The sequence below is a fragment of the Pyxicephalus adspersus genome, chromosome 5 (assembly GCF_032062135.1).
Source record: "Pyxicephalus adspersus chromosome 5, UCB_Pads_2.0, whole genome shotgun sequence".
In the NCBI taxonomy this organism is placed as follows: Eukaryota; Metazoa; Chordata; class Amphibia; order Anura; family Pyxicephalidae; genus Pyxicephalus; species Pyxicephalus adspersus.
In genome coordinates, this window is record NC_092862.1 from 139,181,483 (window position 1) to 139,253,571 (window position 72,089).

At 40.4% G+C, this 72,089-nt stretch overlaps 1 protein-coding gene and 1 pseudogene across 2 annotated transcripts; one reads left to right on the forward strand and one right to left on the reverse strand.

Moving 5' to 3' along the window:
• The first annotated feature begins 29,814 nt into the window (after positions 1-29,814).
• SDHAF3 (succinate dehydrogenase complex assembly factor 3) lies at positions 29,815-55,558 on the forward strand. 2 transcript variants are annotated; one of them, XM_072412920.1, is made up of 3 exons: positions 29,815-29,944; positions 34,571-34,753; positions 55,091-55,558. In XM_072412920.1, the coding sequence occupies exons 2-3, from the start codon at positions 34,583-34,585 to the stop codon at positions 55,295-55,297; spliced, it is 378 nt and encodes a 125-aa protein (XP_072269021.1). In that variant the 5' UTR covers positions 29,815-29,944; positions 34,571-34,582; the 3' UTR covers positions 55,298-55,558. The 2 variants fall into 2 exon arrangements, with proteins under 2 accessions (XP_072269021.1, XP_072269022.1); XM_072412921.1 differs by lacking the exon at positions 29,815-29,944 and adding an exon at positions 34,148-34,293.
• LOC140332228 (5S ribosomal RNA) lies at positions 31,524-31,642 on the reverse strand (annotated as a pseudogene).
• Positions 55,559-72,089: the final 16,531 nt, after the last annotated feature.

Here is a 72,089-nt window from a genome sequence, read left to right on the forward strand (position 1 = left end):
CAGTAAAACTGACCCGAGCGGCACAACTTGTTCCTTTGTTGAAGGAACCCCTAGCATGCTCTGGAGAAGCCTCAGGGTCTCACGGAACTCTGGTTGGACTTGTTTCCAGTTCTTCTCCAAAAACCTATTCTGAGTTCTGCTCCAGATTATAGAACCAGCTCCAAGCCCCACTCCTCTCTGGCTCTAACTTTACACCAAGAACTCATCTCCACCTCCCATCTCCAGGCCAATCTGTAAAGAAAGAATTCATCTAACCTAATTCTGCAACACCTCTACTTCTGTGCACCCCACAACCATGGCACCCCCTTAAAGTTCATCCTAAAAAGTGATGGCTCTGAGCTTGGCTAAAATGGGTTTCTAACTAAGCAGCGATTACTTTTTTTTCTCGCCTAGGACAAGTTTGGATTTATGCGTGTAGTTATTCCTGTGGTTGGCAGCAGTTGGTGGCCCTTGTGTAAAAGAATTTGTAAAAAGGAAGTTGTGTTTACACTCTAGAAATGGTGGATGTCGGTAATGTTAGCAGGGTGATTTAGAAGCTCCAGTGAGTTTAAGACTCAGCCAGTCTTCTGTTGTTTTAGTTGTGGTGTTTATTGGCTGGGATGGGGTAACATACGTTTTGCAGTAAGGGTTTTCTTTTTTCGGGGATGTTTATTCAGCGGAGAACACGTACAGAGTCAGCGAGCACAATTCTCCAAACATTGGAAGCACAAAGTCACCTTTATGTAACATGTAAGCCGGAGCCTTAAAGGCACATGACATGAAATGAGCCGGTAAACAGAAATTACGAGCTAGTTTATGTAAAAATGGGTTTTCATAATGTTCAAAGATGGATGTGTGGAAACTGCAAAAAATCATTCAGAAAAAAATCTGTTTAAGCTTAAGATGGAATACTAAGGAATAATTATTTCAAATACAGTCCAATAATAATCCAAATTGTCATTTTGGTGCCTTTTTTTTAACCTAACATGGCCATTTACAGTAAGCAATGAGCTGCACAGCGGTTGTATGTGTCTGGTGGGTGTATTAAAGTCTTATTCCAGTCGTATTTTTTTTTAGTTAGGATAGAAAAGAGAGATTAAATCTCCTTTTTATTGTTGTGTCCTTTTAAAATTTTCTTCCAGAAATCATATGAGCTGTGAACCTATACTCGCTGCCTTTTCTGATTGTTTGGCATTGGTCCTGCGGTGACAATGCTGATCCATTATAGGTACCGTATAGTACAGTGTTTTTCAACTTTTTTGAGCCACGGCACATTTTTTTACATTGAAAAAATCCTGCGGCACACCACAAATCAAAAATGTTACAAAATGACACTCTGTAGCTAATTCTTTTGTCTCTAAGAATGAACAAGAAAACTGTTACCTACTGCCACCCACTGACATGGAAGAGTATTACATTACTCTGCCAGTCACTACAGCACAGACACTCGACAATGGTAATTGGATAATTTCCCACGGTACACCTAAAGATCTCTCATGGCACACTAGTGTGCCGCGGCACAGTGGTTGAAAATCACTGGTATAGTAAACCACTCACTAAGCCTGATTTATTAAAGCTCCCCAAGCCTGGAGAGAACATACTGGTACTTTCAGCAGTGAAGCTGGGTGATTCAGTAAACTTGGAATGGATTTTTTCAAAGTCATTTGCTATTTGCTAGCAAATGTTTTGAATCCTGGACCAGATCTGTTCCAGGTTTCCTGGATCACCCAGCTTCACTGATAAAAGTTTATTCTCTCCAGCCGGGGAGAGGTTTAATAATTCAGGCCCACTATACTCACTGAGTGCTGGAACATGGGTTCCCTCCCACCTGATTTTTAATTGTTATGCAGAATGTACATTTTGGCCACACCACTTAGCATACCGATGCCCCCTTTCTTGCCGCAAAGCCCACCTTTGCCCAATTATAGAATCCAGCTATCATTTTTTGAGATGGGTCCAATTCTGTGTTTCAGGATAGGTGATAGCCATTCTTGTGTGACTGAAGCTTTCAAAGCAGAATCTGGAACAGCATACAACAAAAATCTCCCAAACCCTCATTTGCCATATGGTTGTCCTACCTACCTTTGTACCAAAGTAATGTTATCTGTGTAAAAAAACTGTTCCCCTCGTTGCAGTACAATTGTGCTATAGCAGCCATTGTGTATGTTAGGTCATACCCTGGAAGAGCTATTTTTGCTGATTGTAACTTCACCAGAATTCCCTGGTTTGTTTACTCAGCAATTAGAAGCTCTTCTCCTGCTCTCCATACATGAAATATCACAACAGTTGCTGAGTGTGGCACAGTTCTAGTTGGTGCAGGTTCCAAGGAAAATTAAGTCAGTTTTTAATATCTCACATACTTATTTGTAAAAATTCTGTTCCTAGAAATGATGATGTTCTAACCTACTATGGCAAATTTTGACTTGAATTCCACCATAAACAGTGGTTGCAGGCTTTATTCACAAATACATTTTAGAAGTGTTATTACAGCCTGAAGTTTTTAAATCAAAGTCCTCAAATGCATGGGATGTCAGCTCTAGTGAACTGGTAACCATGAATAAAAATTATTTAATTAACAGAAAAATTTAATGAACAGAAAATGGACAAAAGTCACCAGAATTGCCTGTTCACTCTGCAGCTGACTTTTCCCAATGATTGACTTACCAGGCCTGCACTATGTTTTTGGATGGAGGTGACCATCTTGGTAGTGGTAGGGCTTTGCTTCCTTATGTGAGAGCCTCCAGCAAGGAGAATAAGGAACAGTACAGCAGTGACACCACCTAATTCCTTTCCAAATCTCCATCAGTCAGTGGCAGCAGCATCTTGCTATAGCTATGTTCAGAATGGCCATGAGGTTGTGGTGCCAATGCCAACGAACCTATAGAGAATCAATGAAGATTGCAGAGATAGGTGCAGTATCACTCACTGCCAAGAGCTGTCCAATGTTCGTTAATGGTCTATTAAGGACTAAAGGACAAATTAGTCCCTAATGGAACGAAATGGGCAATGGACAAGAATCATCTGTTCACTTTGATCTTTTCCTCAATATTGACTTACCATGGGCATTTTGCATTTAGATGGGGGTGGCCATCTTGGCATGGCTTTGCTTCCTCATGTTCGAGCTTCCAATTCATTAGGAACTAACACTAGATAATTGATTTTTGTAGGTGGGAGGGGCTCTGCTGTGCGGGAGTGATTCTTCTGAGTGACATTGGCACCAGGACTAAGTGGGCAGCATTGGGCAGGAGGTCTGTTGATCCAGGACTGCCCGCTTGCTGTTGTTACTCCAAGGACAATGCCTCCTTTTTTCTTACCTTTGGAGCAGACCAAACCTACTGCTCCACCATTGGCACTGCCAAAACTACTGATGTGCAAACTCACAACCAAAACAAAAACTTCAATCTGCAGAATCTGAATAGAAAAAATATAAAAACCCTGCCAAGATCAGCTCCCCCCCTTTTAATATCAGGTGAACAATTTCTTCCAGAAATAATGACAACTGGTGATGTTTTTGACGTTCTCAATGAGAAGATTAAGACACTTGAAAAAAAAGCTTTAGGAAATTGCTGCATAGGTTTCAGGCTGGAAGACTTGTGCTTTTCCTCTCCATTCATCCGTGAAAGTGCAGTGAACAGGTGTGGAGCATCCAAGCTGCCGGTACTTGGTGTTCTGCGGGGATCAAATAACCGGTATGACAATACAGATTAGACTCTCTTGGTGGCACAGAAACAGCTATTTCATGAGCGAAGCAGGAGGAGAATCCAACCCTCCACCCCGCAGTGCTAAGAATGGCCGTGGGTTGCTTTTCTTTAAGAAACTACATTTACATGATCGCTGGAATTCAGGGAGAAAAGAAGATACATTAACAAAACAACTATTACTTGTTTTTCACCTTTAAAACTCTATAGTGGTACTGAATAGAAAATCAACCCTAGGAATAAAAATAATATTATAGTTAGTTAATTAAAAAAATAGTAATTTATTGCAATACACAGTCCGTGGATATGGTGGTCACATTTGTAAAGTGGTCAAAGGCATCACTGTAAACAGCAATAGTGCTGCTTTTTTCTCTTCTATCCATTGACTGCTGTTTTTCCTGTCATTGTCACTGCAACAAAGCATTAACATCTACCCTATACCCCTGAAGAAGCCGGATAGGCGAAACGCGTCGGGTAACAAGACGTTCTTTTTGGCTTATACGTTCAATACATTCAGAACTCATATCTAGAGTAGAATTTTCCAATGTATAGTTCAGCAGTCTCCACCCTATGATAGCCTAATGGGCATTATAAACGTTTTATTGTATATTGTACTTGTGACTACCTACATAAAATATATGCAATTAAAGAATAGCCTTGAAATCCCTTTCTTTGTTTTTCTCTATTTATCATGTGAACAGCCTGGGAGGATAACACTGCTTTATCCATTTTGGTTATGGGCTCACAAGATTCTTATAAAACATTAATATTTTTTCCTGCAATGACTAAACAGGACCATGCTGTATATTCCATGCTAAGCCTTCCACTAGCAGCACTAACCTGGGTGAACTAATGTAGGAAAACCAATCCGCATGGTTCCTGGTCATGTGATTAGGAGCTTACCTACAGGTAGTCCGCGAGTTAAGGACATCCGACATACAGACGACTCCTAGATACAAACTGGGCTTCCCTATTCATTTGTGTACAGGACGGAGGCTTAAAGGGGGCCGGTTTGCATGACTTGCAGAAGAAATCTTTTGCTAAACACAGCTGAGCAACATCTTGTTACTTTTTAATGACCAAGTACAAATTAGTAATTACCCATAGGGGTGTCAGTCTTTCATGATAATAAACATGTTTACAATACCAAGCCTGTGAGCATATGATTATAATTCAAGGAGAAAAAAAATATAGCGCACAAACAAGTAAAGTTTAATAACACCAAACTTTAAGCCCTAGGTTCAACATAGGCCTTCTATGCTAAGTGCCTGGGCAATACTTAGTGATCCTAAAAAAAAGTTCTCATATTCACATAGGGGTGGTAAATATTATCAAAAACAATAACTTGCAGTATAGGGTCTCAAATCCTGAGGGGACACCTTGAGACTGCAATTTGTAACTGAACCGAAAGCAGAGTAGAATATGAGATGTTGAATATGATGGAAGATGGGGGACAAGGTTGTGATAAGACAAACTTGTTCTTAGCTGCATGAACAGAACTTTATGGTTGGCTACAGTACTCTTTTACACCAACAACAGTTCCCTGTATAGGAAGGCTATTGGGGTAATTCTGAAGTTCAAGCGTATTTAGCTGTTTCAACGGTGTAGGTAATGAATGCTAAGATGTTTCAAATCTGTAATTAGGTTTTGTACTGTATTATTAAAGGATACCTCCTAGACTCTTAGGAGCAAGGCAAGATGTCAGCAGCCAGACAAACTCTACAGTTGTTTCTTTTTGTATATCAAAGCACAGGTTGCTCCAGAAGGTAATGAATGTCTAGGCTACATAAAGTTTTTTTGCTTTGTTTGTGATTATCTCACAGTGAGGATTTTATACAGTAACTGACATCACTCTGCCTAATATTATGTTAAGACAAACATCTGTCCTAATTACATTTAACAAAATATTGTACCTGCCTCAACCTACATACAAATTCAACTTAAGAACAAACCTACAGTCCCTATCTCGTATGTAACCCGGGGACTACCTGTATTATATAGTGAATGCATGGCTTTATTTATCAAGCGCTGTTGCTCACAATGATTGGCATTCCTCTACATATGGGGGCTCCATCTATAATATATTCCCTTGTCAATTCGCTCTAGATTTGTTTATAATTTTCACTTATACAGACAGTATTTCCTATTTTGACAGCCATGCACTTTTTGTATTGGCCACTAGATGTCATTATTAGTAGAAGTCATTATTTTTAATAGGAATTGAAAGGATTAGCCTAGAGAGATAAAACCATTTGTCAGCGAATTTCAGAAAAATTGACGGGGGAATCATCAATAGAGCCCATAGAAAAAGTTTTTTAAAAGTGAACAGCCCTTTTCATCTTAAAAAATGTATTTATTTAATTAGTTAATTTTCTGATAGGGATGTCTTTATAAGTTATTTTTCTCCTCTGTAAGGCAACAGCGGCCAGGGACCCACCGAAAGGCCAGGGTGGGGTAGGGTATACTTGGGCCCAGCAGACTTTTCCAGTATTCTTGGGTCAGAATGGATTCATCATTTTTACAATAGGGTGCAAATGATTAACATCTTCATAAGAAATAACAATTCATGCCCCAAACATTTGACGCATTTCACAGTCACTTAATCTGCTTTTGGAGTTTAATGTACAGGGACATATTGGATGAAACAAAACCCTAGAGCAGTGGTCGCCAACATTTTCGGACCCCCAGACCACTAAATTTAACGGCTTTGGACCGCACATGCTTCGGGAACCAGGTGTCACTCAAAGGGCACACCGGCCAGAGCCAAGTACCACCAAAATTTTCTCACAGACCACTTGGGACTGCTGCCCCAGAGCATGGAACTGTGACCTTCACTGTCCTCTTATGTACGGGGACATAAAACAAGTAGAACAGAAACAGTTAAAAACATATCCTTACCACTGTCAACCTCCATGGGGTCAGCAACCTATGTATTTGGAAGGGCAAATTGGATGGCTCCATACCAAATCACCATCTTAATCAGTGAAAGGAGCTCTACGCTCTAGGGTCAGGTTCCATCCAATAAGTTCCCTTATTATCCTCCTGATTAGGAAATATACTGACCGCGAAACGCGTAGAGTATTTGGGACAGGATTTGTTATTCCTTATGAAATCGTTAATCATATGCATTTTATTGTAAAATACTACCAATGGAAGATGTGTTTTAGCAGTTTTTGTCATTGTGTGAGATCTTACTGTTAAACATTGATTTCTGGATTTTTATGCTATTTTTGTAGAAATTGCAAAGTCTGATACCAGTCCAATGCAGATACACTGCTCACATTGAAAATATACAATTGTTAAAAAAAATATAAGAAGTTGCAATCATTTCTGTCCCAAGGTTTTTCTTTATTGAAACAATAGGTTTTGCTGTTGCTAAAATGCGGACCTCTCACGAAAAGGTTTACTATGTATAAAAGGGTAGATAAACCTTTTAAAAAAGGAAAAATTAACTTCTTTTTTTTATTATTCTAAAACATTTAAAAAAAAATGGGGAAGCCTCTCTTATTCTGTATGGGAGCGCAGAGCCTTTTGGGATACCTAGGTCATGTATCCCCGGAGGCTTTGGGCTGCTCCTTCTGCGCATGCTTGATCTCAAACATGCGCAGGACTTTTCCCCGCATTGAACAAAAGTGCCGATCTCATGCATGCTCAGTTACAGCAGGCTATGTCCTCTGATCTTTCAAAGCTCAGGTGATGCGGATAAAGGAAGGAAGATGGTGGCGGCACCTGGCGCTTCCTTCGTACCGGGACAAAGGAGAATTCCAGGACAATGTGGGACCTAAACGTGGCCAGGTGTGGAGGTATTGGGGGGCTCTGTGGAAGTAAAGGTTAGTAAAGTTTTTTTATTTCTAGTACGGTTCCACTTTAACATTATCTATTACAATAATCATAATTTATTAACACAAACAATAATCATTCCATGCCGCAGCAATTCACCAACAAGGATGGTCCGAACAATGGCCAGTGGGTGGTCATTAGTTCATTGGCCGTATTAACGCAGCCATGTACAGTATATTCTTCTATATTCAGATTTTATGATCCTGTGCAGAATCCAGTGACATGTTCTTCAAACCTTCAATTCAGCACCCCCCACTCTACCTAACCCGTTCCTGTTAATATTTCATTTTCCCTCCCTTTAATCTTTTTTTTTATAAATTATTAGGAGAGTCAGCAGGAAGTTCAGACCCCCTTCCAATTCTATTTACAACCGTCGGTGTGTTTTCCAGCCAGGCAAACATAGGCTGAGTCTGGTAAGAGTCTCTCCCGCTGTGTAAGATGCTGTAGTCCCTTACACAAAGCCATCTCAGCTGGATTATCCTAAACTACCAGTGTGCTGTGGAAAATTAAAGAAAGGCGATGAAGATGCGAAAATCAATAATGTCAGTAAAGCAGGTAGCTGCCCAGAAAAATAGAGTTCGGGAAATGTTGTATTAAATAAATAAAAAGGGGTGCGGAATGATGAAACTCCCGGCATTAATTCTATGGCGGCCTCCTTACAACCTGGAATATGATAGTCATTGAAAGGGGATGGAGCAACGCCGCACAAAATCAATGATTATTTCCCCGTGCCGCTGCCGTGGCTCATTGTCCATAGATGGATGAAATGAGGCTCTGTGTTTTGGCAAATTATGTTTTCACCTTCAAGGAAAAAGATTTAGAGGTCGATGGGAACGCACAAAGTTTGTCTGTGGACGTCAGGATTATCGCAAGCAATTACGGTCAACCTAAATTCAACTAAAGCGGACCTAAACTCAACATATTTACTTTACATAAATTGGTAGACAACCCTTATATGTAAAGGAAAAATTGTATTTATGTATTTTTTTAGGTGCAACACCCTTTTTTTTTTAACCGCCCCTTTAAGTCCCGAGAGGCTCTGGCTGCCGAGATTGGGCATGCGCAGAAGGGGCATTTTTTCCACTAAGGGGAAAGAGATGCCAATCTCATGCATGTGTAGTGAGGTCGGCTCTCTTTTTTTCCCCTTTTACAGTGGGCTATGTCACCAGATCTTGTACCCGCACCGTGCGAGATCTGGGACGTAGCAATAAGACCGGAAGAGAAGACTGAAGATGTCAGCGCCCTACGCTGAAGAAGAGTTCTAGGACGACGCGGGACTGGATTGAGGGATGGTTCAGCACCATCAAAGGATCTGCGGAGTTAAAGGTAAGTGTGCTTTTTTAATCTTTACTTTAGTTACGCTTTAACTAAAGTGAAAATATAGAAGCCTGGTGGTGCCATCCTTACAAGCTTGGTACCTTTGTTGTAGGTAGGCACCGTATTTTTGGGTGCAGAAATTTTTTTGCATCAGTGAATTAAAGTTCCAAATACGTTGATCATTTTAAGGAATACAGGTTTTTCACTTATTATTAACTTGCTAACTTAGCTTACTGAATGCAGTGAAATTTCACTTTGAAAAGGATACCCAATCACATGCACAGAAATCTATCAATCAACATCATGAAGTCTTCTAGGATCCGCTTTATGCACTAATTTAGGTAAGATACCTTAAGCAAGGGACAATTCACTTTGCTAAGTGAAAAGTCAATATTCCTTAATAAATCAAGACCATATCATTTGTTTAGCAACCTACAGCATCACCAGCCTCCCTTTAGTCATGAATTTTCACCTTTCTCGGTATCCCCTGTATAGACACTGAGGCAGTGGCAGACGTGGCACCTAGGTAGGTTCCTGGATTCGATGCTGTCCTTTCCTGCTTCCTAGTTCCAGACTTTACTTGATCCTCATAATGGTATCTACTACTTGCCCAGTGATATTCTGTCTTCTTGGATAGGGACCCCAGGCCTGACCCTGACCTTGCTCTAGGTTTTTCTGGCACCACCCTGTTCTGACCATGATCATTGTTGCCGCCTGCCCAAACCTTGGTCCATCCTAATATTATTGCCTACTCTGACCCCGGTCCACCTTGACCTATTGCCTGCTGTTTGTTTAACCATAGATGCATTGAATGGTGTTTCTCCTGATGAAGCAGTGTGTGTGAAACGTGTTGTGAAACGCATGTCAAATTGACAAAAAAAAATATTTAATCATGGTCATGCATGGTTTTATATGTAATTTTGAGATGATGAGATAAAGCTATGATTGTGATTTTTTTATGCACTATCCCATTAATTGATTTGTGTTTATTTAGTGGGGATGTTGTACAGGAAGGACTCTGTCATTTATCAAATGAATTGCCTGCTATCTGGCCAACCCTGGGATCTGATCCCTGGCTGTCCCTGCCCCTATACTGAAGCCCTCTTTCTCTTTTACCCCGGTAGTTAGAACCTGCAGTCCCCGATCTGATGCTCTTTCTGTGGCAAAGTAGTGCCATGACCACTAAGGTCACGCTGGTGAAGAATAAGAGGCTATTATTGGGTACCATACAAGTCCAGTACACTCCAAAAAAGATTCTGCAGCCACCAGGAGCCTTTGAAAGCGTTATGTACCCATATTAAAAAAGCATTTCACTTGGTCTTCCATATTGACTCTAATACATGTGGCCAAAATGGGAAAATTTCACTGAAATCTTACAATTTTTGCTCAAATTTTTTAAAATAAAATCCATTTTTGTCTCATTCCTAACCAGATCAATCCTGGGTGTTCCTCAGACTTCACATAAAGATTTGCTCCTCTCTAACAAACAAATATTTACAATGCACTGCTATTTTCCACATTCTGCCCAGGTACTGTATCCAGGCTTCCGTAATCATTATTTTTCCTGAATGACCTCGCGGTTCACAATTTTTTGAAAGGGTCATAAATCTTCTACAAAATCTTCCTGCACCGGAGATAGTTTGTACTTCTCAGATAATGACGAAGGGTTGCAGCTCATCTCTGCAGCAACAGTTGATTAATATGATGAATTAGCATAATAACCAATATCAGATGGAAGCCTGGCCGCGGAATGCCAGGTGTGCATCTGTTCTCCGGAGAGAAGGTTTGGGAATGCTCTCTCATTGGTTAGATGCCAGAACACACGGTTCACTTGAAGGTTATCTCAGATTATATTCCTCTTGTTCTCTGCTCATGTCGAATGTTCTGCTGAATGTCACCCTAATGACGTATCTCCAGCCATGAACCTGGTAAGTAAGTGGATATTATGGATTACATCACATGTATGGATCATGACATTATTATCTGGCTAGACTCAGTTCAAACACACATAAGACAGGAGAGAGGCAGCTGTTTAGGGAGCCAATAGGATTAGAGGAACAAAAACAGGTGAAACATAACTGATGTTAATGTAGGCTGACAATAAACCTGTATTTTATCACACATGTACTGCAAGGAGTTTTAATAAACTCAGGGCTGGATTTATATTTTTTTTAATATTGGATTAATATTTTTTTTTGCCCTCCAAAACCAACCCAACTCTGTCTACCCCCTAATACCCACCCTGTCACATGACCCCTGTTCCCCATTCAGGTACTTTCAAGCAGATGACTGGTAGCTCCTTCTCTGTTACTCGAGTCCAGTGCTCAGATGGCAGGGTTTCTTGGACCTTGGTCCAGCGAGCATGGCGAGGGTGAGCCACATGAGATTGCTCGTAGAAGGTGTCCTCTGCAACTTCTGCCAAACCTCTTCTGATTTTCAGGGAAGCCCAGGCTCTTCCGCAAGTGTACAAGGAACAGTACGGGAAAGAAGGAAGCAGCATGACAGGCACAGGTACCCAGACAAGTCAGGAAAGGGCAGAAATACCTGTAAATAGTAAGGGCATTGGCAGAGGCTCAAAGCTCAAAGCCACCTCTACTGGCCATGGTACTCTAGACCATTGCTTGCTCATCTTTTTGACATCATGGACCACTAATATCATGGACTGCGATGGGAGAGTGGATGGGTTGTGTCCAGAGACACAACCCGCCCACCGACCTGAGCCTGCAATCCATACGGGGGGACATGGTCCATGGCCTTGGCCAGTGCTCCCACAGTGGGGTCCACGGCACACTGGACAGAGCTGCAGAACACCAAATTTATCTTGTGGACCAACGGTTGGTGACCGCTGCTCAAGATAACGGTCTAGGTGGCCTTGTGGGAGTATAGAGTATTGTGACTTTCCGGGTACATTTGAAGAACAATAAAGGCTACTCTATCTGCTATAGTACATAATTAGACAAATCAGATGGGGAGTGGTGGTTTTGGGGGTAATCCTTCTTTTCTGACTCTCCTGAAATCAGACGGTTTAAACTTTCCTTTTCTCTCTCCCCATTCTCTGTCTTTCGCTTTCCCTCCACCGTTTTCTTCTTCTGCTTCTTCTCTTCTTTACCATTATACCTTTTTGGGTCCCTTTGGTATAGTTTGGCATAGTTTGCTGAGTTGTTTTGTTAACCTGCCTATCCCTGCCAATTGCCCTATTTTCATTTCCTATATTCATACAAAATTCACAGTTTTATTTATCATTGTTCGCTATATAGTCTATGATAGTGTTTCTTAACATAGAGGGAACCATTGAAATAACTTTAAGGTATTCCTGGAACCCCTGCTATAAATATTATATCTACAACTCAGTACATTAGTGTAGTGGTCAGTGGGAAAAATGTCACCCTTACAAATAGCCAAAAAGATCATTGTTACCTTAATAAACTATTCAATCACAAATTTCTCATTAGTCAAGGAACACTTACCAGCCTCTGGAGAAACCCTGGGTGAAACATTGCACTATGGTAAAATTACGTTTTTGGTACTTTCTAAGTTTTAGTACATTGATCTATATTTAAGCATGTAAACCATCAATGTATAAAATTATTTTCTAAATAAATAACATAATAAAAAATGTACATAAAAAAACATTCTTACAAAGTGTCCAAAACACCATGCAAAGCATTGTTAAATGACCACTTTAGAATATCTCATGCCCCTTATATCTATCTTTCTAATCATTCAACTTTAAAATGTGACTTGAACTTCTATCTTCCTATCCTAATTTAAAGATAAAGTAACATTAATGAAGTGTCCGACGCGTTTTGCAGATTTAGATTCGGCTTCTTCAGGGGATAGTTAGATATTTAAGGGAAAAAGATGTTTCAACATCTCTACATGATATATGTGACCTTTAAAACAATGTATAGTGCATTGTTGGTCACATCAATGGCAGGAATATGGTAAAGGAGATGGAAGAGTAAATGTCCCTCTAATGAATACATAATGTATAGATCCCAATGAACAGGGTGAGTGAGTAATGGAAATCTGCAAAAGGTTAGGAGCTTTGTTAATATTGATCCATATTGATTTAGAAGAAGAACTTACCTTACCCCTCACTCAACCCATTCAATGTAAATCTATTATTCCTGCATTGCATGCTATGATTCCTAGGGCCTCAGCTCTGCCAAGTCTGCTGCAAGAATGTGTGATTAGGTAAATGTCCCCCTAATCTATCCACTCCTAGACAAATTAAGCATTTTGCCCTTGCAGTGAAGAAGGGGACCTACTACAGGTTAAATAATTTTACTCAAATTCCACATTAATATACAGCGACTGAGACCCCATGCATGCATCGCTCTCTCTATTTGAGCAGCTACGGTACAAAATGTGACCAAGTAAACCACAAATAAACTATAAATACATTGGATTCAAACTCCTCGTAACCAATAATTATATATTACGTGCATACATGTTTATTAACAATATAAATAACACAAGAAAAGGATCCCCGTGCTTTTTTATGTAATAAAATGTTTTTAGAGTCTGAAAAGTATGTTTAAAAAAAGTACAAATTAAAGAAAAGAATAACAGAAAAGAAAACTGTCAAAATTAAAAAAAAAGAGAAATATAATAGCAAATGTGGAAAATATGGAAATGAATATAAACAAATATCTTGGAAAGCACAGAGGAAAAAGGGGGAAGACAAGGAAAAGGGCAGAAGGAAGAAGTAGAGGTGTACATAGAAGGAGACCCCCCCAGGTGTTCATATACACTAAGGGACAAGACCCGAAAATAGGTCACACAGGTCAGATGATTCTTGCATGATATGAATGGTTGGGCTCTGCTTGGGCGAGAATCTGACACGTGTACAATGTATATGTGGCTAGAGCAGCCTCCACTCTTGAGGGCAGAGTCACGTACTGGTGGATACCCAAGGAGATGACGATATCCTCGCATCCCAATCTGTCCCTGGTGATCCTGATGTTGAGGACAGGGAATGCTGGGTACCATAAAGGCATGAGTACTGGTAGAAGCAATTTTGGTACCATGCTTGTAGACAAGACACAGATCAGAGACAGGTTGGGTCACAGGCTGGAGTTGGCATTGCGTAGACAGGTGTGATACAAGGCAGGAGACAAAGCCACAGTTCTCAATGGTAATACAGAGCCCATATCAGAAAGGTAATCAGAAAAAACAACAGAAGGGTAATCCAAGAGCATGGTCAATCTACAGTGCTGGCCACCATAAGTAATGCAAAACACGGGTCAGGTTGGGTGCATACAAAGCCAAAGTCCAGTCATAATGGCAGCAAAAATAAGACTGAATTTAAATAGGCTGACGTGCCAGTTGAGGAATGTGTGTAGTCCTTGCATAGGGGCAAGCACAAATGCGCATGCAGATGTGCTATGCACAGGAGTATGAGCACATTTCTACACCAATCTTTTTCTACATATGTGCATGAATATGCTACACACAGAAGTATGGCCACAGGGCCACAGTCACCATGCAACTCAAAATTAGGGGTCCCTAACTACAGCCTTTGAGGGCCACTTTTAGCTATAAATATATTGTCTGCCTCTTTGTAAACCATTCCTTATGAAATTACTGCTGTGGATCCCAATCCTCCTGAACCGGTGTAGGGGACCTCATCACAAAATTATCCTTGTTTCTCTTTAAACATCTTGTTAAGGAGCCATCCTTCTTTAATGGATCTAATTGGACTGTGTTGTCCATCAATTGGGCAGTTGCTAATTATCAGGAAATGTGTTCATATATTGAAAGAAATCTTGAAATGTAAGAAATTAAAAGAAAGTAACAGCCCTTACATTAACAAATAATAAAGAGAAAAAAAACACGCAACCATATGGGTATTTGTTTTATGTCTTCACTTTTAAAAAGTGTTCAATCTGAGGTTGCTGGTGGCCTTCACTATTTCTGCCTGAACACTAGAGGGCAGCAAAGTAGCTGAAATGTCACTTTCCTGCAAATAAGAAAACAACATGTTCCATGATTCCTTGCATTGCGTATCATAGATGGGTGGCTACAAATAAAGACATTCTGAACAATGCATGAATTGTAGCCACAGACATTAGGGATAAGCAGCTCTCTGCAAAGGATAGAAGGGATATATGGGGGAAATTTAACAAACATTTTTAGAACAACAGGAGAAAAGAACTTATCATTAAAATATGAAATTAATATGATTTTTTCTGTTTTTGATGAATGAGGCTTAAAGATTTCCCTCCTCTTAGCTCACCATCACCTCATCCCACTTGGACAAGCAGAGATGGTCAGACCAGGCATGCAGGACATGTTGGGAATATATAAATAAAGCAATGACATTTATTTCTATTCCCATCTTGTCCTCCCTGATAGCATACAAGAGTAGACACGAGACGGCCTATAATTATTAAACCTCTGGCCCAGTGCAACAACTAAAGATGGGAGCAAGCAAAGTAAAAAGGAAGCTAAAATGAAAATTGTCAAAAGAGGAAACAGCAAATATGTGAGTTGGACCAACTCGAAGATAGTTTGCAAATAATACAGAGGAAAAATTCACCGTTGGCCAAAGTCATAAAGTTATAACGGGCTGCAGGAGCGTGAAGAACCTGCAAACTGTGAACATAGCAAGGGCAAGCAAAGGTGGGCACTGCTGCCAGGAACAGGGCATTCCAAGGGAATCTAATATCGTTTATTTGAATATGAATCTAGCAAAATATTGACCATTGTACCACTGGCAGTGAGCGAATAAATTCACGGAGTAGGTGTGACGGCCAGAGAACAAGTGCACAATGATGGTAGAAGGGGGAGGGGGGGTTGTAGTGGTGGTGGCATCATTTTTGGGTATAGCTGATATGTTGGCAGGGAGATCTGGGGGTTGCACAGAAGTGGGGAAATTACCAGTGGCAATTGAAATGCTTTTATTAACCTCAAATGTGTAGCCTATACCTTAACACGGGATCCATTTCTTCCCCACACAAAATTAAAATAAAGAACAAAATATTTGGCTTTCGATGAACTTTTTAATAATATTTTCATTATTTTTAATAAACAGGATTTATAAAGCGCCAAGATATTACGCAGCGCTGTACATTAAATAGGGGTTGCAAATGACAGACAGATACAGACAGTGTCACAGGAGGAGAGGACCCTGCCCAGAACTTTAACTTTGGATTCACACCATATCCATTGTATTCACATGTTGCCGTGTGTCCAATGCAATGTACATGTTGTGCTGCAGTATTGCAATGCTTTTTTTGCTTTATTAAGCAGACCTTTAATGTAAATATAAGACCCACTACCCTTCCAGTGATCCCCATTAAAAGTCAAAGAATAAGGCTATTTTAATTTAGAAAAGACCAAATTTGGATTCAACAGATGTGGATTATGTCACCAGATCAGGCCCATATGGACACAAAATCCCTCTGAAATGCACCCTGGCAGAACTTTGTTCCCAGATTGCAATGGTCACGTCACTCCTACCCATTGGATCAGGGCAAGTAAAATGTTTGACTTGTATTTGGCCCGATCTGTAGAATTTTTAGGATCATTGGAGAAGGCACAGAGCTGGTAAGACATGGAATCTTCCATTTGCATAAAAGATGCATTTAGCTGCCATAGTACAATGGAACATAATGGGCCTGATTTATTAAAGCTCTCCAAGGCTGGACAGGACACACTTTCATCAGTGAAGCTGGGTGATCCAGCAAACCTCGAATGGATCTGATCCAGGATTCAAAACATTTGTTAGCAAATAGCAAATGACAGGTTTGCTGGATGACCCAGCTTCACTTATGAAAGTGTATCCTGTCCAGCCTTGGAGAGCTTTAATAAATCAGGCCCAATGTGCTGCACAAACATGTCTCTTTTTGACTTATTTCAACATCAACGCAGTCTGAAGCCATAGGACAGGCAAGCTTCCTTGTTGCATTAAGCAAAGCTCCCCAAAGCAACACTGCTGGGCCCTTAAAGGGTATTAATATTATTATTACACAGTATTTATATAGCGCCAGCATAATACGCAGCGCTGTACAAAGTCTATAAACATGTCACTAGCTGTCCCTCATAGGAGCTCACAATCTAATATCCCTACCATAGTCATATGTTATTATTACAGTCTAAGGCCAATTTTGGGTGGAAACCAATGAACCTAACTCTATGTTTTTGGAATATGGGAGTAAACCGGAGTACCCGGAGGAAACCCACGCAAACAAAGGGAGAACCTGCAAACTCCATGCAGATGTCCTGGCCGAGATGAAAACTTTGGACAAGCGCTGCAAAGGCCGGAGTTCTATCCAGTGAGCCACGTGCTGGTTAGAATATATTTCAGTGCAGCTGTACTATCCCATATATGTAAAATCATCATCTTCATCCTGAAAGATCAGTCGGCCCCATACCATTCACCCCATATCCTCTTTTGATGTGGTGTACACCTGGATATACGAGAAGCTTCAAGGAACGGGGTTAATAAAACTAACACGGATATAAGTACCTATATGTCTCCGCAGTATTTTGCTGACATATTTTTAAACACCCCCGACACTTTTTTTTCTATATTAAAATGTGACTTTGTGTTGATTCTGCTGAGGTTTCATGGGTGGGAACCCACGGAATTGTACAAACACCCAAAGCGTTCCTTGCTCCTGTTTGAGTCCATACTTAGCATGCAATGTGGGTGGTATGGGGGCTCGAGTGCCAGAATGAGGGTGGCGGGTTTCATGACATAAAGATCTTTCATGGTTTCATGTGCAGGACTTGCAGACTATAATTAAAACAGCCATAAAACCTGTTTAGATCATTTATTAGAAATATCTTTTTTTTTGTATCCTTCGTGACTGCAAAATACTTTGCAGGTCCATTATTTCAGGGTCATGTTTAGCTGTGATGAATACTGGATTAGCGAGGGGTTTACATCACAAACAGGGATCTCCCAATTCCTAGAGAGTTTTGTTTTTCTAACAATAAGCGCCGGTAATCTGAGCCACACAAATGTTTGTTTTGTACTTATGTTTTATGTTGATGAAAACTTATACGGGGCTACATGGAAGAGTCGGAAGACTTGCATTGCAATAGTTAGATCTGCTTATTTAGCGTGGGCTCCTCTACGTCTCCAAAAAGTAAAAAAAGTGCAAGGGTGAAAAGTTTTAAAGATACTATATTTGATGTTCCCCTAGCTTTTCCCTAGGGGAGGGTCACGCGATTATCTTCTCAATGAGATCCCAAGAATGTTGAGTAGCCCCCCCTTAAATATAGCATACTTGGCATTCCTTAGGATGATATTAAAATGGTGATGTAGATTTATTAAAAAAAAAGTCATCCCCCCTCATCAGGCGTTTGACTGGTAGCTGTAACATGGGTATTGTACGGTCTTCTCTCTCCTGGGCAGCTCTGGTGTTCTTAATTGGGAGGATCTTCGTACATTACACCCCGGGCAAGGAGCCCCGGGCAAGGAGTTCTTTCAACATATGCAAATGAAAGATTGGGATCAACTTTACGGTCAAATTGACTGTTTTTGAGCATGTATGCCGTAGAGCTCCTTTAGCCCCAAAACGTATCTCCATAGTAAATTCCCAATTTAGGGAAATCACTAGGGCTTCTGCACACACCTATACATCTCTCTGGTGTAGAGATTTGAAAAGTTCTAAGACGGATGAGGAATGGTTCGCTAATTGGGCAACAATGGCAAAATATTCCACTAATATAACTACATTAGAATCCGTATTCAAGGTCATGATGTGCTGGTACATGGCCCCTTCCAAGCCAAAGCACTTGCCCCAGGGGAGGGTGGGACTCTGTTTCAGCGGATGTCAGGAGGAAGGTACCAAGTTGTATGTGTGGTGGACTTGCCCCTCGGTTAAACAGTTCTGGGGGAGAGTACTTTAGTTACTGGGAACTTTTCTCGGTAACCATGTAGCTAGAATTCAAGCCCCCCAACCTTACTACGGTTCAGTTTACACTGGGTTCACATATCTTGTTAACCGCCTCAGTGTTCTAATTCTGTCCGTATTTCCAGGCAAAAAGAGTTATATTATTTTGCACGGAAATTTATTTTGCATTGTAAAATATAATTCTTAGGCATAAGTCACCGAAATATGTCCAATATTTAAAAAAAATGTAATAATAAACTTTAAATAAAAAAAAAAACAAAATCTGTTTAAAAAAAATAGTGAAACGTAATTTAACTGTACAGTAGCTTGTATAATCTCTCTCTCTCTCTCTCTATATATATATATATAAATAAACATTAATATTTTATATATATTATATAAAGATTTTTTGTTTTGGACTCAATACACCTCCAATCCAATGCAAAATTCTTCTCCCGCCCGCACCGACGTCACCGGGAAACCCCAGAGATCGTCTCTGCATTCGCACGGTAAAGATCGAAGAAAGAAGATGTGTCCCGAAGACCTGCAGAGACCAGCAGGACATCGGGGGACGCCAATAGAACAAGGTAAGTGGATTTTTTAATTTTTTTACTGACTCCAAGTCACACTCAGGAATACCGCTAGGGGGTCTACCTGCCAAGTAAACTATTGCAAGCAATTGGAAAAAGCAACTTATTCCATATCATGAAATGTTGTCGCGTATGGTCAATACTTTCCTAAACAAAAGATTATCAAGAATCCTGAATGATACCCAGGAGAAATTTTCTAAAGTATGGGAACCCTGGAGGGCGTTCTCACTACCCAATGTACCGCCATTCTAATTCTCATTCTAACTCACATTCTAGTCACCATTGGCTATTAATTTAAATCCAAACTTTTTTTATTTGTTATTTTTGTTCGGTTGAGATTTTATTATGTGTTTTTTTTCTCTCCCCCCTCTCCCACCTCCACTCACTATCCTAAAGGCGGGTCGTGGTTGTGTACTTGATTTAGGAAACTATAAATCCATTTATAGTTCTCTGGATTGGTAATGTTAATAAAAGTATGTGACTTGTGCTGTGTATATTTCTGAAGTGTGGGTTCTCATGGCGGTGATTTATTACAGCATTGTCGGCGGGAAATGTATTTGTTATATACTGAGTTAAATGTATTTTTTGATATATTAAAAATGTTAAAATTCAATAAAAATCTATTAAAAATAAAATGTCATCCCCCAAATATATTTTTTGGCAATTAAAGCTGAGTTCCAGCTCTACCATAATTTGGAGCTGTCCTCTCTAGTGCTCTTAATATTCGTGCTGCACTATTTGAGGACCAAGCAATGGAAACTCCAATGGTTTCATCTCGTTTTTTGGCTGAAGCACCACCAATACCCTCCTCCTTATGCCACCAGTGTCCAAAACCCACCCCTATAATACATTGGCAGCCTGAAATGCCATTCATTTCAACAAAGTGTCAATCTGCTTCAGTTAGGTCTAGATGTGTTAGAAGTTACATTCAGCACTTATCATTTCCCCCCAGAGGTGCAGAGGAATTCATCATTATAATAGCCCCAGCAGGATCTCATTGAACGTTGAGTAGCCCAAAGCTCAAGACAAAGATGATCCTGTGCTGTAGCATCTTCTCGCAGGATTTGTTATACTCGACCCTAGGAACAATGGTGATAAAAGTATAATAACTAACTTTTTATCATCCAACAGGGCTGGTTTGCAGATTAAAACTGAAGGTCAGCCTTGGCCTATTTTGGGTATATATTGTATTGGGGGAAGGAGTGCTCACTCTTGTGCTTTTTTCTCCATTGGCATTGCTCCATCTGGGGATCAAGCATTGAAAGCTCCAATGCCTCCATTGATTACACTTCGTTTTTGGGTTTATGGGCTTTCAGCATCATCCTTCCCATACCATCAATATCCACAACTTGCCTCTGTATTTTATTGACAGTCGGAAACGCCATTATTTCCAAAGCTATGTCAGTCTGCCTTCCATTTAGTCTTGATATGCTGGGACATTCTGCACTCATCATCTCCATCCAGAGGCACAGCAGAAATAAAAGGGTCCCCGAGCTGCTGATATGTCATTGCTTCGGTGCACAAATATTTCTATAAAGGTAAGGAGCCTAGGTGAGGGTACTATGATCATCCCAGCAAAATCCCAGGGAATGCTGAGTAGCCAAAATCTCATAAGCAGATGATCATGTGCTGTGTCATAAGCTCGTCTTGCAAGATTTGTTGTACTTGGCACACCCCAGGATCTCATAGGAAGAATGGTGACATAAGTATATAAACTAACTTTCTTTAATCCAAAAGGACTTTTTTGTAGTTTAAAGCAGGGTTCCCAACTTTCTTGGATATACATTGGGGAAAAGGGGGGGATCTGTCCTTTCCAGTGCCAAAGTCTGGTGTTCTTTTCTCCATCCGCTCAATCTGTGGACCAAGCATGGAAGCTCCAATGGCTACCTTGGTCCCTACCAGCGTCATCCTCCCCCTGCCACTGCTCTCCATAGCCTCCCCCCATGGCTGCCTGGAATACTATTCTCAAGGAAATAATAATTTGCATTCAGTGGGCCTGATTTATTAAAGCTCTCCAAGGCTGGAGAGGATACACTTTCATCAGTGAAACTGGGTGATCCCAAAAATCTGGAATGGATTTGGTCCAGGATTCAAAACATTTGCTAGCAAATAGCAAATTACTTTGAAGAAATCCATTCCAGGTTTGGTGGATCACCCACCTTTACTAATGAAAGCGTAGTTGACCCTCTCCAGTCTGGTTTCAGAGCTGCCCATCCCACCGAAACAGCCCTTACTAAAGTGGAAAATGACCTCATCAGAGCTAAGTCTCAGGGCAACTTTTCCATTCTCATTTTTCTTGATCTTTCCTCAGCTTTTGACACTGTTGATCACCCCCTTCTAATACAAATCATGGCTCCATTGGTATCAGTGACACTGCTCTCTCTTGGTTTGCTTCCTATCTGTCTGACCGCTCCTTTCAAGTTTCTTTCAATGGTAACTCCTCCTCACCCACTCTCCTCCCTGTTGGTGTTCCCCAAGGGTCAGTCCTTGGACCGGTTCTCTTTTCTCTGTACACCTCCTCTCTCTGTAGTCTCATATCCTCCTTTGGCTTACACTAACATCTGTATGCTGATGACACCCAAATCTATCTGTCCACCCCTGACCTGTCTCCCTCGGTCCTGGATAAGGTCTCATGCTGCCTGTCACCCATCTCATCATGGATGTCTGACCGATTCCTGAAACTCAACCTGGATAAAACAGAACTCATCATCATCCCCCCCTCAAATTCCAAATCTCCCCCTGACATATATCTAACTGTTATAACACTGTTATTTGTCCCCTTCGTCACCTTTGATTCTGCCCTATCATTTACCCCCCATATTCAGAACATTTCCAGGTCCTGTCACTTTCACCTACGCAACATCTCCAAAATCCGCCCCTACCTGTCCCCTGAGACCTCCAAACTCCTTATACACGCTCTTATCATCTCTCGTCTGGATTACTGTAACATCCTCCTCTCTGGTATTCCACTAAGCCGACTCATCCATCCTTCCCTCCGCTCCTCTTCCGCTGCATCTCTTTGTAGTTCTCTTCATAGGCTTCCATTTCACCTGAGAATCAAATCTGCAAATTTATCTCCTGTGCTTTGCCTTCAAATCCCTACACAGTTCTCACTTACCATTCTGACCAGATAGAAAAATACCCCCCTAGCCGCTCTCTTCGCTCCTCCAATGACCTACTACTGACTTCCTCACTCATAACCTCATCACACGCACGGTTACAAGACTTTTCTAGAGCTGCCCCAACTCTCTGGAATGGTCTTCCTCGTCCTATTCGGCTTGCTCCTACTTTCTTCTCATTAAAAAGAGCTCCTAAAACCCAATGCTTCAACCTCACCTACCCGTCTTCTTTTGTCTCCCAAAACTGTCACTACTTCCCATCACTCCATATCCCCCCCCCCCCCCATTGTGTAAGACTTCCCCACCGCCTAGATTGTAAGCTCTTTGGGGCAGGGTCCTCTCCTCCTTCTGTATCACTGTCTGTTTCTGTCTGTCATTTGCAACCCCTATTTAATGTACAGTGCTGCATAATATTTTGGCGCTGTACAAATCCTGTTTATTAATAATAATAATAATAATAATAATTATACTAATAATAGCCTCTTCAGTCTTGGAGAACTGTAATAAATCAGGGCCATTGAATTAGGTCTCAATGTGCAGGAAATGACATCCAATTCTCGTCATCTCCCCTTGGAGGCACAAGTTCTATAAAAGCATTACAGCTGGTGGTCATGTCATCGCTGTAATGCATTAAAAAATTCTACGAAAATTCTCAACCAGAGCAGCAATTTGCAATGGGAAGGGGAAAAGGAGCAAGTCGTGCATTTCGTGTTTTAACAAGAACAGGTGGGCCGAGTCCAAATAGGAGGACCTTGCTTAGATTGCCTTTTGCAAAGATGTCTCTTCTGCAATAAATCTTTATAAAGTACACTGAGCGCGCATGTGTAACTCACTGTTGGGTATCCCAGCATTACCCCTCGGGCATCACCGGTCCCTTCTGCAATATTAGACATGCTCGGTCACATTTTTTTAAAGTTAGCTTTAGTTCTCAATGATGAGCCTAGAGATGTTGATGCCAGGACCATCCATTGACCAAATCGACCCAAAGCTCCCCAACCATCTCCCCATCCCCCAAGAGCACCCCTGGACTATCCCTTTAAGTACAGAGACCATTCAGCCAGCGTCAGGTTGTGTTTAGGAACAAGTGTGGTCCTGTCCTGTTTTCTATAATGAGACATGTTGTGAACATGAGCGTCTAAATACAAGCGAGGTGGTTTTCCTGGCAGCGTATGTCTCTGAGTAAACACGACACGTTATCATTATCCTTCCTCCGTCACGCTAATTACACTTTAAAATTTCCGAAACGCAGTGTGTGGCTTATCTAGTTTTGGCACCGGTGAGTGAATCACATCGCTATGATGCTCGCTTAGGAATTCTGACGCCTTAAAGGCCAACTCCACCCAGTTGGTTATTCCAGTTTAATCGAATCACCTGCGGGCTGTTGACGTCATTTGACTGATGAGATACAAGGTGAATCTTTGTTAGGAAACAGGGAACTTCTCTGCACCAATCAGAATTGAATCTGGATTTAAGAATTTGCCTGTTGAGGATTTGAATGGAATTTTGATATTTTCAGCCATGGATGGCTCCTCGTTCCTGGTGCTTCTAAGCTTCCATGCAGCCCCTAGCATAGTGGCCTAGGCCCTCCCTTTCTCACAGCCAATGGGATGGTTTGGTGATATCAGTACGGCCCCTGCGGAACAGCAAAAGCATAGAATCTGCCTCCTATTATATGCTAACCTCTGGAAGTTCATTCAGGAAATAATTTAAGAGAAACACACAGCAGCCCGATTCCAGAGAGCGCCATGCAGGATCAGGGGGAGGGTTTGGGAATTTTTAATGACATCGCTTGCAGAGGTTCCCTCTGCACAAGACCACTAAATGGCCAGCAGATAGGCTTATCCTTGTTCATGAAACTCAAGATTTCATTATTAGTCTGATAAAAGGAGGCTGCTGTACCATTGACTTTTCCAATAGTACTACTTCCTGTATTATTGCACAGGCTCTTGAAGTTTTTCTGTGCTCAGTGGTAGGTGTATGAGTGTTTTGTTTAGCCATAGGGGGTAGAGGGTTATTTCACTGCACATTCACAACAAATGGACATTTTCTTTACACAATCACTGAATATATGAGGAATTTCAGAACACAGGATCATGTGACAAGATGCTTCAGTCCCACACAGGCTGTGCTATGAAAAACCTGCTGAAGCTAATGTCAATAGGTTTGTTCTATCACTATCATTTGCAAGTAACAAGCAGCCCATTCAAATTACTTTGCCTAGGCTGTGATGATGTAATCAGTCCGCTTCAGGCAGCAGGAGGCATTTCCTCAGTCTCCTATCATTCCCAGTAATCAGACTGCTACATTGTAACTTTGCTGCATGCCAAGGGACAGATCAGTATCAGCCACTTGTGAACACTTCCAAGAATGCACATGGGTGTATCAGTCCAGAATCATCCCTGGAAAAAAGACACCGGCACTGCCAGGGAATATATATCTTTTTTATATCTCATACAATATAAAGGCGACAATAATTGCTCAGGCTCTTACATTAGTGGGAAAATTTTAAACTTTGAATGACATTCCAAAGACTTTTTTCCTAGCACACACATTGACTGATCTGCTTTCTTGTGGGAGGTTGGATTGCACACAATAATAACATGTTTGATTTTAAACATAACTCAACTATAAATAGTAACATGCTATAATTGTAATAAAACCTTCATTCAGTGTATTCCTGCTGAAAGAATGAATTAAGTGAACGTTGTCGCCACTTAGTGGTGAGATTTGGGATTTCAGTACATTTTTTATTGCTTTAAGCAGCAAGGAGAAGCAACTGAGGCCAGCAAACTATTAACAGTGTAATATCTGTTTGATAAGTGCAAAACATGCATGCCAGAAATCCTTTAACATTTGATGGTGTGGGCAGAGTCCGAGGCAGCTGCAATAAAAAAAATTCAATGTAAAGAACCCAACAAATATGTAAGAAGAAGTAAATGTTACAAAGGTGAATTTATGCTCCAGCCTAGATCAGGCCACAAGATACCTGCACGTACACAAGCCCCTTTTGAAATGAATAGGCCCACTTGCTGCATTTACACTGAATATTATGTGTTAACCGAAGGTGAAAAGTGCAAGACGGCGATTTTTAAAAACCCCGGCTCGGGTTTCCGCTCTTAGCCAGCCAAGATTTATGAAACATTTAGCTTTTAAGAAGAGAGCGGCCTTTCCAATGTCTTTCCAATGTTTCCTGGCCGGCAGGTTCATGTTAACGATATACAATGTAACTTGTTAGTGAGAAATTTAATGGCGGCCATACAACAAGGCGATTAATATCACCTGATTCCGATTTGTTGGAGTCAGATTAAGATCATATTACAAGATTTATTTTTTCAGAAATTCTTAATATAAATCGGTAATGACATAGGTTTAATTACATGTTAGGTCTGATCAGACAGGTTTATTAAATCTATAATTAAAGGGAATGCAAAGTGGTTTTATATGTTTTATTTTACATTTTAATTTTTTGTTGTGGTTTAGGTAGATAGATTTGAAATGCATTTAAATAATTCATAATGATTCTTTTGAAGGCAACAGGTGAGTAAGTCAGGTGTGCTAAGATTTTCTTCTTGGTGGCCTTCTTCTCCTGTGGCCTCCCATGTCCCATTGGGAGGCCACAGGAGAAGAAGGCCACCAAGAAGCAAATCTTAGCACACCTGACTTACTCACCTGTTTTCCATGCCTGGCTGACCATTCCCTGTGACTGGCCACAACTATATCTCTTGACCCTTCTCTTGCCTCTAGCCCTTTGGATATTACACCTGGATGACCATCACCAGTGCTTCAGTTGACCAAGACTACATCGCTTGACCATTCTCTTGCCAAATAATTTCCAACCAGGGTTTCGTGGAACATCAGAGTTTCTCCAGAGTTTTCTTGGGGCTCCTTAACCTGTGGAACCCTACAGACTCTTCCAGAGTCTGCTGGTGCACTTGTTGTTTTGTTTCCCATGTCTTGCTGTACCCTGTGTCTGACTCCAGCTATATCTCTTGACCCTATCTCATCTTTAGGCCTTTGGATATTGCAGCTGGATGACCATCATTATACTTTACCAAGCTACATCTCTAGCTCAGAGATTCTCAACCAGGGTTCCTCCAAAGTTTGTTTGGGGATCCTTAAACCATGCATTTGTTGTTTGGATAGCCCGCTGATGCATTTGTTGTTTGGATACCACCTCTGGAAGACTAGGTGTTTGACCAAGGTTACATTGCCTGACCATTCTCTTGCCCAGTGATTCTCAACTAAGGTTCCATAAAACACCAGGGTTCCTCCAGAGTCTGCTTGTACACTTACTGTTATGTTTCCCATGTCTGGGTGATCATTCCCTGTGTCTGACTTCGGCTATGTCCCTTGAGCATTCTCTTGCCTCTAGCCCTTCGGATACGACACCTAGATGACCATCACCAGTTTTTAACCAAGCTACATCTCCTGACCATTGTCTAGCTCCATGTTTCTCAACCAGGGTTCCACCATAATTTGCTTGCGGTTCCTCTTGAACTGTGGAGTATGCTGGTGCCTTTGTTATTTGGATATCACACCTGGATTATCATTACCAGTGTTTGACCAAGGCTACGGTACCTGACCCCTTTTTTGCCAAATGATTCCCAACCAGGGTTCCATAGAACACCAAGGTTCCTTTAGAGATTTCTTGTGGTTTCTTAAACTGTGGAATCCCACAGACTCCTCCAGAGTCTGCTGGTACATTTGTTGCTGTGTTTCCCATGTCTGGCTGTCACCTGTGTTTCCCATGTCTGGCTGTCACCTGTGTTTCCAGATCAATCTCTTGCCTCTAGCACTTTGAATACCACACATGGATGACCATCAGCAATGACTGACCAAGGATACGTCTCCTGACTATTCTCTACCCCAGTAATTTCCAACCAGGGTTTCATAGAACACCAGGGTTTCTCTAGAGTTTTCTTTGAGTTCCTTAACCCGTGGAGCCCCACAGACTCTTCCAGAATGTGCTGGTGGATTTGTTGTTATGATTTTCCATGTCTGTTGATCATTACAGGTTTCTTACCCCAGGTATGTCACGTGACCATTCTCCTGCCTCCAACCCTTTGCATACCACCTGGATAACCAGTGTTTGACCAACGCTATATTCTCCAGACTATTCTGTAGCCCAGTGATCCTAACTAGGGTTCCATGGAACACTTGGAATGCTTTAGTGTTTGTTTGGGGTTTCTTGACCTGTGGCTCCTCCAGAGTTTTCTGGTGCATTTGTTGTTATGCTTTCCATTTCTGTCTGATCCTGTTTATATCTCCTGACCACTCTGTCCCTTCTAGTCCTTGGGATATTGCAGCTGGACGACCATCACCAGTGTTTGACCAAGTCTACATCTCCTGGACATTCTCTAGCCCAGTCATCCGCAAACAGGGTTCCTCCAGCATTTGCTTGGGGTTTTTTGAACTGTGGCTGATTGACCTCCTATTTCATGATGCTGGCCTAGTTCTGGAGTCAGCATCACTTGGCAGAGCCACCTGCCTCCAATGATATTTTAGGTGTCTCTAAGAGTAGCATTTTATCCACCATGGTAGGGGGAGGATTCTTTCTACTGGCAACCAATTTATGGGGCTTTTTTCTCACCGACCCCCAATAAATTGATTTCAGCAAGGCTTTTGCAAAGCTTGAATATTGTTTTTGGGTTCTTCAAGGATAGAAAGGCTGCATCAGCTTCTGGCCCTTTGGAAACTGCATCTGGAAGACCATCACCTGCATATGACCTTGACTATTTCTCCTGACCACCCTTGTGCTTGATGTCTTGCTGACCTGTCCCTTCTAATGCTCTCTGGACTCCCTAGCCATGCCCGGGTTCTGTTCTCACTGCTGGTCCTCTGTTGCTCTTACCATTTTTTGCCATCTATTGCACACTAAAGTCTTGGGGAGCAACCCAGTGCTGGGACGGCCCAATATGCTTCAAAACACTGATCAAGTGCTTGCTTTAGGCTACATACCCGTGTTTTTGCTACTATACACGACATGGCAATGGCAATGAAACATTTTAAAGTGTTCAAGATGTATAAATGTACAGTTCAAACAACTAAAGATGAGCAAATCTGCCCAGGTTCAATTCACCAAGGGTTTTGGAGAACTACGTTTGAAATTTGGAAAACCCAAAGTCCATTGATGTCTTTGGTGAGGGATTCTATTTTTAAAATATTTTTAGGACCAATTGGCAAGCAATTGTTTAAAAGCCACAAAAAGCTGACTGGTGGATATAAATCATCCAGTTTCTATTAAACTTAGAAATTAGAGACCAGAGATGATACAGCAGTGTAAAATTGGCCAGTGGCAGGACAGAATTGAACGTTGCTTTAGTTATCTTTCCTCAAGCAATTCAAGATCCCTCACCCATGTCACCCACCTCCTCTTCCATGTTAGTTGTCTTTGGCTATCCTGACTGGCTGGTTGGGATGACATATAACCTGCACATGTGCACAAAAGAATGCTGGAAGTGGTGTTGCTCTCTGGAGAAAAGGCAAAAACACAGGGCAACACTGGTGCTACTGATTGATTACCAATGCCAAAATAATATGGAAGGACATCTTAAAAACCTCTGTGAAATCCCTTCTGTACTGAGGGCAAATGTTTCCAGTGCTGGGGAGCACGGTGGCTCGCACTCTGGCCTTTGCAGCGCCGGGTCCCAGGTTTGAATCTCGGCCAGGACATTATCTGCATGGAGTTTACAGGTTCTCCCCATGTTTGCATGGGTTTCCTCCAGGTACTCCAGTTTCCTCCCAGATTCCAAAAACATGCAGTTAGGTTAATAAGCTTTCCCCAAAATAGACCCTAGACTGTATTATAGACATAGGTCTATGGTAGGGACACTGGATTGTGAGCTCCTTAGAGGAACAGATACTGACATGACTATAGACTTTGTACAGTGCTGCGTAAAATGTTGGCGCTACATTAATACTGTGTAATATTAATAAAATGTTAATCACCTAAAGCGAGAAAGTGATGCAAATAATGTCTTCTAGCAATCCTGGTGCTGGTGACAAATTGCATCAGTATAATTTTACATTGCATGATATATACTAGATTGTAAGCTCTTCGGGCCAGGGTCCTCTCCTCCTGTACCACTGTCTGTATTCGTCTGTCATTTGCTTACGTTGGTGCTATATAAATCCTGTTTATTAATAATAATAATAATAATAATAATATCCCAAATTATAAGCATGTGATTAGCAATAAACCCAGGACAAGGGTTCCAAGGGTTACTTATTGAAAATAGTATTATTATTTCAGGCTTTTAAACATATAGTTTTTTTAAAAAAAACTGTTTAGTTAATGTAAAAAACAAGCAGCAGCAATCTGTCCCTTTAAATTAAATTCAAACTAGTAAAAAGTAATAAAAGAAATCCATAAACAACATCGCCACCTGCTGTACACTTTTAAGCACTACTATTGGAAAAACGGCCCGCAACAAAGATGGCGACTGAATTACTTCCTGGCAGCAAAATGGTAATCAAGTGATTGTGCGGCGGTGACCCTGACTACGGATATTGCGAGGTCCAAACTTTGGCAGGGGAAAATCGCGTTTTTGGTAAGAGAACTGTTTTGTTGGCTGTCAATAGGTATATTTCTCTAATAATAGATATAACACGCTCCTGAGGGCCCTATGTGATGGTTGCATTGATTATTTCCCCTTCCAGTTCTGTAGACTTTACAGCTGCTCTGTGTGCCATTTGACCCTGACACAGGTTACATAGGAATCCCATAGACAGCAGTGAGGTCCCTGTGAGCTGGGGGTTGGGATATTTGTTTTGCTTTTTATATATTATTATATTACTACAATGTGGTTGTTGGTGTAAAGTGCACCTGTCATAGGAGTCTTGCAGGCTTCCATTGCAGACGTAAGATCAGGGGATTGGCGTTTCCTAAAAATGTTTACAATAATTCAGCACGATCTAACCGCACATGCGTGGGATTGAGGAAAGCGCCCGATGATGCATGCCCAATGTCAAGCATACGCAAAAGGAGCAGCCCACAGCCTCCTGTGCTTTGCCTTCAAATCCCCCCACAGTTCTTGCCCCACTTACCCTTCTGACCTGATTGAAAAATTCCCCCCTAGCTGCTCTCCTCTCTCCTCCAATAACCTACAAGTGACTTCCTCACTTATAACCTCTTCACACGCACAGCTCCAAGACTTTTCTAGAGCTGCCCCGACTCTCTAGAATGCTCTTCCTCATCCTATTCGGCTTGCTTCTACTTTCTGCACATTTACCCCCCTAGCGGTATTCCCGAGTGTGACTCGGGGTAGATTTTACTTGCAAAAAACAGTAATCCCGAGTCACATTCAGGGTGACTAAAAACAACCAAAAACCCCACTTACCTTCTTCCCTTGGCGTCCCTCGGCGTCCTGCTGGTCCTTGCAGGTCCTGGGGACACGTCTTCTTTCTTCGATCTTCAGCCGTTGACTGCAGAGACGATCTCCTGGTGACGTTGGTGAGGGAGGCGCGGCGGGAAATTGGATTCAATACAAAATAAATGTATTAAGTCCAATACAAAGAAATCTTTATATTATATATATACAATTACATTATACTGTATATATATATATATATATATATATATTTAAAATATATGCTACTGTACTGTTATAGTACAGGTTTCTTTTTGTTTTTTTTTTATTAAAGTTTATTATTAAATTTATTAAATATTTAATTTATTTATTTTATTTATTTAGGAATTATAAGCCTACAATGTAAATAAATTCCATGCAAAAAATTGTAACGCTTTTTGCATAGAAATACTGACATAATTAGAACGCTGAGGGGGTTAAAAGAGCCCTCAAAACCCAATGCTTCAACCTCACCTACCCATCTTCTGTTTCCTAAAACCCTCACTAGGATGGTAGGATGAGGCTAGCTGGGGGCAGATGTGCGTGCTCTTGCTATAGGAGTGAAATAAGTGAAAAATAAGTCCAAAAAGGGAATTTGAAGAAAGAAAAGCGCTGAAAACGCGCAGCAAAGAAAGGGAGCACGGCCGCGGGAGGCGGGCACATAAACGTGCGCTGAGGGGTTTATTTTGAAGGAGCTCGGTGCGCAGGAAGGCTTTCAGAGGGTTGAGGTAAAAGTGAATGTATAGAGCCATACAGGAGAAAGACCCCTGATGGCGTAAAACGCCTACAACACCTGATATTCCCAGGCAGTCTCCCATCCAAGTACTAACCAGGCCCGACCCTACTTAGCTTCTGAGATCAGACGAGATCGGGCGCATTCAGGGTGGTGTGTCCGTAGGCACTGAGTACACTCTCCCTCATCCCTCTACTACTTGTCGGCCGCAGCCTGGCCCTTCCTACCCTTCATTTTACTACACTCTGCCACTGCTGCAACTTCTCCTGCTGCTCACAACTTTTCACAAGCACCCACAACCACCCCTCGCTAGTCTCTCTCCCACCTCACCCTAGGCACCAACAAATGCTGCCTTGCTCACTCTTTAAACTCTTACTCACTTCCTTCCTCACACATTAACACTGCCATCCTGCAACACCCGTTTTTGCACTACCCTTCTCCTGGCGGCTTTCACCCCTTTTGCTTTCCTATAATTCCCCCCTCCTACTGTGTGCTACTTCCCCCACCTCCTGGATTATAAACTCTTCGGGGCATGGTCCTCTCCTCCTCCTGTGTCCGTATCTGTCTGTCATTTGTAACCCCTAATTAATGTACAACGCTGCGTAATATGTTGGCGCTATATAAATCCTGTATATTAATAATAATAATAATAATAATAATAATAATACATGACATATGTATCCCAGGAGGCAGGTTTCCTGTTCCGTCTTTACCACCACAGCGATTAAGATGGAAGTGGACCTAAAAAACATATTTTTTCATTTTGTAAAAGCGACAGCCGGCCATTTACATAATGTTGAAATTGTGATGATAAGTCCTCTTTAAAGCTAAAGTATTCTGGCCAGTTTTTGGCGGGTGGGTGGAGGTGGTGGGATTCAGTTTTCGGGAGTCCCTTCCTCATCCCTGCTATGTCTATAATTTATTCCATTGATTGGTGCTTTCATTTTCTTTGGCTGTTTTGATTGTCTGGGCTGGGAGGAGGTGACTCCAATATATACAAATATAAGTTCATGACATCTGGGATTTAATGGCGGGATTGTACAGTGAGTAACAGGGGAAAGGTTTTATGGTAGAAGAGGCAATGATCAGCTGAAATTCTTTGACCCCCTTTCTAATAATATAAACCCCCCTTCCTTGTGACCCAATATGGGGCATGGGCTTGTGAAGGTGTTCTGTGGCATCTGCTCTCTTTTCCCCCAGGTCAGCAAAAGAAAATGTAATTCATCAGACCCTTGTCTTCCATTCCTCTAAGGTTCATTTATGACATTCACATGCCCATTGTTGGCACTGCCAGTGCTGGACAGGGGTCAGCATGGGCACTGTGGTCTGGGGCTACTCAGCCCCATACTATGCACGTTGTGATGCTGTGTTGGTTTGTGCACCTTTCTCCCATCTCTCTTCTGTGGGATTTGACCAAATTAACACCCCCCCCCCATGCGCATCAAGGGGCCTTGGGTGCCCATGAAACTGTTGGCAGCTTTCCAGTCTCCCTTCCTTAGGCCACATTTGGTAGATCAGAATTCTCCCCAGACATTTTTTTTAAGCTGGGTGGGGAGAAGCTGTAGTAGCTATATTGTGACCCAACTTTTCAGTAACCACCCAAAAAAAGCTGAGTGGTTACTGAAAAATGCCGGGTGGTGCACCCGGCTAAAAGAGTCTGGGGAGAACACTGTGATACTACCCACTGCATACCAGGAACACCCCACAAAATCTGCTGTTTTGGAGGTGACCCAGCTGTGTAGTTTTATATTGTCATTGTATTTTTCCTGCTTCCAACACATCTTTTTGAAGATCTAACAGTTCACTTGTTGCTCAGTACATCCCAACCCCTGACAGGGCATTGCAATAGGATACACAGTGTTATTCACCTCACTTGTTGGGGTTTTAAGGTGGACTTCTTCACATTTTTAACATTATCAAAACAGGTGGCTATTCCTTATACATAATGGGGAAAAGTCTGTGTGTGTTATTTGTACATTTTTTTGATGAAGTCTTTTTCCCTTACGGTAGAACTAATGTCAAAATAAGAAAACACACTTTCCATTATTACTGCAGATTGGGAGGTTTCTTCAGTTGGGTCCCGCGTCATCCCGGTATCCTTTTTCAGTCTGGTGCAGGAACGTACCAGTGCCACCATTTCCTTCTGGGTTCTTCTTCATACATCTCACATGGTCTCGTAGATGGGGGGAAAAGATTGCCGATCTCATTGCGCATGCGTGAGATGAGCAATTATTAGATCAGGGCATGCACAGAAGCAGGAGCCTCCTGAAATGCGTGACGTAGGTATCCCAGGAGGCTGTGCTCCCCTATTCTGGCTTGATTGCTGGGCAATCAAGACAGAAAGGGAAGCTTCCGTTTTTTTTTTTCTTATAAACAAAGGTTGTTGCACTTAAAAATAAATAAATACAATTTTTACATTTATATAAAAGGGTTGTCTACCCTTTAAAAGGTATGTAAGTAGAAACTTGGAGTTTAGATCTGCTTAAAGTATGTACCAACATGAAAGGGAAACTTGCAGCCTTCTGAGACACTTCTACGCAGTCCTGAATTTGAGCATGCATTATCAGGGGGCTTTCCTGTAATAAAAAAAAGTGCTCAATATCACGCATGAGCACTAAGATCAGCACTCTTTTTTTTTTTTTTTTTTTTACATTTGGAGGAAAACATGTCACCCGATCTTGAATGTGAGATCTGGTGAATTGCCAGAACGGAGGAATAACGAAGATGGCGACGCTGGATGGAGCAGTAAGAGCTGGAAAAAAGAGGGAAGCCGAGACAACGCAGGGCATTCTAGACTTGATTTGTGGATGGAGGAAAAGTAAGTGAATAATTTTGTTTTGTTTGTGATACCTGAAAGCTAAAGATACATTGCTGGGATGTGGCACATATTCGAAAATATATATTTTTTTGTGATAAGTGAATAATTATCTAGGACTGTATTATCTGGTTACACTGTTGGTTCAATCATATATTAGATATGTTCTGTTATTGAACCAGGCATTGACTGCACAGGACCTGACACAATGTCATTAGAACTGCTTGAAAATCCTGTTTGTTCTCATATTTGACTGATATCCGTGATGTGCTCTCTGCAGACCTCGGCAGGTATGTCTTCTCACGTGTCCCGGGTGAGGTCCCTCTACAAGAAGATCCTCCTCCTCCATCGCACTCTGCCCCTCCACCTGAAAGCTCTGGGTGATCAGTATGTGAAGGAGGAATTCAGAAGACACAAAAATATCGGCCCAGCAGAAACTAAACTTTTTATGAAGGAGTGGGAGGTATGGACTGCTTTTTATTAAAATGAACAACTGCTAAGATAAGATATCAACCACTTGAGGGGTGCATTGTTTTCCGTCCCCCAGCTTTGTCATAGATTCATATTAGAAGTATAGCATCTACTATGGCTGCCCTTTTGTTCATACATTAAAGCCTCATTTATTTTAGCTTTCCAAGGCTGGAGAGGATGCATTTTCTTTGGTGAAGCTGGGTGATCCAGCAAACCTGGAATGCATCTGGTCCAGGATTCAAAAAATTTGCTAACAAATAGCAAATAACATTAAACAAATCAATTTCAGGTTTGCTGGATCACCCAGCTTCACTGATAAAAGTGTATCCTCTCCAGCCGTGGAAAGGTTTAATACACCAAGCCCATTGTATGTACAAATGCATTAGAGATAATAGAGAATGTGTTCTCATCACATGGATAAACAGATCCACTAGATGGCAGCAAAGACTCATAAAAGAAACTTCACCTGCTTAATTTTTTTGAAGAGCCCCATGTCAGCAGTTTGAAGTATGTAAAAAAAAATATTTTTAATGCTTACTTGCAGTGATTTTATTCCCATTCGTAAGTTAATTTCTTTTAATGAAAACTTTTGCTTGCTTGTAATTAGTCTAGCACCGTCAATTCTTTAGCACAGCCACCTCCTCTATCCTTGTCTTTTCCTCCTCATGGGGTGACTGATTACTCTCTGTGTTTTTCAAGCTCCTTCACCCCTCCTCATAAGCATCCATATAGCTCCTGGGGAGCAGCAAAGAGGAATAATGTTAAAACATATCACTAAGCAGCATTTGGGGTTGTTGGGGCAGCACACCCAGATGGAGTTGCCATCAGTTGTCTCAGGTACACAGGTGAATGCAATGCCTGAAATACAAAAAATGCATCTATAATCCTATAGGAATATTGTTATTGAAATAAATGTCCTGATGACAGGGTATCTGTAAAGCAGACTTGTAGGTAAAGCTGAATTCAAGGTAGGTAAAGGTTGTAGGTAAAGCTGAATTAAACAATGTTGTCTAAATTAGCGGTCGCCAACCAGAAGTCAGCAAGAAAATTTTGGTGGTCTGCGGCTCTGGCCATTTCACCCCTGAGCGGGGTCAGGAGGAGGACTCCACTGGGGGGATGCACTGACCAGAGCCACGGGCCAGGTCTACCCTAAAAATCCCTGGCTCAGGGAAGTGGGTGAGCTGTTTCTCTGGATTTTGTCACAATGACGTCACTACGAGGGAGGTTTATCCCACTTTGATTGACACCCGGCTCCCCGTGCATGCGCGGTCAGGAGCTAGTAATTTTAGTGGTCCACGGGACTGAAAAGCTTGGCAACCACTGGTCTAAATACAAGAGCCATATGTATTATCACTGGACCCTTGGTTGTATATGTGCAACACAGTAATGATTTTAAAAGCCCTATAGTAGCTGCACCTCGGATAGTCGGACTGCTGCTCTCACACATAAGCAGCGCTGCAGCCTGACAAACTGGACAGCACACTGCAGGAAACTGGGAAGGGGGGGTTGTCAGAATACTGGAGATCATGGCTGCTATTTATGTGTGAGAGCAGCGGTCTGACCCTCCATGGTGCTGCCAGTACAGGGTATTTTTAAGGCAGATTCATGCCTGCCTCAGGATTGAGCAATCATGCTCAATTACTGGCATCTGGCACCTTGCCAGCTATTGATCACTTGTATCCCAGCGCTGTTTCTTAAAGAACCAGCATCTGCAAATTTGACAGCTGGCAACAGTAAGTATTACTGGTACCACTCACTACTGCCCCTATACATTTTCTATGGGACTGCCGCGAGTGGAAACTTCATTTAGCAGCGGTTCACTGGCAAAAGGGAGCAGTAACTGCACAGCAACCTTATGGTCACTCTGAACATGGCCTAACTTGCAATACTAAAAATAAACTAAATGAGTAATGTATTTATTTCCTGTACAGCTTGACAGTTTTCATTTAAAAATTATATTAGAAAAATTTGGATGAAGAATACATCATATAATAATAAAATATTTTGTTTTATCTACAAATAAATATTAGCATTTTTTCCCTTTTTAAAATGATTTTTTTTGGTAAAAAAAAAAAGTTTTATAAAATGTAACCTGCTGCACCAAGATTGTCCACCAGATGGTGCCAAAGCATTATAATGAGGGACAACGTATCTATTCATTGATATTTGTTATAATCCATTCCATGACATAATCAGCACAATGGTAAAATGTATCTAAAGCCAGAACTATTTTGTTTTTTAGTTTAGGATAGGATATTTGTGTTATTTGGCAATCTGTAAAGAGGCAAGCATGCTGATCGCTAGTTTATACATGTGGCAATAGTTGTAAAACTGTACCCCTTTCATTCACAAATGAATGATCATTTATAAACATGACTATTTTGTCAGCTGTTTGCCCCTTTCATCATTGGGGCCAACCCAAAATTTCCAATATTTTAGTAAAAATAATTGTCCTTTTGTAGTGATCTGACAGATTGCTTCTTTAACATTCATCCCCTTAGTTGCATTGGCTGCACATTAGTGCTCTGTCCCCGTTTCCTAGGGTCCTGCCTTTGGGCTTAATGTAGCTCTTTGTAGCTTCCACTCATGGCAGCCCAATGTAGAATAAATGAGGGCGTCGGTGAGCGTTTCAGTGCCTCTCACTGCCAACCGCTGTCAAATCTGCTACAGTGCAAGGAGCCAAATATCCAAGGAGGTGCCAGCCGCTGGAAGCGGATTGGGATCACTTGAACCCTCTGCAGGTCTGAACCTGCCCCTAATCTAGCTGTAGCATAGGGTTTGGAGAGAGTCTTCAGCTCTGTGGAAGCTACAAGAGTTTCTTCTTCTTGCCATGTAAATGGAACCATATGTACACAATAGGGCGATGGTATATTGCAGCTGTGCAATGCTGCAATGATGTAGATCTGTTGCTTTACTCTGCATGGAAAAAGTACAGATTGACTTTAAAGTCTGACAGGTTGAAAACGGGGACCGAATATTGTGATCCTAAACAAGGACCTTCATGGTATAATTATCAAGACTTTTTTAACAGGAATAGACTGCAGAGATGGAGACATAATCCTGCCCCTGTACAAAGCATTGGTCAGACCACATCTGGAATATGCAGTCCAGTTTTGGGCACCAGTTCACAAAAAGGACATTGTGGAATTGGAGAGAGTGCAGAGAAGGGTAACTAAACTAATAAAAGGAATGGAGCAGCTCAGCTATGAGGAGAGATTACCTGAACTGAATCTATTCTCCCTTGAGATAAGACGTATAAGGTGGCATATGATCACCCTGTATACATATATAAATTCTCCATATAGAGAATTCTCTTCCCAATTATTCACTTTGAGATCATTACAGAACAAGGGGGCGCTCTTTGCGTAGGGAGGAAAAGAGAATTAATCTCCAGATAAGGAAGGGATTCTTCACAGTAAACGTGGAATCGGCTCCCTCAGGAAGTAGTTTCAGCAACTACTATAGATTGCATTAAGAAAAAGCTGGATGATTTCTAGAATCACAGAATATAACTGGGGATTAAGGCTTTAAAGTAAAGATAAGAGACTTCTAAATCAGGGAACACCTCATTGCCTCATGGATCCGGACATTTTTTTTTTCCGTTGGAGCAAATTGTACCAGGGTTTTTTTTGCCTTCCTCTGGATTAACTATGTCCATAGATTTTTATACCTGGGATTTTTTTTTTTTTTCCTTAGCGGTTGAACCTTATGGACTTCTTTTTTCAACTTATGTAACAGGAGCTGCAGGTTTAAAAGATACCAAAATTGTTTTTGAGCTTCCATTTTAATGATTGAGTTGCTCTTACTTTAACCCCTTTGCGCCTTCAATCCCTAAATTACTGTTCCCCAACACCATGCCCATGCCAAGAATACCTCAATTGTTGTCAACCAGCAACTAACTAACTTGAGCAGCTGCTGAATTTCTATACCAGCTGTCATTGACTAAAGTTAAGCTTTCATTTTTCAGGTGAACATAGCAGAATCAGTTTGTCAGTTTGACCATCTGCAGTGTCTTCCCGAAAATTCTGTGTTTATTGACCTTTTTAAAATGGAGAAACACATTTGAAAAACATTCAGGTCTTCAGTGAACCCCTCCTATTATTACGATATTCACAGCTCACGGTATATTAATGTGCTGGTCAGTAGGAAGAATACCTCTTACATTGCTTGCCATTAGGAAGAATGTCACCCTTACAGATCATCGGTGTCACTTAAACTGACCTGAGAGGCACAAACTGCTCATTGCTCAAGGAACCCCCAGTAACCTCTGGAGAAACCCTGGGGTTCCATGGAATGGTTGAGAAACACTATGTTATTGATATAATGGGTAGCTGTTGGATGCTACAATTAGGTAATAAAATGAAATATATATATATATATATATATATATGTATGTCTTCCTATAATAAAATTAATTAAATCAATGGAAGTATAGAAGGGTACGATATAGAAGGGTCCTTTAATAAATAAAGAAAAAATGACATATTCATAAATTACAACCTAATGAATGTTTAATATCTATATTACATTTATATATTACTTTATAAAGTTTCAGGGAATGTTATGAACTGAATTTAACAAAAACACAGCAATGTAAAGGGAAGAGATGGAACCTTTACAGGTAAAACCTCTTCCATACAATTTCCAGTAGATGGCACTCGCTTTATGCAATGTTTTCCAGCAAAGCGCACCATATGCTCTTTATAAATGTAAGTGCTGTGCTTGGTACATCACAAGGGTATTATGTGTGCTGTGCTGAGATTGTTTAATGTAGAGGCTCAGAATGTATTCAGGTCTAACATAATACACCTAAGACAAACTCTAATTTTAAAGAGTACATATGCTAAAAAGAGTTGTCTCTGCTTTGGGTGGAGTGAGCAGATCCACCACCAGTTGCACAGTGCTGTTGAATACCCCAGCAGATAAATCTCCTTTTCCCAAAAAACCAATTGTAATTAAGTGGTAGGATTTTTTATTGTCTCTATATGTGTCCACAGAAACGCTAAAAGCCGAGGAGTTTTGCAGTTCTCAGTGCAGGAAAGGAAGCTTTTTGTACACAGCTAGGTGTGTCTAGGTTTCCCTGAGCCCTCAGGACTTTTCTCCTGGCCTTTTTGAGCCTCCGCAGTATATAATATACCTTTTTTTAATATATATAAATTTGTAGCATCTTTGAACTCGTCAACCAATGTCCTCTTGCTAATTTCTTGCTGAAATCATGAGAAGTATAAAAGTTGAGCAATGCGTAATCTCAAAATTTTTAGTCAAATTGACATTCTGCAGCAACTTGAGGTGGAGTTGAACCTTTTTCATAAAGTCATCCCTTGGTGCCGAAACCCAGATCTTCCAGTATGGTGCCAAGAAAAAAACACAGTCACTAGAAACACCAAAGATCAAAAAAGTCCAAATCCACAGCCATGCTCATCGTGTTTTGTGACATGAAGGGCGTCATCTTGGCAGAATGAGTTCCAAAAGGCACAACAGCGACCCAACATTATTTTAAGGAAGTTCTGACAAAGAGTCAGGAAAAGACGGTAGAATGTGTGAAAATTGTTTCGTTCTTAATCAGGAAAATGCTCCTTCTCACACAGCACTTTATGTGACCGACAAACACATTACTACGCTGGAACATCCTCCATATTCATCAGATTTGTCACCTTGGACCTTTTTTTTTTCCTAAATTGAAATATGTGATTAGAGGAACACTCTTTGAGTCAATGGATGCAGTAAAGGAAAAAACAGAAACTGATCTGCTCCTCACCTTCCACCAGGGGAAAACAAGACGGCATTGGTGCTTAATTGTGAATGGAGGGAATATTGGATGGGACAAACATTAGAATTGTTATATCAATAAATACAAGTCCGTTAATATATCAGTCTCATTATTTTATAGACGGACGTCATAAAATGCTTTTGCTTTGCTCCGTATTTTGCTGCCCCCCCTACAGTAGGGTACAGTAGTTCTTCAGGCGCGGTAAACTCGGGACACTGTCAGTGCTAAGAAAATCCACATGAAAGTTAAGAAGAAAAAAGTAAATGATTGCATATAAAAAAACTGAGATTAACATTTGAAAAGAAATTTAAAAGGAAGAAAAGAATTCATCACTTACTGACTGACAAGCTGCTCAGAGTTTTCTCTGTAAACAGCCATTTGGTGAATTGGCTTTGAGGTTGTCGAAAGTTTAAACCGTTTGTGTAATTTATGGCTTACTATGCTGGCACAATGACATTGCTAGTTATCTCCTCTTATAAATAAACATGGCATAACTGCTTTTCTGCAGCATTTTTGTTCAGTGTTTCACCATAGCGGGTAGTGCAGATGAGGATTTTTGTTATATAGAAGCAAGTGGTTTTTTAATGGACTCTGGTGTATCGTTTGAGAAAAACAAGAGGAGAAAAGCAAGAACAGGAATTTGGTATGTGTTCCCTTTGGTGCACAGTAGAAAGATATCTTAGTGGCTTCCATATTCAGTATACAAAAAGGATGTTCAATAAATGTATTAGCAGTGTGCATCCAGTTCTTTGATTCTATGGGGTTTAAAGAGGAACAAACTTTGAACATAAACAGGGTTTTGTTTTAAAGCTGAACACAGGTCAGATGGGAAAGATGCAATTTTATTCCGCTCCTGCCCAAAAAAATCAAAATGATAGCAGTCAGAGATAAGACCCTATAATATAAGATATAATATATATATATATATATATATATATATATATATATATATATATATAATATAATATATAAGATAAGATACGACCCTCCAATATACACTGATCAGCCAAAGCATTCAATCCGCTGATGGCTCTTCGCTGAATAATGAAGAACATTGTGTAGTTGGTTACAGTGGCACTGTTGGTAGTGGTGGGGCGCATATATTAGGCGGCAAGCATTTTTGAAGGTGATATGTTGGAAGCAGAAAAATTGGGCAGTGAAAGGATCTCAGTGACTCTTTCAAGGGCCAAATTGCCGTGGTTAGAAGATTGAATCAGAGCATCTCCAAAACCCAAGTGTTCTGGGTCCCAGCATGCAGAGGTCAGTACCTAGCAAACATGGTCAAGGAAGGACAGCTGCTGATACCGCAACAGGGTCATGGGTCAGGGTCAAGGCTTATTAATGCACATGGGGAGGAAGGAGGTCAGTCTGTCTTTTCCAATATTAGCTAATAGGGCATAAATCGAACCAATTTTTGCCATTGTGGTGTCAGAACACATAGCAGATTGCAACTTGTTGTGAATAAGGTTGCATAGCCACATTTAGCAGTCTTTCCTGACCTTTTTAACTAATACATTTTAGGTCTTCAGGGAACTCATTCTTCAATTGCTATATCCATGGCTTACAGTACCTTAATGTGATGGTCAGTAGGAAGAATTTCTCTTACATTGCTGCCTAGTGGAATGAATGTCACCCTTACAGATCGCCAAAATTTTCCTATGGCTCAAGGAACCTTTAGCACAGGGGAGGGCAAACTTATGGACTACTAGGCCATTTCAGGAGGTCAAGAAGACACACTAGGCCAGAGGAAACAAGGTGTCCAAGGAATGTTTCCAACCGTGACTGGAAGCGAGCAGCCTCAGTCTTCAGCGGTATAGTCTCTGTATGTGTGCGCGTGTTTGGCATTAAAATGCCCCTTGAGATTCGACCGCTTGAAAGTGCTGTTGGTGTCGTTGCACACTAAACACAGGGCTTTGTTGCCACGTTGAACGAAGAATAATTCATCAGTCCATTCAGGGTTGAAGACACAACGTTCGAGGTCAACCCTCTGGAGACCTCTGCTCTTTAGGCATAGTAATTGGAGCTACTGTGCGGGAACTCCATAATATCGCAGGAACTTGCGATAACGCGACAATTCAATTAACCCCCCTAGCGGTAATCTCGAGTGTGATTCGGGGCGGATTCCACTTGCAAAAAGCAGTAATCCCAAATCACGCTCGGGGGAACTTTAGAAGCCCCCCCCACCTTTGTTTGCTCTGCGCTCCAGCAGCGATTTGATGGTCTCACTGTGATGCCGCGGCCCCGGTCCATCAGGGGATGCGGCCTGGCGGGAAATTTAAAAGCAGATTACCGAGTAAACATTGTGCTTTGCATCTCCCTGGAGATGCAGAGCAGCAGCAGCGTCGAAGTGAGACGGGGCGGGAAATCCCCACTCGCATCACCCGGCAGGTTGTGACATCTACCGGGTGATGCGAGTGGTGTTGTATTGGGGGGGTGTGGTCGGGTGGGAAATTTAAAAGCAGATTACAATGTAATCTGGTTTTAAATGGTTTTTACAGTAAAAAAAAAAAACACTATACAACATAAAATAAAAAAGAGTACATTTTTAATTTTATATTTTATTTTTAATTACATCTTTGTTGTCTATTATTTCATTATTTTTTGAAATTATTATTTTTAATTATGTATTATATTATAATTTATGATTATAATATAATTAATAAATATAATTATCATACCCGGGAGTTATTCCTAAGAATTACAGGCCCACAATATAAACAAAAATTTCTATGCAAAAAAATTAGGATTACTTTTTGCATCAAAAACTGACAGAATTAGAACGCTAGGGGGGTTAAGCCACATCCAAGACTAAATAACTAGGGGGGCTAAATAACTATCTGGCCTAAAGGCCGGAGTTTGCTTACCTCTGCCCTAGCAACTCTTGAAAGAACCCTAGGATTCTATGAAACCCTGGCAGAGAAACACTAAATTAGAGTGTCCATGATGACCCCTGTCTACCTTTAGAATTGCTTGCAGTGGTCATGTAAGCATCAGAACTGGTCAATGAGACAATGGAAGAATGTGGCCTTGCCTGATTCTTGAAACAGAATAAGAGAGATTTGGGTCACGTGAGTGCGACTTTGGATGAGCAAAAAGACCATTTTAGATCCTTTTTTATGTCAAAGATTGGTTGAACAAGGTTGGGAAGTAGGGGGGTTATCATTTGCCCATAGATCAGATTTTAATTTTAGATTATGACCCTGCTTCCATTCAAATAGTCTCTGCTCATCCTATCATCAAGTTGTATGAACATCCATCCCATTTTCAAGAGTGAAGCACTTTATTAAGCTGCAGCTGAGTCACGTTTTCCTGCGTGCTTTTGAGTTGAATTTGATACAGCCATGTGGATGCACCCTGACAAATTCAAACCTACAGGAAGCTTGCATACATCTAGAAGAAGCCTTTAGAAAAGTCAACAAGCATACACAGGTGAAAACATGGACATTAATTGAAAAATAATAAAAAAATTACCAATAATCATGCAATCCTGTTATACCTAACATGCTCTACAGTATACTTTTGGGTGAGTTTAGTTCTTTTGTTTCAACAGAATTACACTTATGAATAGGTAGGTTGACACAAAAAAGAATCCTTTCATAAGTAGTAATGCTGACAATCTATGTTATTTTCCAGGCATGACTCCAGCATATGATGAAATTGAATTTGAGACTTCTACAGGTTTTATTGTAACATGACCTTTATAAAAAAAAGTATCACTTTGAAAAGTCATTGTTTAGATGGGAAGAGAATCCAAAGAGATTCCCCATCAATAAATGTATGTTATTTCACGTAATTCTTCAAGCCTGTAATTCAATGTTCCTGACTCTTATACCTACAGAGATGGAATTTTATTAAATACTAGTTTCTCTTTTCTTTACGCTTATGATATCGACTTTCTCTTGACATTACTGAATGAATCGAGTGATTTTTTTTTCTTTTGTAATATTGGTTTTGATGAGATGGATAAAGTAGTAGAACTGCTGAAATAATGACCTTTCATAGAGAAGAAGCTGCTTATGCTGGGGAGGATTACATGATCAGAGTTGCTGTATCTTCCCTTTCTATGGGAATCATTTCATCATCAAGGCTTTTGGTTAGTAGACCAACACTAGAAAATTAATAATAATAATAAGCAGTATTTCTATAGCGCCAACATATTACACAGAGCTGTACATTAAAAAGGGGTTGCAAATGACAGACAAATACAGAAGGGAGGAGAGGACCCTGCCCCGAAGAGCTTACAATCTAGGAGATGGGGGAAATAACTGTGTTTCTTCTAAAGGAAATTGGCATTTTATATGTTTTTTATTAATATTCATCCCTTACAGAAAAACTGTTTAACCTTGTTATATTTGGACACCAGCCTACTTTAAAGCAGAACTAAACCCAGCTTTACTCACCTGTTCATTCCATCTCAGGGGACCGCCATCTTCCTCCTTCTTGCGACCTCTGGCCTTCCTAATTGCCCATGGGAATGTAACTGCGCAGGAGTTTATTCACTCCCGGCACGTGCCGCTCAGAATTTGACAGTTCTTTTGACTAATCGGGCAGGTAAGAATGAATATTGCAGAAGGGATATCACCTGTCTCTTTCTGCAATATTGCACTGCCTAATCCAACATTTTTAAAAGTATAAATATAGCTCCACTTTAAAGAGAAGCTGTCACCATGTCCGTTTAGGGAAAAGTGACGGTGTCTTTTTTAAGACCCCCAAAACCTTTTTGCATTCACCTTTCCATTGCTCACCTTCCATACTTCTTCCATCACAGCTGGAACCAAAATGCCCAGTGCCAGCTGGTGTTGGATCTTGGAGGGAGTGGAGACATTACTGCATCTAGCATATGGCAGTGCATTTTCCTAGTGATTAACCATTTATTCAATATATAATTATTCAATTCTTAAACACTGTATAAAGTGCATCAAACAACTTGTTGTGGGAAAGCTTACCTCCCATAGTATAGAACAGTGTTTCTTGACCTTTAACATGGAGGTCAGTAGGAAGAAAGGCTCTTACATTGCTGGTCATTGAGAAGAATGTCACGCCAAAGTTAGCCAAAAAGATCATTGGTGTCTGTTAACCTGACCTAAGAGTCAAAATTGCTCAAGGAACCCCTAGGAATCCTGGCTGAGAAACACGTGATACAGAGGGTTATCCTCCAGTATCCTCCCTCAACAAGATCTTAGAAACAGCTAAATAGCCAAAATATAATCAGCTTATGCTGCAGCATAGTGCAAAATTGTCTGCTTGCTAGATTTACCCTGCTCATCTTTGCGATCTGTCTGGAAGAAGGATGATGCACCCTGTTATTTAATATTTTCATTATTAAACAGGATTTATATAGCACCAGCACATTACGCAGCGCCGTACAGTAAATAGGGGTTGCAAGTGACAGACAAATACATTTAGTGACACAGGAGAAGACCCTTCCCTGAATAGCTTACAATCTTGGAGGTGGGGGAAGTAACACACAATATGGAGTGGTGGGAAGTAGTGAGGGTTTCAAGAGACAGAAGACGGGTAGGCAAGTTTGAAAAAATGGGTTTTGAGCACTCTTTTAAATGAGCAAAAAGTAGGAGTAAGCCGAACAGGACTAAGAAGACCATTCCAGAGAGTCAGGGCAGTTCTAGAAAAGTCTTGGAGCCGTGTGTGTGATGAGGTTATGAGTGAATACCAATTAAAATACAAGGCACTTCAATAATTCTTCATTTTAAACTAATCACTTGTAGCCATTAGATTTAAAAACCTTCTCAAGCAAAGGGCGCGACACTGGCTATGTTAACCACATTGATGTATCTCCAACATCACCTTGTATTATAAAGTGATTTCATTAGACAGAGAGTTAATTTAGAGCAAAACTTTTTGTAGTTTCAGCGGAGTCGTGGGTAACATGGTTTCCAATAGATCGCCTTAGAACCTTCTGCAATTTTACAATTTATTGTAATGTTTTAAATTCTCGTGTTGTGAGTTTTCTTTACAAACTGCTCAGAAGTCTTCCCTTTAGTAAATCAGAGAATTGGCTTCGAGGTTGGCGAAGGTTTAAACCAACTCTGTAAATCATCGCTTACTGGCTCAGTGACTTTGCTAGTTATCTTCCCTTATAAATAAACATGACATAACAGCTTTTCGTTTTATTCTGTGTTTCTGTACCCCATAGCGGGTACCGCGGATAAGGATTTTGTTATATAAAAACACATGGTTTACTAATGGCCTCTGGTGTGCTGTTCGGGTAAAACAATAAGAGAAAAGTAAGAAGAAGAATTTAGTATGTGGTTCCCTTGGTGCATGGAAGGAGAACATTTTAAGTAACTTTCTTATTCAGTATACAAAAAAATTGGTTTACAACATGCAAGTAGATAAATGTAGTGCTATAATGCTGTTAGGTTTTAGTATTTAGGGGGATAGAACTCAATGGAGGGTACAGAGATATGATTCTTAGTTTAAAAGGGATATTTTTAACTCCTTACCATCCTCGTTTTTTTTATTAATGTTCCCTAGTGCAAAGCCCAATGCATGGGATATATTATTAAATGCTTCCCTTTGAGAGCCAGCAGTTGACATTTTTCTTTGCTGCCTCCTAGTCCTGGCTGCTACTGACAGCTTTTTACTCCTTGCCCTTTGAGAACCAGAATGGTTGAGTTAAAGCAAAACTAAACCCAGTAAATAGTCACCTTCCCCTGTTCAATTATGAGTGCTGCCATCTTCTTTCCTTCTGTATTCAGATCTTTAGCCATCTTGATTGGCTGGAATGGGATGACCTTAGCAGGTGCACGGGGAATTCATTCAGTCCTGGCACTTGCATGGAATGCCAGGGTTGATCTGCGCATGCAGAGCTCAGAGAAATTTGACATCTGGGTGGCACTCAGACAGGTAAGAAGAGTTATTGCAGAAGGGACATCACCTATACTCTTTCTGCAAAAAAGTACCTGCCCGATTGTCAGAGTGGGAGTTTAGTCAAATTATGGGTTTACTGAGCAGTTTATCATGTACATGGTAGATTGATTCATAGACCCACAATTTGACTGGCCTGGCTCTTTTGACTTCTGTCTTAGAGGTGCCACTGTGCAACCATGCACCCATTATTGGCTGCCTGGCATTGTATGAAGAATGGGGCTCTTTATTTGTTGGTTCCCAATCTGGTGATCACAGCTGTTGCAAAGTAATTACATTGGCCTAAGTTACAGAATAAAACATTCAACTTGCAGATGAGCACTGTCACTGTCAGGCTGTTGTGGCATCTGCAGTGCTATAATGTTAAAATAGAAATATGCTCCATTTATACTCACCCGTCCCCATTCCTGGGAGCTGCCATCTTCTTTTCTTCCTTGTTTTGATCTTCAGTCATCTTGATTGGCTGGGCTTGGATTACATCACTTCTGGCAGGCGCCCAGGAGCTCATTGAGTTCTGGCAACCACAGGGGAAGCTGGGATGTGCCGTGTATTCTGGCATCCAACGCTAAACTGCCCATGCATAGCTCAGCAATTTTAACAGATGAAGCGAACAATCAGCCAGGTAGGAATGATTATTGTAAAAGAGACATCTTCTGTTCCTTTCTGCAATAAAGCCCTGCCTTTAGTTCTACTTTAAATATCTCCAAAGTGAAGGTTAATCCCCATTTTGCAAGGGTGAGATCTACCTTTCATCCTTGTCAGTGCAAATAGGGCAATTCTCCCCATTTAAGGCACATAGGACAATAAAATCCAACAAAGGTTCTACCTCCTCTGTACAAGAGTAACTTAGCACTAAATTAGCACAACTTCCATCTGTTTTTCTGCTTTAATAGCAATGTGTCTTGTGAATGCAGTGTGCAGCCGACTCATTTCAAGTTGTGATTGCATATACTTCATGGTCCAAAACCTGTCAACTGCAAACTGTGCTTGTATATGGAATGGCTCTGGTTTGAGTTGAAAATATTTTCTGCATTTTGCTTCTGTTTGTACAACCCCCAAAGAAACTTAGAGGGCTAAATGAATTGCACTCATTTAACATGAGAATAAACTCAGAATAAATTAGTGTATTGTCCTATCCTAAGCTGATAATTTTATATTCACCGTCTATAAGTTCTCTGTAAATTGGTCATCAGTGTTGACGTGATGCACAGCTTGTGATACGGTGTTGTTGATTTATAACACTGAGAAGAAAGTGAAGCTGTTACCCGAACAACAAATTGCAATGCCTAATTAATATTTCATTTTTGTATCAATTTATTATCTTGGACATACAACCAGAAATAAATGAAGTGGCAAGGACACCAGGTCATTTCTGTACTTGATAACGTTCTTAGATTGAAAATTCAAAACAAATGCAGCCATGGAACTTGTGTGGGGTATTTGTTATATTATTTATTGGGTGATCTATTTTTATAAACCGCCATGGCAATATATATGGCAATAGAAGGTTAACAATGACAACCAATCCCCTTTTTTTTCCCAGTTGCTCTCCAGGTACATCAGCTGCATTATTGCTCTAACTGATATTAGTTAGATAATATGTAAGTAGCTCTGTGTAGCCAGCCGCCACTGCACCATCATCCTGCACCTCGCTAATTACTTTAATTGCTGTCTAAGGGATCACTTTCACCTTCATTAATTTTCTCCCTCCATGTTACTGGCCTTCACCTTTATAATGCACATGATTTGTGGATGTGATGTGACTTCAGATGGCCTAAGTTCTGATATTATAATAACTCTGCTACCCCAAATTCTAAAGGCAATGCTGCAACACCAGATACTGTGTGTTGTAAGAGTTTTATATTTGAGTATTGGGAGTTCCCAGCAATTTCACTGATTGCATTGCTTTATAGGGATGATGATGTTTATGAATAGGTAGGGTAATGTACCTGTTAGTGTTCAATGGGAACGTTGTGAAAATCCATTAATGCAATTTAATTGGAAAGCAGATGCCAGGGTAAAGTTTTTAGTGTTCTCCCCAAATTATTTTTTCAACCAGGTGGTCAAAAAGTGGGCTGGGCAACACATACTAAATTTAGTGTTCCCAGCTGTTTGTGCCATGGGTATCCAGTAACCCCTATATTTGCAGCTTCTTTCTAATTCCCAACTGTGTCTCATGTTTTGTAAATAGTTTAATCATTTGTATTAGGTATTAGTGTAATCATTGTTGTGTGATAATTTCACCTAAGCTGTTGTTGGATGACAGCCAGGTGGCTAATAGAAAGGGACGGATGGTGCACCCCCGGCTGAAAGGGGCGAAAGAGAACACGGGTTTGGAAGTCAAGGAAAAGTCCGGTCCCAGTAACAAAGTGAAACTAAATGATAAACTTAGGTTTCCTGGCTAATAGCGAACACACTGGGGTTGATTTATAAAGGGAACTTTAAACTGTTCACATAGTGAATTATTCCCATGGCAAGGGATAGTTCCCTTAGCTTAGTGAATAAGATTCTGACTTCAACCATCTAGTCATGTGCAAGGAATTATCTTGTTTTTATAGATTTCCATGCAATCACAAAAAAAGTTTCAGCTGTATTTATCAGTTTACCTGATCTCCACATTATAAGGACCTGTGAAAATCACCACCTTGATAGCACCACGTGTTAGTCTTCAGAGTAGTCTCTTTGAATTGCTTGTGAAAATGTGAAGTTCTAACTTAAGCCTGAATGATCCTCCTGAAACCCAACACCAAACCACTGATACTTATCTTCCAAGGGTTAATGGGGGCACTGCAAGGTTCACTTATAAAGGGTCACTCCACTCACAAATATTTCCATCCTACTATTGCAGTCTGCTTGATGTAGGTTCTGATTTTCTTCCTGCCCACTGTGGAGCTTTGGGCATTCCTTTTGACCTTTGAATTGTTCCTTCTCCACCCGTGGCATTCTCTATTACATTTTTTCTCAACCAGATTTACATGGAACCCTAGGGTTCCGCCAGGGGTTGCTAGAGGTTCCTTGAGGAATTAACAATTAGCGCCTCTATTTTTGGCTCTGTAAGGGTGACATTCTTCCCATTGGCCAGCAATGTAAGAGGCATTCTTCCTACTGACCACCACTGCTATCATACTGTGAGCTATAGATATTGTTATTATTGCCAGGAGTTCCCTAAAATTTGGAGAGTATTTCAAGGGTTTTCCTCGTGTTAAAAGGGTTGAAATGGATGGTGATGGATGATGAAATCCACCACGATGCCTAGCAGGGGAGCAGATCCGGGAACTCTCCAACAGAGGCCTCAAGAGGTCTATCAGACATCTTTTTAAGGAAATTAAATATACATTTTGAATGGACAGAGTTTCTAAAAACCGACCGAGGGGAATTTATTTACCAGTTTGCTGTGTACAGGTGATTATTTTCTAGAAGTCACTGTTGGTCACCTTTTGGAGTTCTTTTGCATCTTAAAAACAAATTAGGGCCATTATGTAAGCGTATGAAAGAAAATAAATGGACTTTGTTGTTCTATCATCACTAAAATGTTATTCTTCATATATATATATATATATCACTTCATTATTCCTAGCTGTCCAGTTTACATTTATTAAGCTGATCTTTGAAGTCCCCAAGGCTTTACAAGGCATTCTATCATCTTATCTGTATGTGGTCGGGGTGGAAGTAGACTTGGGCTCAACTCCAGCTGATGCCCTTTCTGTGACATTATGATGCCAGCACTGCCAAGCAGGATGGTTTTATGTGGGAGGTGGTAGGACAGAGGTGTCGGTGTTTGGAGGGTCAGGATGCTGCATGAAATAACGCAAATCAGTAATGAACGTGTGATGCTTTGAGAAATTGGAACATCAAGGAAAAACACACAGAGAACAAAGTTTCAGCAGGAAATGTGATGCAGCAACTTACTGTTATGGAAAATTAAAGCTGAACTCCAAACAAATATAAAAGCAAAAAGTATTGTATCTATGTATTCAGTAATACACCGACAAAGGTATTTGTGTATTTAAGTACCTAAATTTGATTTTGTATCAGCCTCTTGTTGCTACATGTACAGTCTGTATAGCAGACCTCCTGGGGGAGGAAAAGTAGCCCAAGGCGACAGTTGTGCTGCAATGGAATTATCATTCTGGAGAAAAAAGCAGAGTGACAGGGAGATTAATTTGTCAGTCAGCTCCTCTTCTTTCAATGTCCAGTCCCAGTTTGAGAGTGGGAAGGAGACCTGTAAGTGAAAGTGAAATGCAGCAGAAAAGGATAAGGGCCTTCTTTCCCCATGAACAGATCTATACCTTTTATAGAAAACCTGCACACCTCAGGACCGAATGGACAAACATACAAATTTCTTTGTACGTAATACAGCTACTAAATGTACATCTAATCTGTGTATTTAACTATTTCCAGGAGTTTAGCTTTAAACAGGAGGTGTTAGAGCAGATCATGTAAGTAGTAGTTGTCATCGGACATCAGAGCTGGTATATCAGCGGGTAGATTCTATGTGATATATATACTCCAAGCTGACAGCATTGCAGTTGCAAGCCTGGACCTTGCATACTCCATTATAATATCACAATGGGCTTAATTTAATAAAGACTCTCCAAGACTGGATAAGATAATAAGAAAGCAGAAATAATTTGCTATTAGTTGGTAAATGTTTTCAATCTGGGACCATATCCATTCCAGATTTGTTGGGTCACACAGGGTCCACCATGATAGTCTACCTTCTATAGTCTTCAAAAGCATGTGGCACAAGGGGGTTTTGGATTTCACCCTCATTATTATGGTGCATGGATCTCTTTACAACTCCCAGCTTGTGTCAGCAATGCTCACATCACATTATAATTGGTCTCTACCCAGTGATTTATAGGTATGATAACAGCAGCTATTCCTGTCTATTACTGTGACTATGTTAGAAAGACATCACCTGCGCATTTGACGAAGAAGAGAGACTTTGGGAACTGGTCATTCAGTGGGGCATTTTGTCTGCTACATTCCCCCAGACCAGACTTTCTCAACCTTTGTAACCTTGGGGGCACCCTTGAAATAACTTTCAGTTCTCGGAACCCCTGCCGTTACTAAATCCAAGGGTCACTCTACAATAGTAGGGTGGTCAGTGGAAAGAATTACTTTTACATTGCTGGCCATTGGGAAGACTGTCACCCTTACAGTTAGCCAAAAAGTTCATCGGTGTCAGTTAAACCAATCCAAGTGGCACAAATTCCTCAAGAAACCCCTAGCAACTCCTGGAGGAACCCTGGTTGAAAAACACTGCCATCGACTAACTGAACCTAGAACCTTTGTATAGGATGGCTGTACCAACTGGAGATTTTTATCATCAGACCAGACTTCAGCTTTAAGGTCAAAAAGCATACAAGTTGGGGTTTTAAGCTCATACATTTGACTTGTGACACAGTTGGACTCAAGTTTAACTTCCTTTTTTAACACCTCCACCCGTTATGTTTTCTGGTGAGTAACTGTAACAAACAGTATCTGCAAATAGCAACATCCTATAAAAAATTCATGTCTTTGTGTCAGCACCTCCCTTGCTGGAACAGATGGACGCAGTCACTGAACTGCCTGTCAGGGGTTTTATTTTCAGCGATCATCATTTTCCAAATATACGTTTGTTTTGCCGTATGTGAGCCTGAGTTGGATTGTTTACGTTACTAAGCAGAGGGCAAATTAAAGTATATATTTATCATTCTTCCTGCCAGAGAACAACTTTTCTGTATTTAGAGAGAAAGGTTGTCATTTACGTAACAGATATTGGTACCAAAATTCTGCATATATTATTATTATGTTTTAAATGTATGCCTAACCATTTTTAAGTGATAAAGCAACTGTAGTTATTTTGGATCAGTTTATTGGGTTGATCCAAAAGACTACAGGACCACAAAAAAAAAATAACTTATTTTTCAACATAATTCCACTTAATTTTAATTTGAAAACCGTCTACGTTGTATTGATATACTTATTATTTAAAATTTTTGGAGATAGTAGTTCTGCTTGAGTGCTTCAGCTGTGTATTTCCTGTCCTGGGCTGTCATCGGTAATCCTGTTACTTGTCGGTCCTTTGATCCATGCCTACCTGTTAATGAGATCCCCGGCATCATCATATTGCCTTCTGCAAACCCTAAAAGTGTTGCTGAAGTATTGATGGGTGAGAATGCAAACCCATAAGGTGTAGTCTCATTCCTGATGGTGTTGATGTAGGAGCCTTGAGCAGACCATGTCCACCACCCTGAGAAGTATAAGCTGCAGCCAGGTATCAGTGGTAAATATGACTAACTATAAGAAAAATGTAATATTTGGACGTTTTGAAATAAAAAAGTTGTTTTACAGTACTAAATGCTAGGGCTTTATATGTATATAATTACCATGTACTGTACACTGACTTCATCACAGATTCTAAACCTCCTCCCTTGCAAGTGATATTTCAGTTTGGAGAAGGTGTAGTAGTCCCTGTACTACTTCCAGTAGTGTCTCCCATAACGTGTTTGCCTGACCAGATTCACATCTGCATGCCATGCTTAACCGCTTTCTCCTGATGCCCTACAGCTAGCAAGTGTAAGGAGATCATTATTCCATGGGATTTCATCATTATTCTAGATAAAAAGCTTGCAAGTTTTCCTCCTCGAGAAGTGGACTGGTTTTACGGAACGTGTCGAGGACAGAGCAATAAAGTCTAATGATGTATTCGTGATCAATCATTGTACAGGTAGTCCCCGAGTTAAGGACATCTGACATAAGGACGACTAAATACAGGCTTCCCTGCTCGCTCGTGTGCAGGATGGAGGCTTGATGGGGGGAGGGGTGGTTTGTATGACTTGCAGAAGAAATCTTTTGCTAAACACAGCTGAGGTTGCAGGTGATCTTCAGGACTGAGCTCTTCTGTAACATTTTGTAACTCTTTATTGACCAAAACAAACTCTGCAGTTGTTTCTTTTTTGCATGGCAAAGCATAGCTTGCTCTAGAAGTTAATAAATGACTAGGCTCCATAAAGTTTTTTTTTTACTTTGTGATTAAGTCACAGTGAGGGTTTTATACAACCAACTGATACCACGCTGCCTATTAATATATTGAGACAAACATCTGTGCTAATTGCATTTAATAAAATAATGTACCTGTTCCGACTTACATACAAATTCAATTTATTAACAAATACACATTCGCTATTTTGTATGTAACCCAGGGACTACCTGTACTTTTAATTGGATTTATTCATGTATCAGTATCTATGTATTAAAGAATTGTGTAAAATTTTTTTCCTTTTATGTCATTTATAATTTAGTTTGTTCTGCCATTAAAGTCCCAGTTTTTAGAAGAAAATAAAAACTACCGTCTGTCTTCCTAACCATATCATTAGCCTTCTATTTATTACGAAGCTTCTTTAACCAGTAAGAACATTTTAAAAGTAAGCAGGGGCAGGACAAATCCTGACTTCTATAGGATAAAGTCAAGATTCATATATGACTTCAGCTTCCTATATCTCTATCTGCAGATTGCACTGAAGATATTTTATTGAACTTTTCCATGCCAGGGTTGCTTTGAACTGGCCAGGTTTGTGATTATTTTGCTTTAGAGATGCATTTCTTTGATAAGTCTTATATTTCTTCTAACAATGTTACTTGTGCATACTTACTAAAATCACCGACTTATCTTTTATTACCCAGGGTTATGCTGCAATGCTGTGGGAACAAGCCAAGTCCAGTCTCCATAATCCAGACACAAAAAAGATTCAGTACGGAGCCAGCCTATCAGAAGACAAGCTTGACTTATTTAACGAAGAGCAGATTGGACAGTTACACGAGCTCATGCAGGAGGCCACTAAACCGAAGCAGCAGTTTGAGGTGATAGAAGATTCAGTACAGAAAACATAGACTGCATAAAGAAAAACGTCACTCCGAAGAATTATTTTTATAGCTTTACTAAAAGATGTTTGATGGGGAGAAGGCTGAGATGTGCAAGGAGGAGAAGGGGATGCTCTAGAGAGCTAACTTTCCATTGTTTTGGCTGTTGAGTGGAAGACCTTATATAGTTTTAATGCTATCTGTGACCTCTCTCTATTTTCCCTGTGACCATTGTACCAGGCCTAACAATAATGTATTCAAAATGTAAAATTTTCCAAAATTCAATCAAAATGGTTTTGGCTTCAGATATATTTTTTTAAACTTCCATTCAATACTACAAATTGAGTGGGCATAATTTCTGACAAATTAAATCAATACAAGTTTTTTTCTACAAATTATTCTAAGCTGGGTGTGGAGAAGCTGTAGGCGGGTGACGTTCCCTGTTCTGAGACCCAGATTTTCAGTAACTACCCAAAAAACAGCCAGGTGGTTACTGAAAAGTGCTGGGTGGAACACTGGATACAAATATCTGTGCATTGTCTCCTCGACCACCATGACTGTTCACAAGGTTCTCAATAATGTTTATTATTTTATGAACTCATTAATGTGCCAGCAATGCAGAATATGTTGTGAACTTGATAAGTTGTGTGTGATACACTAAGGATCTTATCACGCCATGTCTGTTGGGCTTGCATTGATTATTGCAACATAATGACATACATGCTGAAATCCATTATTTTCAGACGTTAACAAAATACATATATGCATGCACTAAATGCAATATAAGTGGCCTGACTCGAGCTTAAAGAAGAATCATGGCCTCCCATTAAACTTAAAATATGTGCTGCAGTTCTTAATCATAGATGCATTTAAAGTATTCTTAGTCCACCTGATGCAGCTACCTGAGATGGGATGACAATTATACTGCATTGCTCCACAATTCACAGAATTGTCACTGACATGTATGCTGTGACAACATTTTCATAATTTATTTACAAGCCTGCAGCTTGTCAATCAGCATCTGGACCCACCTGGGTTGACATCATGGCCTCCGCTTCTGAAACCCTCCCACTATGAGCTGCAGTGTTTTAGAGGGGAAGCATGGGAGACACAAATGAAAAAAGATTTATTCTTATTTCTGGGGAGTTGTACATCACATAGCTTGATTCGGGTGTTCCTGAGAAGTACTATAAGGTAAGAGGAGTTCTTCCAGTTCAGGGAAACAAAGGAAATGTGTTACCTTTTGGCAACTAGATTGATCTTTCCTTATTACCTAACTTCTTCTAAGAAAATGACATCTGCACTTTGATTAGTTGCGGCTGTTGGTAATAACTGCTTAACGGGCAAAAAGAATACTCTGAACAATATATTTTATTTTACTTCATTGCTGGGTATATTGCACATGTCAAAATAATCCTAATAATAATTCAGAGACATATTGTCACATTATATTATTTCACAATATAAAATAATGTGTCCTTTTTTAGATAACATGTAACTTTTTCTGTTCATGTAAGTTTTTTTTTTCCGCTGTTCTGCTGACAAACCGCTGTCATGGTTTTGCAAGACGGTACAGTAAGCTTGTCATATACAATAATAGCTTCTACTTGAAGTCAGCTTTAATTAGTAGAAATAATATATTTGCACAGATGTGCACTGAAATAGGCATGGAGGCCAACATTTAAAAGTGTTGAATGGAATGGGTAAGGATTAAATCAGATTTATAACTTTGTTTACAAAATGTGAGGGCAGGCAGGTTTTTACTGCAGAAACAGACAGGCGATGTGCCTTCTGCAAGGAATCATACTTACGTGTAGCTCAGTTTATGGTACATAAAATAATTACATAATCCTGGCCCAGCTAATCCAGATGGACGAGCATTAGGTATCCCAGAAGAGAAGGGGAGAAGAGAAGATTGTGGGTGCCCTTAACAGAACTGTGACAGGTGAATGTAGGTAAAAAATTGCAATCCAGCAGGTACGTTTTTTTTTTTTTGTCTTGCAGAAGGGACATCGCCTGCCCCTTCTGCAACCTGCCTGGTCACTATTTTTTTTTCATTTTTAAATTTAGATTTCAATAGGTTTTTATTAAAGATTCAACATATCATACATATCATTATTGACCATGATACCTTACATCAGATAGCAGGTTGATCCAAATTTACATTTACCTTTACATAAACTAAGACTTACAAAAAAACAAAAACAAACCACATCCGTGGTATCTAACAGGAAAAAAAACAGAGAAAAGGAACTTAAAAAAATATAAAATATACAATATAGAAAAGAAACAAAAGAAAAAACAAATAACAATAAGTATCCCATCATTTATGACTTTTTACAGCACACATTTCGGATATTGCGACCAAATTTTCCATCTTACAGCAAAATTATCATATTGGTCATGCATAAGCGCATACATATTTTTCCATCAAACATTGTATATTGAGATCATGTATCACTTCTGTAATTTCTCATTTTTTATTTAGTTTCTCTTTAAACTCCCTGTATGGTTTGTACTGGAGGAGCATTTACATTATTTTATGTCTGAGTTTAATATTTTATAACAATAGTTTAACCCTTCTAGAAGTTAAAATCTGTGACAGTAACAGACTCGCCATCTGCTTTTTTATGGATTTCTGTGTCATATTTTTTTCCTCAGTTCCCTCTGTTAAAATCATTTATTACAGATATTCTAATATTCAATTTAGGTTAAGGGGAAATCTAGCAGAGCTCCAACAGGGGTTGAATGTTTCCTCATGTTTCTGGAGTTTCTGGAACTTATGGAAACTTCTGCATCTTGGAAAGTATTCCTTTGAAATCCTTGCCTACTGATTGGGTCATGCTGGACCTCATAGCAGAGTATTTAAAGAACAATGTGAAGCAGTGATTGTGGGCTGTTAGCTTTCATTATTTCCAAATACCTTCAGACCTTCTTCCCAACCTACTGCAAGAGTAAATGCCATGAAAGTCTGGCATTTGTGTTGTTAGAAGGAATGTCCTGTCACTAAATTAATTTATAGAGCTGCAATACTTTTTCATGCTTAGTTGTGTGCCAACCCAACTGGGTTATTTCGTTCTTAATAGGCACATAGGCAGTGTACACAAATAGAAAAAGAGCATCTTTGGATGCAATACTGAACTTTAAACTAAGATTATTTACATTATATTATTATTATACAGTATTTTTATAGTGCTGACATTTTATGTAGCACATTGTCATGTCACTAGCTGTCTCTCAAAGGGGCTAAAATCTAATGTCCCTACCATAGTCATATGTCTTTAATACAGTCTAAGGTCAATTTTGGGGGGACGCCAATTAAACTAAGTTTTTGGAATGTGGGAAGAAACCCATGCAAACACAGGGAGAACCTGCAAACTCCATGCAGATAGTGCCCTGGCCGAGATTCGAATCTGGGCTCCAGCGCTACAAAGGCCAGAGTGCTAACCTTTGAGCCACCATGCTCTTCATCACAAAATACTTTCTGTCTTTGGGTTACCGACACCCACGGGCACAATGGCACCCTGTATTGTAGTGTATGGAAGCATGGAGCAGCGGTAAACTCTTTTCCTGAGCCAGAAAAGGAACAGGGACATTTTTTGTCACATAACTTGCCTTAATACATTAAAAAATGCTAAGTGTTAAAAAAAAATAATACCATCATGGGGTTCATGGGCTTAGGGGAATGTTGGTGGTGTTAAGATTTACACATTCTTGTTCCATTCTGCAGCATAGTTTTGTATTCTTGTAGTGTGTGTGGGAAAATTTTCCATCTGCAGCAGTGGAATGGGGATTGATGGAGATTCTGTCCCTGTGCACACTTCCTATTCTTGGTGCTGATATTCCTCTATTACCTTTAGCTACTTCCAATGAGATACAAATGTGCAGCTTTTTGCATTAAAACACTGAGCTTGCTTAGGTGATTGAAAAGCAGTCAGACCGTCTAACAAGTTTGGCACAGTGAAAAACAACAAGCAAAAAAAGCAATTCCTTCAGAACATATAAACTTTTTTCTCAAAATGAATAAGGAAAAAAAAAGGAATATATATATTACCAGTTATATATTGGGGTTATTTTGCTTGTTTTCACCTAAAACTCCCAAAAACACACATGCTGTCCTTGGATGAGAAAAGGTGAAAGCTGATAACATTGTAATAAAGTAAAAGTGGTTACTGGTATATTCATCAGACGTAGCAAAAACGTTCATTGTTAGGACTTACATTTACACATTAGTGTCCCAGCATCCATGGCTATCTGCTTAATATCACTTACATTTCACCACCTGTAAAGTTACATGTGCCTTCCATCGATTTAAAACAATCATATCTTTATACTTTGTTGCAAAATTGAAATTCTAGATTTGTTCATCCAGATGAGACTGAATAATCACATAATTATTTCCACATCTAAAAGCCTCTGCCATTAAAGTATTTAGTGGACAGGAAATCAATATCATTAATCCTCTTAATTACAGCAGCTTGAGAATTCTTCATTTGCATGTCAATTGAACCTGCTTTCCTTCTGAATGGCACAATGCAGGGACAATTGTTTTATGGCTAATGTGATATGAAAAAAGAAAATAGAATTTTACTGGGTGAAGAGCATTATAACAATTGCATGTCATATTTCAATGACGTTATATTATGTAGGCTGGCATATTTTACAACAATAATATTCTTTTTACAAATTAAGGAACTGTCCTAATATGGGCAATAGATGAATGAGGATGGGGCTTCACCACATGTTCAATCCACATCCGGTGTCAGACTAAGAGCACAATGCTTGTTCCAGACATACCTTACCCATGAGAATATTGTATGTTAATATTCCCATCTGTTGAAACAATAAAACCCATGCCAAGAGTATGTATCCACTGTAGATGCATTGGGTTTCCATTCAAAATGTACTGCATTCCAGCATATTGCACCAGTGCCTAATATACTGCTTGGGGTGAATGAGCCCTTAAAGATGGTCCAAATCACCACTCAATGACCATTGCTGGTAAAAAGCATATCGGGGGAAATTTAGAACCAAAAAAGAGGATGGGCTGCCTCTCTGAGGGTGATCCCAAGTTTTTGGAAATTATTTAATGTCACAAAGGCAAGAATATCTGCTCACTGTACCATGTATGGTCTTTATATTACAACGCCTTGCTTGGTGTAATATAAAGGACATGTTGGGCATGGTACTTTGGTAATATGGTTTACAAGCAAAATACATGTCTTAGAATGAACCAGCTTGATTTGCTGGAAGTTCTGATTCAAACATATTGCTTGTGTAATCTTTAATTATTTTTCACTTTTGGGGTTTGGGAATTGTGAAAAGTATAAAAACCTACTCGCATCCTGTCGCTGCTTGTCAGGTTCACGTCAATCAAAACCCAGTTGATTGGCTGTTTTAAAAGCTAACATGAAGCAGCTGCCTTTTTCTGAGTGACGGCCCATCCTTGAATGTTTAGCGTAGACTGAGATTCATAGGTATAGCCTGACTTTGATGTAGATTGAGATACTAAGTAAAAGGCCATACCTTGTATATATGCACAGCCCAACTTAGATCTGTTAATAAGCTATGAAATTTCATGTCTTCACCCAGGAACGCCAATGAGTTCTAGGGCTACTGCCTGGTGCTGTTTTTAAGTATTCAATAATGTTCCAGAGGTCTTCAGCTGAGAGCTAGAAGTCTTCTAGGTCCAACAGTCTTCTAGGTCTAAAGGTCTTCTTTGAGAACTGAGGACAGCAAAGCTTGTGTCCCTCCTCTGATTTGTACATAAATTCTGGATCCTCAGTGTCCCTGACATCAGGCTAAGCGTCACCAACTTCCATACCCTGTTTTACAAAATGTCCTTGCTGGCCAGTGCGGTGGTCCTATTGCATATTGTATACACCATGTTTTATCCTCCCTATAATTATTATTATTAATAATGAACTATATATACCGCTAACATATTACCCCGAACATTAAATAGGGGTTGTAATGACGACAGATACAAACAATGACACAGAACGAGGAGAGGACCCTGTCCAATAGAGCTTACAATCTAAGAGTTTCCCTACTCTACATTACCTTATCCTATAAGCCATGCTGTAGGTTCCATATTCTACATCATTTTATTCTCTTCACCGGGCTGAGAATAGGCTTTTCTGACAGACAGAGGTCGTAGCAGGCCTCTTTGGAATGTCAATATTTTAAAATGGAATATAGGTTACCTTAAATAGCCAGTCAATGAGAGTTTTGAGCATGGAAGCCCTGTTGGTCAGCAGCGGTGGTGGGACTTGTGGCCAGTTTCCATTTTATTTTAGAAAGCAAAATAGTTTCTTTTTAGTGTCCCTAAAAAGAAATATTTCAATTCGTTTCAATCAGTTTGAGACCTAGAACTATATCTTAGATGTTCATTGTACTTTTTGTAAAAGCATTTAAGTATGAAAAAAATATACTGAAAAATGAGGAGTCGTCCCTAATGATTGTTCCTTGTCCCTATATACATATCACCTAAATAAAATATAACGTGGGACACTGAAGCTATGCACAATGTAAAAATTGCCAAAATGAACATTAGCAATAAAACATTACAGACATAACAATATATTACAAAGTGTGACTCTGAAGTTACATTTAAATTGCATAACAGTCACTGTGTTCCTCAACTTGTTTCTCACACATAGCTTCTTCAGGAGTACACCAATCAATGTCCAATCATGGGTAAGCTGTGGATTTAGTAATTATAGAAGGGGTTCCCTAAAGACCTGAAAGCTACTTTAAGAGTTCCCTTGTGTTAAAAAGGTCAAGAAAAACTGTTCTAAGTTTGGCTGTTTTTGCATACCCATTGATTTCTATAGATGTAGGGAAGCCAAAGCCAGTGTACACATGTCCGTGTTTGTAGACAGAAGCTCCACAACATAGATTGAATGAAAATGCACATCAGAAATATTTCCTGTAAACCAATAGCAATACATCATTTGATTTTTATTATTTCTGTTGTTGTTTAAGAGTAGTAATATTGTAGTAGAAAAGTTAAGTCATTAATACTGAAATGTAAGGTTCAGATAAGGCTTTGTTGTTGGAGCTGCTGGACAGGAAAAGGTGGGACACGTTCCGATAACCGGTTCTCAAGAGTTTTCCCCTCGTCTATCTAGAACACAGACCCGTGCAATCTATCTAAAAGATTGACTCTTCTTTTGAAGTCAGACTGTTGTGCCTGCAGTATTGCCTCCAGTCCTTTATACATCCTTTGAAATCAAGTGATTTTTAAATCCCTGTTTCAGTTCATATAAATCTATGTAGGACTAAATGAAGAGATGCAAATATTTGTTTCAGACAAAAAAAAATGTTTTTTTAGTTTTGGATAAATTGAAAAAGATTGGAACCTGCTTTACATTTTTACCCCAATTGGGGGGATTTTCTTTTATTTCCTATCGTAGTGACAATTGTTACTAAGATAGGAAGTGTCACAGATCCCCGCAGGACCGTGGGATCCATGCCCTCTTCGGTGTCTCCCACCTTGCACTCCTTTCCAGCCAGCAGCAGCTCTACCCAGGAATCCTATCTGCTGGTTACTTCCTGTTCCAAATCATGTGACTCCCTGAGAAACGCTCCTTTACCACAGAGGACCACAATATTCTGTAGACGCGCTCCATCTGCTTGCAAAAGTGTGAACTCCACTTGAGCTGTCTATGCTCCAGCACTCCCTCAGGTGGTGGGTTCTGTTACCTGATGGTCACATGATCCCCATTTGCTACATGACCTCCTCTATAAAGGTGACTGACAACGGGATGTTGCCTGAACAAGGAGTCCTTCTAGGCTTTGCTTCCAGGTTCCTGTCTGCATTTCCTTATTCTGACACTTTGGTATACGGATCCCAGCTCTGTCTGACATTCAGCAATTACCAGCCCCTGCATGCAGGCTGCAACCTGGACAACACCTCCTAAGGTCCATCACCCCTTGGGGAGTGCTAATGAAGCCAGAGGCTGATGCCCTAAATTCTGTGCCCTGCACACGCACTGCCAGACGGGCTGGTGATAGGGAGGATCCACTATCCCGCCCAAGACAGGAAGTTCGATGAAAAACAATTGGAGAAAAAACTTAGAATTTTTGGAGAAAAGATCTGAACCCAATTTATTATTTTAACCGGACTTTTCAGGTGCCTACCACAAAAATTCTACAATATTAAAAGAGTAGAAATACGATTTATTATGTGATGTTTAAAAACAATCAAGAACAAACAGCTTGTATTAGTACATTTTTGGCATACCATATATACCTTTACATAATACATTACTTGTATAACATCATGGGCCTGATTTATTAAAGCTCTCCAAGGCTGGAGAGGATACACTTTCACCAGTGAAGCTAGGTGATCCAGCAAACCTGGAATGGATTACTTCAATGTCATTTGCTATTTGCTAGCAAATGCTTTGAATCCCAGACCAGATCCACCCCAGTTTTGTTGGATCACCCAGCTTCACTGGTGAAAGTGTATTCTCTCCAGCCTTGGAGAGCTTTATGAAATCAGGGCCCATATCTTTGCATTCAATTCATATTGTACTGTATTTTATCGTCCTTAACTTCACATAATAAATCAGTATTTTACTCTTTTATATTATTGAATTTTTGTGGTAGGCACCTGAAAAGTCCTGTTAAAATAATAACTTGGGTTCAGATGTATCTACATAGGATGTGTTGCCATCCCAAAATGCTCTCGCACTCATACAGCTTTACTTCAAAGCTATAATTGTATTTAGTAAGTGGAAGGATTCTGTCGACATCCTAAATTGTGCTTTATTGGATATAGATCTTGTGACTGTGGAGGCCATTTGAGTTCAGTGAACACATTGTCATGTTCAAAAAACTGTTTGAGATGATTTGAACTATGTGACATGGCTCAATGCCTGCTGAAAGTAACTATCAGAAGATGGGTACTGTTAGGGCTTTTGCCCCTGCCAGGTGGCACAGGATTACGTGTGTTGCTGAGTCTAAGTTTCCCCTGGTTTTTCACCAGAGCCCCCCGCAAGGGGCAGGTTAAAGAAAAGGCCATCAGTGTAGGGACAGCCAAAGATAGAGTACTAGCAATGGTGCTGGTGAGAGACACGGTCAGGACAGACTGAGGTAAGGGCAGACGGAAAGGTAGAATCAAGGGCTAGATGGTCCAAAGTCAACATAGGTGGAGACAAGAAGCAGGATCAAGGTCAGGCTGAAGTCAGTTATCCAGGAAAGGCAATATCAGGCAGAGTATCCCTGGATAAAGTCTCAACGTAAGGGTAATACACTGAGGTTTCAACAATTAGAACCTGGAAAAAGAGGGGTGTAAACAGAACTAGCAGTCAATAGCAGGACAAGACTGAAACCAGGAACTAATCTGCACATTGGCTGCACCACATACTTTAAAACCCTCTTCAGATGAGCAAATCTCACTACTAAAGGGCTGTGGCATTTAAACCATAGCCAGTTGATATTAGGGGGCCCGGTGTGTGCCAAGAAAATAAATATCCCCCACACCATTACACTACCATCAGTCTGAACTGACAGGATGGATCCATGTTGCTGATGCACAATTCTGACCCACCACTGAAATGTTGCATCAGAAATCAAGACTCGATTCTTCTCTTGTCCAGTTTTGGGAGTCTGTGCAAATTGTAGCATTGGATGCCTGTTCTTAGCTGACATAAGTGCCAGCAGTGTGGTTTTCTGCTACTGTAGCCCTTCTAATTCAAGTTTGGACGTATTGGTATTTGTTCTTCTGCAGACCATTCTCCTCTTTCACAATTTTTAAACCATTCCTTGAAAACCCTGGATATAGGAAATGTTTCTTCTCTGTTTTTGTTCCGGTAGTTAATCAAACTTTGGACTTTTCCGTAACACATAGCCCTTCCAACAATGGTCACCAGGACCAATAGGGTAATTCTTTCCAGTGGAGACACAGACAGCAATAAAAGCATGACGAAGTGCTAACTATTACTATCTTTGTGGGCTTTTGTTAAACCTAAAAAAAGTTTTAAAAAAATCAACCCCAAACTATTGTTGTTCCCTTTTAAAGCTTCCAATTCAATGATTTAAAATTATGTTTCCGCTCAACAAAGAAAACAACATGATAAGAAAAAAAGTTAGATAATTGTTTTTTGATACCGGCTTATAACCATATTGAACAATATGTTCCGTGTAACTCTGAAGGCTGAGATTAAAGTCTGGATAAGAAACAAAAGCACTATTTTTCAAAAAACAAATAAATGCCATATGGCAACTAGGAAGGCAGCATGTGTTTAGTTGGGGAGAAAAATGGAACTGACAAAAGGAAATGTGCACAGCGTTGTATAATTATAACCTTTCCTTTCCTCATCTTTGATCTTTGCAGCAGTATTTGCACAGTTACACTAAAGAGGTCCGGTCATACAAAAATGAAGCTTCTAACTGACCTCTAAACCAAATAAAAAAGAAACAAAAACAAAAAAAAAACACTCCATCATTACCCTCTAATTACCTCTAAAGTTTTATATAAGAAAACAAAACAAAGGGTGCCTTGAATTCCATTGGTGGCCATCGATTGGTCAAGGAAAGAAGATGGCATACAAATGCGTCAGTGAATGAGAGGTGCAGCTCTTGCTGTCGCAACTTCGCATTTACAACTTGGTAGATGTGATGAGAGACATTTAGGACAATTGGGAACAGACAGTGGGAAGGATTTCTATCAATGGCTTACTATTTCTACTATTCATTCTCTTTGGACAAGATGATGTGGTTCATGGGCTTAAGGAAGCAGCAACCACACCGCAACTTCAAAGTTTTTCTGAATTTAGCCTTAGCCTACAGTGGTGCTTGAAGGTTTGTGAACCCTTTTAAAATTTTCTCCATTTTTTGTAAATGTGACCTAAAACATCATTTGATTTTCAAACAAGTCCTAGACGGTAATGAAGAAAGCTTAGGTAAACAATGGAACAAAAATTATTTTATTTGGACATGTTTATTGAAAAAAAAATTGATCCAATAACTTGTCTCCGTGTGGCAAAAGTAAGTGAATCGTGCTCTCGTATTTGATATGACCCTTGTGCATAGAGGAATTTTAGCCCATACAGAAAAGCTGCAGATCTTTCATGTTGGTGGGTTTCTTCATATGGACCACTCGCTGTAGGTCTTTCCAGAACATTTCAATTGGATTAAGGTCACGACATTGATTTTTTCATTCCAGATTATTTATTCTTCTGTAACCATTCCCTGGTAGAAGGACTTGTGTGTTTTTGATTGTTGTCCTAATGCATGACCCACTGTCATATCTATACTGGGACCAGAAAGTTCCATGCAGCTCCTGGTGACTAGCACCTTGCTAAATGTTTGGAAAACCTGCAACTCCCTATGTCCCCTACTGGTGGCACTGTGATTTAGCATGCCTTGCATGTGCTTCCACTCGCGACTATTAGTTTGGTTGCCACAGAGTCACCTCCTGGTTTAGTATTGGATCGGAAACCTTGTACCTGAAACCTTTCTGATGCTCTAGCCACTACTGTCAGGAAACCTGCAGATCCGTATGTTGCCTGCTGCCGCCACTGTGGTTTAGCACACCTTACATATGCTTTCACTTGCAACCAGTAAGTGGTAGAAGGTGGACATTAGTGTCCAGAGTATCAGCAAGGTTTCAGGTCCAATGCTAAGTCAGAGGGAGGCATGTGAATATATAGGGCTACTTATAATGACGAAAAGCCAATTGCTGGCCACCCATTGAAGCACATGCAAGGCATGCTCAAATACAGTTCCACAAGCAGGTGACATAGGGACTTGCAGGTTTCATGATGCCCGCACTGCTGAACCACTCACTGTCACTCCAGTAAGGTTGTAGTACCTGAACCGCAACCTCATCACCAGTCTGAACATATCCCCAATCAAGCATTTTTTTAAAGAACATTACAGTTAAAGAGGAACTAAACTGAAAACTGCCTTAAAAAATATATATATACTTACTTTCAATCCCACAGGCAGTCCGATTTATCCAGAGGTGTCGTGCATCGGGTCCTGTGTTGTCCTGGCATCTGTCCCCGAGCTGGCGCTCCAGGCGGTGCCATCTTCTCCTCTTCTTCCTGGTTCTTCCTTCTATGTCACCCGACCCAGGCATGAGATCAGGTGATATAGGATGGAAAAAGAAACTTGCCCATCTCATTGCGCATGAGTAAGATTGGCAAATTTTTCTTTTTGCACGCAAAGGCTCCTTCTGTACATACCCAAGATGCTCGGGCATACGCAAAAGGAGCACCCAAGAGCCTTTGCGCTCCCATTCATTCTCCATCGCCTGGACGATCGAGAATTAGGAGGCAGTGCAGCACCCTTTTTTTTTTTACCTTACATAAAAGGGTTGTCTACCCTTTTATGTAAAGTGAAATTTCTGAGTTTAGGTGCGCTTTAGGATATAACAAAGCTGTAAAAAGAACAATGCATATACCACACAACAGGAGTTAGGCAGGGATCCCTGTTATGATTTTCAGCTGAGTAACAAAACGATAAAAATAGATGAAACTTGGCAAACAGGTCGTCACAACAAGTACCGGAGCCGGCATAAAAATGATATCTCTTAACAGGTGTTACAATTATTTTCCTTTTCTTTGCGTGCGAAGCTACGTTCCTATTTTCCTTTTATTTCTCTGCGCTCCCCAGCAGGATTAGATTATGGGTCTGTGGTCAGGCCATGCAGACAGCTCTTGTCTTTTATAAAAATCAATTTATTTTTTTTATACCAGCTGCCAAGCTGGCTGTAGGTTTAATTCTACCAGTCCTGAAAATTACAGCCTACTCCTCTGCTGGCAGGTTAAAGCAAAGCTGGAATCTCACGTTTTATATGAAATGACAGCTGAAGAGCTCTTTGCAATCACATTATCTAAAAGTGCAGGATTCTTCTGTAATTATTATGCTGTATTAGGCTGCTTGGCCTTTTTTTGAAATAGGGATGAAATATAAATGGATTCAGGGTTTTGTGTTAAAGTGAGCCTATCATTAAATGTTGCTGTGGTGTAATAATAAAGCCATATATTGGTTAAAATACCTTTGGTTGATTTAAACTCCCTTTAGTATGGCTCACATCACAAGTCTCCCGCGAATCTCTTGTGAACGGTAAAGTCAGAGTTTAGGTTTACTGGCTGAATAAAAAGAGTAATGAAGGTGCCACATCTCCAGTATTACGGTCCACAATCTCACCATAAGGGTTCAAAGGGGAAATGCCAAGCAATAAATGACCAGTGCTCTTGGTGCTACGATCTACTCCCTTTCATCAGGGCTGCACTGGAATCAAGAAATATGACCACAAGCAAAAGTAGATAAAAGTACATATTGGTTTCTGATAGCTGAAGAGCTGAGCCTTTGGACAAAAATACTAATAACCCAAAAATAAAAGGACGCTAATTATAATGTTAGCAGAATATGAATATTATCTTTAGTATACAGAAAAGTCTTGTAAACTATAAAACAAAGATATATTATATACTTTGCCATGGCACAATTGCCTTAAGCTTGTGGAGGTCTGTGTTATGATCTGGGGTGCCTTTGGGGGCAGTGCTATAATCTGGGGTGCCTGTCAGACAGTGTTAGAAACTGGGGTGACTATGAAGGCAGTAGTATCATCTGGGGTACCTGTGGGAGCAGTGGTATGATTTAGAGTTTCTAGAGGGTCAGTGTTATGATCTGGGGTGTCTGTGGGGGCAGTGTTAAAATCTGGGGTGTCTGTTTGGGTAGTGTTATGATCAGGGGTGCCTCTGGGGGGAGTGTTATGATCTGGGTTGTCTGTTGGGGCAGTTTTATGATCTGGCGTGCCTGTGGGGGTAGTGTTTGGACCTGGGGTGCCTGTGGAGGAATGTTATGACCTGGGGTGACTGTTGGAACAGTGTTATGATCTAGGGTGACTGTTGGAGCAGTGCTATGATCTGGGGTGCCTGTGGGGCAGTATTATGATCTGGGGTACCTTTGGGGGCAGTGTATGATCCGGGGTGACTGTTGGAGCAGTGTTAAGATCCGGGGTGCCTGTGGGGGCAGTGTTATAATCTGGGGTGTCTGTGGGGGCAGTGTTATGATCTGGGGTGTCAATGTGGACAGTATTATAATCTGGGGTGTCTGTGGGGGCAGTGTTATGATCTGGGGTGTCTGTAGGGCAGTGTTATGATCTGGGGTGCGTGTGGAGGAATGTTATGATCTAGAGTGACTGTTGGAGCAGTGTTATGATCTGGGGTGCCTGTGGGGGGAGTAATATGATCTGGGGTACCTTTGGGGGCAGTGTTATGATCTGGGGTGACTGTTGGAGCAGTGTTAAGATCTGGGGTGCCTGTGGGGCAGTGTTATGATCTGGGGTGCCTGTGGGGGCAGTGTTATGATCTGGGGTGTCTGTGGGGGCAGTGTTATGATCTGGGGTGCCTGTGGGGGCAGTGTTATGATCTGGGGTGTCTGTGGGGGCAGTGTTATGATCTGGGGTGTCTGTGGGGGCAGTGTTATGACCTGGGGTGCCTGTGGGGCAGTGGTATTATCTGGGGTGCCTGTGGGGCAGTGTTATGATCTGGGGTGTCTGTGGGGGCAGTGTTAAGATCTGGGGTGCCTGTGGGGCAGTGGTATTATCTGGGGTGCCTGTGGGGCAGTGTTATGATCTGGGGTGTCTGTGGGGGCAGTGCCTCCTGCATTAAAATACTTGCCTGATCAACAGTCTACTTTAAGCAAAAAATCAGCTTTAAAATCAGCCTTGAATATCAAAATATTAATTATTAGAAAATTCAAGGACACCACCATCCTTTCCCTTTGTCATTCCATGGCATCATATTGGCTGCTACAAAGTGACAGACTCTTATTTAAAGTTTGCTTATTGTGTTTACAGTGCCATTGTCAAGTGTCCTTTATTCAGGCTGCTAAAATGAATTTTTATTCTTTTGTTATATAAAGAGGAAACCTTGAATCCCTCTTTCAAGCTGTGGCTTATCACGAATAGAAAGAGGAACTGGAACAAGAAGCATGGGTCGCTAATGCACATTTTCTGCACTAAACTGAATTTTTAGTACTATATCCAACCTAGGGGTTAAGTGGAGAAGCTTTTAAATATTTTACAATAACGGTAACTCAGAGGTGGATGGTAAATTACACGTCTCCTGATAAAGTGATTTGATCCCAGTATAATAAAAAGGTCTGGGTAAACCTTGGAGTGTATATCACCATTAATAGCTTGCTGGGGAATAGTTGTTGGAGAAATATAGCTTTGCTGTAAGTGCGTGTTCAGCCCTATAAATTCAGCACTGATAGGGTGTTCGATAACTTCATATATAATGCCGTGTATAAGAGCATAGGGGAGCGTGTTGGCTTTAAATCAAATTATCAGGGGGTAGTAAGTTTTTCCAAAAATCCTAAACTTTATTAACTGCTATGTCTGGATCCATTAAAGTGCAACAATGCCCAATATTACCCAATCATTCAGCCATGTATTACATGAAGCAGAATATGTCCAAAAGCATGTGAATATCCACCAAATAAATGAATTCAGCTGTTTTAAATGAAAGGTAATGTTAATGCTACATTATGCAAAGAAATTTTGGACAACTTTGTGCTTCCTATATGGGACAGAAACCTTTCTGTTTCATCTCCATGAAGATTTGGTTTTGGAATTTTAGATTTTGGAATGGAGGACAATCATTGAGACTTGACTCCTTCCCTACTGAAGTACTTTGGAATGAATTGGGGCCCCCAATATATGAGCTGGATATTCAGTATTTGATCTCACAACTGCTCCTTTGGCTGAACAGGCCTACAGATACACTCCACAAAATCTTGAGAAATTCCTTAGATGAGCAGAGACTTATAATTGCAAAAAGGGGAAAAGTCTTGCTTTGGGATGTCCAACAACCCAATATTGGTGTGATGGTCAGGTGTCCACAAAACTTGGGTATGTAATGCACCTTAATCTGTCCTTAAAGCCTGGACAATTCTTGCCACCGTTCATGAAACTGAGCTGATATCTATGTCCTGGTACGGAGAACATTCCAGAGAGAGAGAGAGAGATTCCAACAGGTGCCTTTTTCTAATTATCTTTTACCATTGCAAAACGTTTACAGGTAATGAGTGTGTCTGTTTCATTTTATTTGAAAAATATACATTAGATAGGTAGAATTCTTTCCTGTGGCCACTTAAAACATTATAAATGATGCCACATCCCAACTAAATCCACAGACAACAGTTCATGCAAATGCAGAATCTCAAAAGACTTCAAAGCTTGACGTGTTTCGCAGACATATTTTAAATGTGCTTTTTTTGGAATTGAGTCTATATCTGTAAATTGTGTCCTGAATTTTGAACAATGGTAATTATTTTTTTATTGTTGCAGAATTCAGGTCTCAAATCAACTCCGGAAGAAGCAAGCTGCATGTCCGTGAAACTTGCAAAAGCTTGAAATCTTTTGAGACCATAGTTTTCTAACTTTCCACGCTACATTTTGATGTTTTGATATATTGATTATGTTTTATGATTTCTCAAATAAAGGTTGCAGGAATTACAATAACTAGTTTTGTAACTGGATGCCTTTAAAGTCCCGTTTGCTGCAATTGCATCAACTGCTGTCTATAAATACTAGAGTTACTATATAGAAGCCTAATATTGCCAAGGCCAACTCTGCATCCTGAAACTCACTGTTACTAGTTGGGTGGCTCTTATAAACTAACAAAATCTTAAATATATTCAGATGTCGAAAATGAAATAAGTGCACAATATTAATAATCCAAGAAGTGTCCAGAAAGATTTTTTTGGCTTACTTTTGCTAAACCATAGAATAGCCAATGTGCTGGGGAAGCTTGGTCACCCCCCTCCTTTCTTTAGGGCTTAAAAGCTGCAT

Bases quoted from the DNA above. Each gene is read 5' to 3' on its own strand.
- SDHAF3 (XM_072412920.1), top strand. From the start codon at position 34,583: ATGTCTTCTCACGTGTCCCGGGTGAGGTCCCTCTACAAGAAGATCCTC. The intron at 34,754-55,090 runs GTATGGACTGCT...TTTATTACCCAG, and splicing joins TTTTTATGAAGGAGTGGGAG to GGTTATGCTGCAATGCTGTG.